We start from the raw sequence: 70577 nt of genomic DNA, 5'->3' as shown, positions 1-70577 counted from the left end.
AAAATATGCCAGCAGTTGGGTTTTTTTTTCCATAGATATTGAATGTAATTCTTTAATTGTGGTGTCTTGGTTGAGGGGTAGAGTTTGTACAGTGTGGTACCTTTGGGATTTTTGGGATCATTTGTTAATTTTGTTGATTGTGTTTGATTTTTCTATCACTCATATTTTTAGGGAAGGCCGAAATAAAGTGGCTGATGAATTGGCTAGAGCTGAGACTTTAGGGGAGGAGTTACTCGTGTTAGAGGTAGTGAATTTACCACGTGATGTGCGAGGTTTGTACAGGCTAGATTTAATGGGTATGGCTTATATTCGGCGTTGGTTTTAACTTCAGGCGTTGTTTTTTTGGTTGTAAGGTTTTGTTTATCAATAAGTGAAGAGGTCTTTTTGTTAGGTCTTTTTGGAGGTTGTTTTTTTGGAGGTCTTTTTTTGGTAGTTGTTGAGTGAGTTAGGTATTTTTGTTATGGTATTCTTCCATCATAAGTGAGTATTTATTAATAAATATGAAGATGGGTCACTCATGGATTTGTAGTCTTGACTTTTTGCTAAAAAAAAAGTCTCTCATAATGAATTATATATATATTATATTATAATCCATGAGCCCTCCAATATATATTAAAAGAATCATAGCCTAAAATGATCATCCACAATGTCATATTATCCCATGAAGAGAATTGCCTTTGTATTTACGGAAGAGCATTGTGGCGAAAAAAGTGGCTTATGTCTAGCTCAAATAGCGGCAGTTTAGCTGCGCTCCATAAAATTCCATTTTTTGTGGTGATTTTGATGCTTATAAAGTCAACATATGCGCAAAAAGTGTACATTCTCGTAGCCTAGATTAGGGTTGTGCAGAAAATCGTAGAACCCAACTCGCCCAATAGATCCGACCCGACCAGTCCGAAAAACACGATTTGAAATTGTTTGCAGGTCGAACCCCCTAAATGTCAAAACGATCCAACTATTTATTTTCTTTCACACGATTATTTTTCGTTTTATTCTTCTTCTTCTTTGCACAACCCCAAAACCAACCCCCACCAATCAGGAGCAAAGCCCCGACACTGTAAGCAATCAAGACAACCAAAGAAAGAATTCAATTTCTTTTCCTTTTCCTGATTTTCCCAACAACCAAACATATGTTGGAAAATTAAAATATCTCGCTATCAAAACTTAATTCTCAAACTAAACTCTCATTTCATAGCTCACCTTCGTGTCGGCAGTGAAATAACCTCCGAAATCTTGATTACTCTCCCGCCCTGTCACCATAACAAAAAAGATTGCATGTGGGTTTTTTTATTTGATTTTCTGTCACTCTTTTTTCAATGAATGAATGCCTATAGTTCGCTAATACGAGCTGTAGAAGTCAAAGAAGTTGTATTATTCACCACCTCATCCAACCTAACCTCCACCATAGCTTGCATGAAGAATTTATGGAGCTATATAAGTGCAAATCTCAAGGCTATTTTCAATATTGTGTTGCCAATATCCTCCAGTATAAGGTCGATCCACACGCCCCTTCGACCATGTATGCGGTTGAATTTAAAAGTAAATTTTCTCTTTCTAAAAATAAATTTTACGAAATTGACAGGTTCTTTCAGATTTTGAAAAGAAACGGATCGACCGACTATTGTCGAATAGGGTCAAATTGTAATATTCTGAAAAGCGGATCGGGTCGGACCCAAACACAGCCTGGATTGCAGGCCTAGCCTAAATGGCTTGTCATCACTAGGTGTTCGTACGATTTATTAATAATTAATTGCTATGCAGAAATGCATACGTACGGCATTGATTGATCCTTGATTACTATATATATATAATTTCGCGCGCTTGATGGCGGTGATCGCGCTAATTAGTACTTATATATATATATATATATATATATATTACTCTATCATCAAAATCCATTTGGATTTTAGGGCAGCATATATATATATGCTACTAATTAATTGTGTATATAGCAGCACTTAGAATAAATAATTGTAAATAGTAGTTTTACTGGATGATCACGGCAATTGTATATATATAGTGGGGGCCGATTATATATGTCGTCACGTTAATGGCATCTTGATATATAGATCATGACAATATTAATTATTATGATGAATGATGACAACGAATAATTAGGATATTTACGTTGAACGGACATCATGAATAATTAATGCAACCATCTCATGTGCAATCGAGGTGAGTTATTGAATAAAGTCAACGCAGGGCATGCATGCACACAGTGATGATCGCCTAGATCAAGTACTTTTTTTTATAATCTTATTTAATTAACGTCCAATATTAATTAATTAGAGATATTAAATTAGTTTACTATGTGGATTTAAGGTTTGAGTTTCTAATATATATATATATATATATATATCATCTCATGCATTAATTCTGCATCTAACACAAAGCTGGCCGCAGATCAGAGATCACTGATCATCAAAAGCATGCAGAATTTGTTTTCCTCAATCGATATTAATGGTCAAACAGATCAGAATAATAATGCAGGATCCTAGGATTCTCTTGCATGTATGCATACATGGTAAGGGTAGTAGCTAAGCACTCATCCCCCTCCTCCTCCTCCTCCTCCTCCAACCTCAATCCTCTTCCCTCGATCTCTTTCTCTTCTTTTTCCAAGTGACTGATCAATATTAGATGCATGCGGGCGCGCGGTTTTACTTTGACCGTCCATTCCTCCATATCACACATTTAATAGTTTATTCGAGTTTTTTAATTCAAGTACTGTTGGTTTAAGTAACTTTAAGATCATGTTATATCAACACCCCGTGGCCATGATGTATAGATTCCCCCAAGTTATTTTTCTCCCCGACAAATCGCTCTCTGTGTAAGGCATGCATGCACTTATATATAATGCACTTCTCTTTCATTTTTGGTTTGACATTCGAAATAGTGATGTCAATGATATATATATTCATCATCATGGCTACATGCATGTTATGTTCTCTTTAGTGGACCAGAATCATCAATATATAAAGTCATGTTCTCTTTTGTGCTACTTTTCTTTTGGATATCCGAATCTCACAGCATGAAGGACGGTCCCCGCCCTTCCCAGTCAAAAGAAATTCCTGCTGACATTCTTCATGTTTCTCAAGTCAAATACTATATGGGCAAAGGAGATAATTAGCTTCGATAACCAAGGTTGAATAGCCTTATCTACAGCTCCAGCCTCCATCCACCTCTGCCGAAAGTTGTAAGCTAGGAAGATTGATCTTTTCCACAACCCGTTGACATGCACATGCATGGTTTCATTTTTGTTTTCTCATAGCAGATGATCAGGCTGCATGCCATGTTGCTACTTTTAATTTTATCCAAAGAAGGCTTAAAGTTCTTATATGAACTCTGATACCTGCAAAGGGAAAGCAAGAAACACAACAGTCGGATCGAGTAGAAATCCGGATAAAGATCGAACTGGCATATATATAAGGTGTTCATCTCAATGGTAAATTAAGCACCACACGCGCGTTCGGAGTACTACGCTTTGTATGTGCTTGTAATTCAATGTGATAACAACTTTCATTATCCCATGGGAATACTTGGAAGGGTCGATGTACTGAAAGATCATTCTCTACAAAAGGACTCAAATGTCATAGCTGGCCTATTATAACCAATGTACGTAAGCAATAGGCTTTCTAATTACAAAATTCGTACATGAATGAAAAAACCCTGATGCCATGTTGGTCACATGTAGATGGTGATTTAAGTACTCCTGAAGATCAGATAGATAAACAAAGAGCTACAGAATGCAAAGAACAGCACAACAGTATATACAAAGCCTGCAACTGCAATTATTGGGCGATCGAGACAAATAAATCACATATCCACATGATATTAATGCAAGTCGTTCGAGATCTAGTACTACTATTCAGTAATTACCTATCTAGTAACTCTACATGCCTATTACCAATTGCATGCATTCTTTTTTTTTCTTTGATACCTGTTACAAGACAAATTAAACACATGAAAGGATATTCAATAAAAACACTCAGATATCAGCCTTTCTAAGCAGACGATATATATTCAATAAAAATACTCAGATATCAGCCTTTCTAAGCAGGTTTCCCCCTGATCTCCTTTATGGAAGTAATCTTTTATTAGTATCAATAGAATGTACCTAGAATGTTCGATTAGAGTACTCTACCTTGTTACTTTTCTCTCTTCGAAATTCTTTTGATCGTAAGTACTAGATTCTTGTCGTTAAGTAGAGAAGAACCTTACTAGCGATCACTTTTGGCACGCAGCTGAATTGTTGATCTGTGCCTTTCATGCATATATAAAAGAAACATTCTCCAGTACGACTGGCCAGCACCGTTAATTTTGTTCCATGATGTGCAGAGGTTGTAAGCGTTCACTTGGCAAAGTCAAAAATAAATTAAGCGAATGCGTTATGATCAGCCTTAAACCGATAGTACTGGCGAGGATCGATCCACCTGGAATGTATAGTGTGACTACTGCATAATTCATCTTATAAGTAGAAAGTAGAAACCATAAAATGAAAAGTTGTAGGCATCTTAGCTCATGCACAGAGAGAGAGAGAGAGAGAGAGAGATCTAGCAGAATGATCAGATAGCAAGAGAAATATTCTGGTTGAATGGTGGGCCCCTAGCAACTGGATTACTACGAATGTGTGTCCAATAATAGGACGATGAAACATCAACTTCTGGAAAGAAAGAAAACTCCAAAATTCAAGCAACATTATTAATGGCCTTAAGGAATGATTCTTACTCTCAACTTGGAGGCAACTTTCTTCCCCAGGCCAGTAATATAAATACCTTCCCTTCCTTACCGTGTTTTCCACAAGCCCACATTCTTCGATCTTCTCTTGATCAGTAGAAACCACTAATTTTTTGCAACTCTATCATGGACTGCAGAAATGAGTCATCGGAAACTCTCAGGTTCTTCCTCACCCACATCTTTCACACACTGATCACGCACACTGAATTATTTATATTGAACTTAGATTAGACCTAAGATATATATATAGAGATTACAAAGTAACCTTTCATTTATATCAAATATTGAAATGCATGATTGTATTTTATGCTAATTAATTTGATGACTATTGTAAACAGGAACAAGTGTGCAGCATGCTTCAGACAATTCAACAAAATTGAGCACCTCGTGGAGCACATGAGGATCTCATATCATTCGGTTCATGAACCTATTTGTGGAATCTGTAAGAAACACTGCAGGTCCTTTGAATCTCTCAGAGAACATCTTATAGGTAATTAAACTGCAAAGTTCCAGGAACATCTTATATAGCTTAGCATAAGTTCCAGGAACTTACTTCCATGAAGGATAAATTGAGAGACATAATTTGCTTCTTTCAGGGCCATTGCCAAAACAAGAATGTAAAAACATTTTCAACATCCGAGGATGCAGATTCTGTTTAGTTATCCTTGATAGCTCTAATGCTCGATGGAATCACCAAGAGAGATGCCAATTCTCGAGCCTTAGTGCTGTATTAATCCTCAACTAGAGCTTGGAATTTCAGTTTTTTTTTTTTTTCTATATATATGAATGAACTTACAATTCCTAATATAGTCTGTAATCATAGATAAAGTTTTTCTCCATTTTTTCTTCTTTCAACTGTTAGATCACGTATGAACATATCTTTTTCCAGGGGCTACTCGCACGCATGGCTAACTTGGGCATTCGTGACAATTTGACTATCGATAATGGCGGTACAAGATCTGGGCCACAAGTAGTTGCACTGGCTTGTAAAATGGTTGGCGGTGGCAGTGATGGCTCCCTAGATCTGTGTGCAAGGGTCTGCTTGATTGATGAATCTGAAAACATAATTTTCCATACTTATGTTAAGCCACCAATTCCAGTCACGAACTATAGGTAGGATACGTACTCTACATGATTATAAAGCTTTCAGTGATTTTCTAACTATTTTTATGTAGTACTGGAATCTTGAGGATCGAGGTTGGATATTTATATATATATATATATATATATATATATATATATTTTGGTGGATATATATATTAGTAATGCACCAGATTAACTTTCTTGGAACTTATAGGTATGAAACAACAGGCATTAGACCAGAATATTTAAGGGATGCAATGCCACTTAGACAAGTACAGAGGAAGATTCAAGACTTCCTCTGCAATGGGGAACCAATGTGGAAGATTCGACCCAAAGGTGGAAACGCCAGGATTCTTGTGGGTCATGGTTTGGATCATGACCTTGACCGTTTGCAGATTGAATATCCAGCAGTTATGATCAGGTAATTAATTTGAGAAAACCATAGTACTTATAACACCAACCCATCATGTTGAGAAATATCATTTGGATTTAAAATTAATGAATGGTCGAATAAATACAGGGATACTTCAAAATATCCTCCTTTGATGAAAACAAGCAAGCTCAGCAACTCACTCAAGTATTTAACACAAGCATATCTTGGGTAAGTTCAGTACTTATCCTCCCTCTTTTCTTTTTATCTGATCAGTACTACTTATAATTGTCATGTGCATTTAAAGAGCATAGTGATGATCATGATCATGAGGCTGCTTCCATTTACAGATATGACATTCAAACTGGCATACAAGATCCTTATGAGGATTGTGTAGCAACAATGAGGCTTTACACTAGAATGAGATCCCAAGCTCATAAAATAGAGTATCCGCTGGTTTCTGACCCACAAAATCGAAATACCTTTCCATCGTGGAGGCAAACTGAGCTTGAAAGGATGACCCCAGAACAAATGCTGGAAATCTCGAGGTCGGATTACTATTGTTGGTGCTTGGATTCCCGGGATACTACTTCAGCTTATTGATCAACGCATGCAGAGTACTCCAGCCTTATAAATAAATTAGAACTGATCATCGATGGAGAGGATCACAAGTACTTTACACATGACCAAGTACTTATAATTGCTCAATGCATTATTACTAGAAATAAGAATAAAATGGGAAGATCAATATATAATATATATATATATGTATTTCCACAATATGCTAGTCATGAGATTAATACTACTTGTACTATATATATATATAATATAAATTTATGTTGTATGCATGCATGCATGCAGTAGTTTATTTAAATATATCATCGATGAATCCAGCTTTATTACTAGCTCTGAGCCTTTTGACATTTTAGGCAGGCATATTTGTTTAGTAGTGCATTTTACAAGTGCCCTTGTTTTCTTCCATCCATTAATGACATAAATATTAAACAATCCTTTTTCTTTTTCTGTCGTGTGGTGCCAAGTCTTCAATTCCATGAAACTATCAAGAGCATGTCTCTGCGACATCCTTTTTCGGTCGTTTATATTTTGTGTTATCTTTAGATAAAAGACGCATTTTCGCTATGTGGTTTTCTAGCTGGACTTCTTTTTTATTTTTTCCCTCTCAAAAAACATGCGGCTTAGGTAAATACGTTATCCTCTGGGAATGACATTTCTTTTCTTGTCGTTCGGGCCTTGAAATAGCCCATCTAGCGGCTTCTTTTCAACTAACTTGGTTGGGCGGGCCCACTAACCTATCAACGGGCTCAATTCTCCGTAATGTGAGACGAGATGCGGTGCACTCCGGTTTGTCCGGATTTCAAGGCTTAAAGGAAGAAACACGTATATAAATTTATCGTGCTGTATATATAGGTAATAGGTGCCTAAATAAATTTTGAGCTTTACTTTTCATCATTATACATACTATACACTATATTTATTTATTTATTTTAGTTTTATTCCTCTTAAACTAATTAATTTTTCTACTCATCATCCATACATCACACATTTAATAAGAGAAAAAAAAGTAAAAATTAAAAAAATCATATGTCATGTATGGTGTGGAATGATGAGTAAAATTTTACATAAATTTTTTAGACATCATTAAATATTCTGGAAGGCCTCGTTTGGGAACACAAACAACCTCATCTCATAATTTCTCATAATTTCATTCTTAAACATTACTCAAATATAAACACTTTTCAATTTTAAATATTCAAGTTTTTTATCTAACCATTACCTAATCATTACAAGATTGGCAAACTTCCAAATAAAACATAAAAAAAAATTCAATTTTTCTAAATTCTAAAAGAAAAATAATATTAAGAAATAATATTTTAACTTTATAATATTTTTATTTAACTTTTTTTCTTATCATTTCTCAAAACTCAATAAAACATCTAAACTCAAACAGAAATGCTAAAGGTCCCAAAAGTGTATCCCGAAACCCTTTTTTTTTATTTTTTTTTACTTTGTGATTAAAGTAGTATTTTTTTAATGATGTTATGAATTTTTTATTTTTTATAAATGTTTATGATGATTGAAAAAATACATGAAAAAAAAAGAAAAAAAAAGCTGATATGTACTTTTCGAGACACATTCGGGACAAATTTTTGGTGGGTGTAGTGTTGCTCAAACTCAAAAATCATTTTACAACTATTCACAAATTATTTACTATTATTCACAAATTTATCATCTATTCTTATTCTCCAAAGAGACATTAGACTATTGTCTAGAGAGAGACTACAAGAATCAATAGCCTAAAAACAAGTCGATGCAACATGACATATGTATCTTTATTATGAGAAATTATATTTATAATCGTGAGTGTGTAAGTACTGCACAATCATTTTGAAAAAAATGAATAAATATGAAAACCATATGAGAAGAAAACTAATTTTTTAATAGTAAACCCTATCATTTTTACAAGATCATGCTTTTGCGGTGAAAGTGGATTCTCTCATGTTAAAATTTGGAACTAGCGAGTAGCGAATGTGTTAATTGCAAAAAAATCAAAGGGATAAAACAAATTCTCAACTCACTCTGTCTAGACATGCATATATTTCAGAAAAATGATAGTTGCACTCGTAAGTGCGTAAGCGCAACGCAATTAATTTTAAAAAAATGAATAAATACAAGATCTACTTAAAAACATAATGATTTTTTAATTGTAAACTTCACTCTTTTTTAAAATTACTGCACGACACATGCGCACTCTACGACTATATGTAGCATTATTCTATATTTCTACATCCAAACAAGGGTGGATAGGCAGTCGCACTACATCATTGGGAGTAATTACATTTTACTCCCTTCAAATTTAAAACATAAGTTATAATTTATTCTCTTATTAAGTTCTATATTCCAATCTTGCCGCCATGTAAAGCTTATTTGCTGTGATTTCTATGAACCTTCTAACTTCCCAAATTCCATGATTTACACCCAAAATCAGAATTAGATCAGAAAACAGAGATTCTAACCAAAATCAGAATTAGATCAGAAAACAAAGATTCCAAGCAGAAATATGTCTATATTTAATGCTATGATAATCATTCATCCATGGTTCAAGAGAAACACACGAACCTATTTTCACACAGCACTGTAATTGTAAAGCATTTCGCGCATTAATTTCTATTTTCAACAATTTATCATTGCTAGAACTTGCCGCAGGGGACAGATTCTCTAAAACTTAAAAGACTTTCCCATCATCTTCTGTTATGGCCGGCAATGGTATTAATTTAACTATGGGGTTTTAAAGAGGGTATAACCAGAAAAGAGAGAGCTTAAGGCAAAGGCCACAAATGCAACAAAAGACAATCCCACAGATGCACTTGCCATTTCAGGAAACTTGTCTTTACCCCAGTTGGATTGCCAGTCATAAACTCTGGTGGCTGCCGATGATGAGGCCGATATCAGAAGGTAAGTCAACACCTGCCATCACAAACAAGAAGCCCAACATTTTGCTATGCAGATCAGTACAGTGTTCTTGGAATGAAGACACAAACACACTCTATTATAACACCTATATATATATATGTATAAATCCTTATAACAGATCTTCAAGTCAGACCCCAACCCAAAAAAAAAAAAAAAAAAAAAAAAGATAGAGATCTTCAATGGATAAAGAGGCCTGCTAATTTTTTCCCTTTGATATATCATACATATATGAGTTAAACTAGAAAATGACATGCTGCATAGACTTTATGAGTTCTAGAAGCTAGAGAGCCAACAATTATGTCACATTCACAATTGGAGTGGTATCTTAATTATCTCTATATAAAAGCAATACTGGGTTTTTGGTGTAAATCCTGACATTTCTTTTCTTTAGATAGAGGTTACTTTCTTCCAAGAGAGAATTATAAAACAGAGAAACTATAATATGAGAAAGCAGATGTAACATTACCATGGAAAAAGGCAGAGAAAAGGTGGCCAAAAGATGGAAGAGAAAAGTCAAATCAATGGGGTCCAAGTTGAGTGAATTGGGCAAATTCTCCGCGGGACCATAGTGGCTTAAAAACTAGGTAGTTGTGGGATGTGAAAAGCAGGAGTCCACATCCTCCATTGGCCAAATGCACCGGCTTTTTTAAAGCTGTGGTCCCAATAGCCTAATTGCCATTAATTCATACTTAAGTCTATCTCGTGTCTATCTTTCATTTGATCCCAGTTTTTTAGTCAGTAAGATTATCCCAAAGACTAACCCCAAAATAAAGGAAAAAGATTTTCTCTGTTGTTATTTGAATTTGGAGTCTTTTGAGTGAGAAAGATAAAGATAGTCCTTATAATATTTACTGTTGCGCATTAAATAAGTAAAACATATTATACAGATAAATTCATGTGTGATTTGTCTATCAATCGACCTTCAATTTTTGCAATAACTTGAAAGAGAATTTGTCCAAAACAGGATGTGCACAAAAACATCAGTCAAAGGTTAGATACAATAATGGAGTCCAAACAAAGACTTGCCTGATCCATAGAGAAATCGAAGTAATACCGGAGATGGTGCCAGACTATGTGTTTCCCGTTGATGAAATAGTTGACCAGATCATATGCTTGCAGCCCTGAATATGCAAACCCTACCACATTCACAGCCATACAGTACCTGCAATCACATTTTAAATGAAAACATATTTGACTCAAATTACAAACCTCATAAAAAATGACACTTACCTGAACTCTTTGTACCGTTGGAAGGAATCGAGAGCCCAACCCTGATTCTTGTCAGCCACCATAACCGAAAAAGAGATCAAGCAAAACACGAACGCAAAAATCCTTAACCACAACAACGTCTTCTTCACCATGTTGTCCCTTCTTGCCCTCCTCAGAATCGACAGATTTGGTCTCAATCTTCGGCTACCACCGCCGCCATCAGTACTAACACCACGGCTATTACTGCCAGCCTCAACTTCTCTAGCTCTGCTGAAGCCATCTTGGGCTCCTGGGTCCACCTTGTCTAGCACCACCGTGTTGGTCCAGAACGACCGGTTCGCCACAACTGCCGGTGGGGTATCCGGGGCGGGTGCGGTCGAGCGTTTGAGTTCATGACTGTGGGAGGAATGATCGGAGGAAAGCGAAGACGGTGAAGACGAATCCAATGGTGCTGATGAGGGTTTGTGGTATCGGTGGGATTGAGGAGGTGGAGAGCGGGTGGTGGGTGGTGATGGGTCTGAGATGGCGTGCTTTTCTTGTGCTTCCTGTTCTTCTTCTGATTTTTGTTCTGCTTTTTTCACATACTGGGCATGCTTTTCTTCTTCTTCTGCTGCTGCTGCTTCTTTGTCTGCGCGTTTATCTTTGTCCATTTCTTGGTTTGAGTTTACTGAGGCAGGGCTGCAAAACGATGACTCGGTAGTTTTTTCACTTCTGACACGAATCCAGTCTTCCCAAAATCAAAAGCTGAACTTCTAAGTGAAATTGACTTCTCAAATTAAAAAACTTCTGAAAGCACGTCGTTTTCCATTTTTTCGAAGAATATTAAACCTTTTAATTACTTGCTAGGAAGGGTAATATATGTAAGACAAATGCTGCAAAGTGCAATCAACTGAAGCGCGCGACGTGTTCGATGGAAAAGTTTTACTTCTCATCGTTCGGATCTTCGATTAGGAAAGTAAACACATAAAAAAAGAGACTGATGCTTCATGTTGTGGTTTTCACGCAAATGCATCGGTGGTGGGAGGGATGAGCTAGGATGTCATGCCAGACGGAGGCCCAAAATCTAATCGAAATGAAAAAAAAGTTACTTTCAAAGAGTCGCTGTCTTAACCGACTACAGCAATTATTTAAGAAAGCGGGTTTCCAGCTCATTCGCCCATAAATGTGGGCCAAATCTGGTTTAATTTTGGTCCTTAAAATGATCCAAAACGAAGATCATGTCCATCCGATATAATTCGGAGCAAATTAACTTGTGCTGTTAATTATAATCTGCAGGACATCTTCGTGTGCTTCGCAGTAAAGGCAACTTGCAAGAGAGGGTGGATGCGTTCTTAACGTCATGCAAAGACATTATGTATCATCATTTATTTGATATTACGTCAATGATAATTAAAAGGATGATAAATTGTATTTTTCTGCCATAATAGTCCCTTGTAAACCAAATTCTTGTCACCAATACTGAGTCCTTTATTATATATCATTGTTATGATTAGAAAGAGCCACAAGCCTTGAAGCCTGCTGAAATTGGGTACTAGTAGGATTCCAAGTTCAGATTTGGTTATAGCACAAACTGGCTGAGGCTGAGGCGAAATGGGTGAAGACACTGAGAACGGTATCGGGTCTGGAGGTCCTACCAAAAGTCCCTACAGATTCACAAGAACCAGTTCTATTTCACTTTTGGAGAAACTCTAATGTGTCATCTCCTAATTGGGTGGTGTAAAAGGTGTGAATACACCAAATCATGACTTCTATTCTGATAAGAGGAAATAAATTTAATCATTTATATTTGTACCCACTTCCGTTACATAACTCTTGAAGGTCTATGCTACTTGGGATAATTTTATCCCTCCACCGTAGGATTATCTCCATGTTCGGTTGTTAGTCGACAAGGAAACTGATCGAAATGGCCCTCCACTCCACCAGCAGGTGTCAAATCGAAGTGAGTAGTGTCGATCGACTCGAGGTGGCAATTGGTTGGTACCTAAATATGAGCAGCATTTGAACAATTTCCCTTTAAAGGATAAAAAAGGAACCATATATTATAAAGGATGACTTCTGCTTTTTACTCCAAATGGAAAAACACTAAAATGGATAAGAAAAAGTCTAAAGATAGGCAAAACGCTGTTCGCCTCGTGCATGACATCCACCGTGTTTAATGCTTGGATAATATTAGGAGGTGAAGAAGTATGGGCAGTTCCGACTCATTGAGACAGAGCCCGACAGCCAAAAAGTTGGTATTGACGAGTGGGTTTTCTTGTATAAAGCTAGCCAGTGGCTTCTATTATTTCTTCCCAAAAACACAGTCATCTAGAGTGTGATCAGATCGAGATGGGTATGACTAGTGCTGCCATGTCTGCGCTTAAGACTTTTGCTTCCTCTGGGAGTACACCACTTTCTTCCACTTTCAGTAGGCACCTTCATGTAAGATTAATTCCCTTTCGGTTTCAAATTTTTATATATTTATCATCATAGTTACCATGGCTTTTGAGCTGTTTATCGGTCTTCCATATGGTACAAGTTGCATGTTCTCAACTAATTGCTGGTCTTAGACAGTACGTACGTTAAGTTCCCATGTTTTGTGAGGTACTGGTGATGTGCCTCTGTTAACGTACATGAACAGGCTTCTGCTGGAAGCAAGAAAATCGTTGGGGTGTTTTACAAGGCCAATGAGTATGCTGCCATGAATCCCAGTTTTGTGGGTTGTGTGGAGGGAGCTCTGGGCATTCGTGAGTGGCTCGAATCACAAGGTCACCAGTACATCGTCGCCGATGACAAAGAAGGACCAAACTGTGGTAATTAAGTTTAAATATTGACTGATATTATAACGAGAACTAGAATTGGCGTTTGTTTTGAACATTGCTATTATTCTTCATATTTTTACTTTCTTTGAATTTGTGCGTGTACCTTTATATATATACCCCAGAACTTGAGAAACACATTCCGGATCTCCACGTCCTCATTTCTACCCCCTTCCACCCGGCCTACGTTACGGCAGAAAGGATAAAAAAGGCCAAGAATTTGCAGCTTCTTCTCACTGCTGGGATCGGCTCTGATCATATTGATTTGAATGCTGCTGCTGCTGCTGGATTAACAGTTGCAGAGATCACTGGAAGCAACACCGTCTCTGTTGCAGAAGATGAGATGTTGAGGATTCTCGTTCTTGTCCGGAACTTCTTACCTGGACACCATCAGGCTATTAGTGGGGAATGGAATGTTGCGGCTATTGCTCACAGGGCTTATGATCTGGAGGGAAAAACAGTTGGAACTGTTGGTGCTGGACGAATTGGGAGGCTTTTACTTCAACGTCTGAAGCCTTTTAACTGTAATCTCCTTTATCATGATCGTCTCAAGATGGACCCTGAACTGGAGAAGCAGATCGGGGCAAAGTTTGAGGAGGATCTGGATGCAATGCTTCCCAAATGTGACATAATTGTCATCAATATGCCCCTCACTGACAAGACAAGGTATATTGAATCTCTTGAAGGGTGGCTCCTTTAAATTTGTAGCTTATTTAATCCTTCTGCTGTTGAATAATATCATGTTTTAAATCTCACATACTAGCTCTATCATTATATTGGATTATACACCAAAATTCAAACTTACAGGAATTTTGATCTTGTGACTCAGAGGGTTGTTTGACAAAGATAGGATTGCCAAGTGTAAGAAGGGAGTTTTGATTGTTAACAACGCTCGAGGAGCAATCATGGACACACAAGCAGTTGCTGATGCTTGCAATAGTGGACAAATTGGAGGTAAAATCTATTATATATAGATGAAGAAAACTATCTAGCACAAGCAATTCTTTCCCTTTTCTTTTTCTTCTTTATAATGGTTTCTGATGCCATGAATCCATATTCACCAAGGACATCTAACATGTCCAAAATTGGTAAAAGAAGGGATTTTTTGTCAATCTCCTATGATTGAGAAATGGGTTTGTTCTGTTTTATGATTCTCCAGGTTATGGTGGCGATGTTTGGCACCCGCAACCATCTCCAAAGGACCATCCATGGCGTTACATGCCAAACAATGCTATGACCCCTCATATTTCTGGTACCACCATCGATGCACAGGTACTACTACTACTGTCTTGTTGTCTTTTGAGTTTCCATTTCTTTGTTCAATTTCCTCCATATATAGATCTCGAACTTCTTGAGTTGGAGGAATTTATTGCAGCTACGATATGCTGCTGGAGTTAAGGATATGCTTGAGAGGTACTTCAAGGGTGAAGAATTTCCTGCACAAAACTACATTGTGAAGGAGGGTAAATTGGCAAGCCAGTACCAGTGAAACCGTACGTGCAGCTTGCTAGTTTGCTGTCTGCGAGGCATATATGTGTCTGCAATAACATAAATCCCTTTTGGATTTTACAACCTTTCTTCTTGACTTCATATACCATTGGTGTAAAGATATGAAGAGAATGTAACTTCCAGTGGGTTTTGAAAGAATAATTATATGCAAGCTGCAAGGTTTAGTTTTATTTCGTACCATAAAATTTTCAATTTTCGGGCGAAGTGAATCAGATGATTCATACAGGACAATTACTTAAAAGGATGAAAATTCATTTCAAACTTGGTTAAATTCATCCAATAAAAATGTTTATTTGTAGATAGTTATTTTTTGTTAAAATGACTTTAATCTCATTATAAATAATTCGTTATAAATACTCATTTTTCTTATAACGTGATAAAATGAATTGGGAGAAGTCGACAGTGAGATATTCTCAAAGTATTCTGTAAATAATAGTGAAAAATTAATGAAAAAGTAATGATAGAATATTAAATAGTAGTGAATTGTAATAAAAAATAATAATAAATAGTAGTAAGATATTATGAAACTAAGCCGGTTAATGTGAAAATTAAAGTGTGTTTTTTTATTTTTGAGTTGAAGTGTAAATTAATCTCGTTGATGATCTATATGGGCCTCTCATTTATGTAGATACATCTTATGCACAGGAAAAGTAATGATTTTTTTAGTATTTGCCTACTGTATGAATGGCCTGCATTTTTCGCATTATTGGGCTTGGGCCCGAACCCTACTGGCCCAAGTAAAACGAACCAGGTTCCATTAAGGACTACAGAGAAATAGGCCCAATCTACCGATTAAGCCCTGTTGTGGGAAGAAAAGTGTCTTCAGTGTGACTGCAACTACGCCTCCGAAATGACTAACCAGAGATCCCTATGCTAGGAACTTTTCTCAACAAAAATAACATAAAAAGTTGCGACGAAGAAAATATTTTATAGAAATAAACTTATACACTGATTTTTTTTTTTATGTGATACGTTAAATCTATTTTATAATAAAAATAATTTTACAATTCAATCTACCATATTAAGTTATGTCAGTGTGTAAATTTACTTTTACAATCTCTTTGTAACTAAAACATTTCTATATACAATATATATGTTCAAAATTTGAAACACCTCATTCCCCAATAAAATTATTTTTAAAATTTTTGAGGAACTAGTGTGCTAGTAAACTTGACTTAATAATTTTTCTTCTTAATAAAGTGCCAGCGGCATGATACAAAAGATTTCATAAATAAATGTCACTTTTTTTAAGTACTTAAAATTCAAAAGAGAATCTATGGAAGTACTTATTTAAAATCAATAAAGTATCATGTGCTTATCAAAATAATTTATTAAACTACAAATCATAAAGCTATCATAACATAAACTATCTAGGCCTCTGCCTCGTCTCCTTGGGCCAAGTCCTATCCTGCAACTTCATTCTCATAAAACTTTTCACCTAGGGAGGTTAAAATATAAAAACATACAAAAATGAGTTGAATACTCAATAAGCAACACATCATACTGTAAACATAATAAATATAAGATTTTTTGAAAAACTTACATACTCATAAATACATATATAAATATCATGATCATAAACATGAACTTGTTTTTCACTTGTTATGGGCCGATGCCCACTATTGACCCCTTTGAGTTAGGGTTAATGAATATAAGTAGATTTCGATTCCGCCCGTGGCTGCAGGTTGTTGAATCCATACATAAGGAAGACATACTAGATGCACTACCAGCATGTACAACCTAGCAATGCAATATGCCCATAACAAATAGTACCTTCTACATATCAAAACATAGGTCGTTACATATCTTATCATTCATACTTCATCATAATCATAATTACATACTTGTCATATCATAGATTTCAAGTGAAATCGCATATTTTATAAATGTCGTGATACATATTTCTTCACATAGAATCATAATTTTCATAAATCATCTGATGCCTAACTCTTCACATAAAATAATAGCTTTTCACAAAATATTTTGATGCATAACTCTCACATAAAATCATGACTTTTTATAAATATTTTGATGCATAAATTTTTACATAAAATCATAGATTTTTATAATTTTATCATGACTTAGGTATATAAAAAGGAGTTTCCAATGGAGGGCATACATGAAAATATTTTTATAAAAGACATATTGTTTACATATATATGTGTAAGGATATGATCATGCTATTTACCTCATTACTTTAATCCAATATTTTCGGCATGAAATTGATCATGTGAACTAGGAGAGAGAAAATGTGAGAGATATTATGATAGGAATGAGGCAGTCGGCTATTGGCATGGTGATAAACATGGGACACACACGGTGTTGGATTGAGTTTCTTGGGTTCAGCCACTGCACTTACAGAGGTTTATGATTTTTTCCAAATAACACACGGAATAAAGATATTTATAAAGAGATTTGGGAGAGGGTGCCAACAAGTTCGAGTTGGACGCAGTTGCAATCATTCAAGAAGAGAGTTTGAATCTAAAAACATGATCTAGTAGTTCATTCAATGTAAGATTAGCAGTGACTGAGATTGCATAGTAGATTTCAATTAGTGATAATTTTAAATAGAAACAAATCTCTAATGGCCAATTTTTAAATTTTAAAAGCAGTTTAACTCATTCAATAAATAATAAATGAGATTTAACCTAGTTATTGAACCTAATTAAAACTTATAATCAAACTCAATAATTTATCGCTCTTAGGTTTATCCAATATGACCCATTAAATATGATTTAACCCCAATAAAAATTATCAATATTTCAACTTTAAAATTATTGGGCCGAGTCATTACACGATTAGAATAAAGAGACTGATCTATCTAAAAAGAAAATCACATGCACAATTTTAATAACTTCCCGACACAATAGATCTAAAAGCAAGCGTAGAGAAGATTGAATATGGATTAATCTTGTTGGAGAACCGATACATGATACGACCAAAAAGAGAGTGATGTGTTTTGATTGTAGCTTGGTTTATATTTGTTTAATCTGCATTCATGTTGTTTTGGATATGTTTTGTACGTACCACAGTGTCTCTTCAGCCAACTAGGGGGTGAACTACTAATCTACACCAATGCAAATTCAAAAGAAGGCACGGGTGTGATCAGGGGACCTTCTTATGCCTATGTCAATTTTCTTCATTGGAATTTTTATAAAAGATTATTGCTTGAGTTAGTATGTACCTAGTGATCTGCTTTTATACTAGGTATGAGGGACCATCTCACACCTGTCGCCAGGGTGCAATCCCATCATCCTCATGCTCCGGTCATCTAGAGCATTTTAATGCGACATAGTGTACCGAAGAAGATTGGCTAATGCGGCATTGGTCTCTGACAAGCATGTCGGCGACCTCTAAGATTGTGTTGGCAGAGCCTACCTTTTCCACTCTCTTGGTACAGTTGATGGTTACTTCTCTCGCACGTCATCAAGCTGTAATTCATGAGTACCTGGGACGCGCCTGAGACATTCACTGTCTTGTTGCATATCGGAGGAAGGTTACTTATGCGGTGGGAGCCTCTGATAGTTTCACTGGCGACCTCTCGACCTACATGGGTGGCACCCGCCTTTGTCAACTCTTTGTCGAAGCTTCATCATTTTCCTCAATTTTCATTTTTATCATTTCGAGGGTCTCTTGGCCGGACCGGCTTGATCATTGGGCTATGAGATGTGCTTCTTGTTTCTCATGGAGTTCTGGGCCAAGTAGGTCCTTACGGTCGAGAGACGGACTCCTTGTTTCCTGTTGGGCTTAACCCGCTGGGCTGAGGGTGGTTTTTATCCCCCCACATGTGGCCGCTTTGTGAGCGGAAGGTGAAAAGGTGAAATTCTGTAAACTGTTAAACGGTATAGATCATGATTCATATTGGATGTCTGGCACTTGACAATTAACATGTTTTTTATGCGGTGAGAGAGAGAGATCTCTCTAGAGAGAGTTGGGAAGGAGGTTGGCTTGAGGAGGTTGCTCAAATCACGAGAATTAATGGCAGCCCTTTAATTTTAACATATCTCTCTCTCTATCGTATGCTACTCTAGAAAGAAAACCAAAGAGGAAGGGAAGTCTTAGCCCCGTGACGTTCGAGTCTTTTTGTGTGGGTGACCCCTTCTTTTAATGCTTGAATTAAGTCAAAAAGTGTAGGCTTCACGGGGCATGTTTTCATGTACATGGAGCTGCAGTAATTAATTATGAAGCTTGGCCTTGGAATAGATATGATAGTAATCCAGAATAGTTATTTTCCCTCTAATTTAGGTTTTCTTAGGTCCCCTAGCTAGCTGGTACTCTAGATTCCTGCTCTTTTCAGCTGCTCGATGATAAGCATATTCATGCAAAAATATCTGAGCATTGAAGGTAAAATCTTAGGGCTGGTGGAGTACTCAAGATTCAGGAGATCAGGCTATAATTTTGAGGTACTCAATGGAAACAGTAACACTTAAAGGGTTATGTAGGTGAAAATTAGGAAATTCTTATATCTTAAGAATAACCTTGTGTCGGTTGGGATGGAAAGGAATGGGTGTCCCCCAGTGTCGGCCGGGTAGAAAGTCGATTTAAATGTAGCACTAGCACCTCATGATGACTGTCAATTGCCTTTAATTTATTAATGATTTGCTAGTATTATCTGTGCTGTTTAATCTTTTTTTTTTTTAAGTTTCCAGATCAGATTGTACTTCTACTGCTTCTAAACCACACACCCTTGTGTATATATAGAAAGTACTAGCCCCTGAAAAATGCAAGGAGTGATTAAATTCATTCCTGGTGCTTGCTTTGTTCAAGTTTCACCATTGTGGATGGAATGCTCATGATAATTCTTTTCTTTTCTTTTTTGGATTAGAATTCATACCAGAACCTGACCCCACATACACATGAGCATCTTACCGATCTTAGTTTTTTCAAATGGGAAAAGGAAAAAAAAAAAAAAAAAGTAAGCCAAAAGCATACAAGATCAGAATTTATCTTTTTTTTGTTTTGACTGTTAATTTTCTTCCACAAAAATGGCATCAAAGCCATATATTAGTCTCACACGGTACCAAGTACTTCAGAGTACTGCCCCATTTCGCTTTAGTGCTCAGAGAAGCTGCAACTTTCTTTTTGAATTTAGTAGTGGTGCTTCACTACCAATGATTTGGAGAATAAGAAAGTGCAAAAGTCCTCATTTAATTTCTTTACTTTTAAGTACATGAACCACAAAGCTGTTATTTAAAGAGTCTTTCAGAATTATACGCCATTTAACACTATTATAAGCTGTGATTTTCTTAACCACATGAAAGTGGCCAAGTATTTTATTCCCATCTTTTTTGTTCCTCCAAGTACTCCAGCCTTCCCCATATCAACTACACGTACGTTCCCTTTATTATATATACTGACTCGTTTGATGCCTGTCTGACATGATCATGTCTGCATTATGGAATGCAATCATTTAACAGAACTCCCCCAGTCTGGAAAAAATGAAGAATCCTCGAGTCTTGATCACTCACTCGAAGCGAAGTACTCTTTCTTCTCAGCCATTCATGAGATGCGATGAAATGGTCAGGCAGTCCAGTTTTTTTATCAAGTAGATCTTATTAAAGATGAAGCCAGCCCTGGTTCCAAGTTAGTGATTTATCCAATCATGTTGCAGCGCACTTGCCATGTAGCCATTGCATGCTGTTTTTCTTTTAATGGGATCAGTGAACAGGTTGAAGAGACAATTGAAATAAGTAATGTTAGCACACAACAAAAGCAATATATGATAGCGATTAGCCGTGGCAGGGATAGGCCGTTCGTGCAAATGCCAACAATATAGTGGTCTACTGGAAGAAGGAAGTTCAATGTTTGACTTTATACGAATGGAGACTCTTGGAGAGTATTTATAGCAAGTCATTCTGTTATTTGAGTAGAAAGTTTCAACGTTAGTTTTAAGTCAAACGAAATACTGCAATGTTGATTATTATTGCCCTGATGGGTATTTATTAAATATAATTTCTCTCTAATTGTTTCAGATAGAATAGACTGTAAATGAATATTTAATGCTGTATCTGTTTTATATATATATATATATTGGACCATTTAATTCGGTCAAAAATAAATAAAAGAATCTTAATTGATATTTATTGGCCAGCTCTTAAAGTCCCTACTCTTCCCAAATCTCACATTTTATGTCCCTTGCAGTACTTCAATCCTGATCTCAGCTACGAAGGGAGACAGACAAGACATGCCATGCCATACGGTACTTATATATCATTAACAACCAGTACCTATGTTCTTTCAGAATCTTCAGGTATTTCTCTACAATGTGTAGGACAGTAGGAGGGGTAACCCACATGTTTTAAGTTGCCAAATCTCGTGAATTGGTCATTTTAAGGAGTTTCCAAATCTAAATTTCTTAACAGGGAAGACTACAAACAGTCCAGTACACGAACCAACTGTTCTAGAGTGAGGACACAGCTTCTTCTATATTTAATAATCAACTATGTTGCAGAATACTAAGATTAAGCTGTTGGACTTTTTTTAAGCCCACTTTACGACATTGGAATTATAAATTCAAGAAACGAGCATCTACCCACCTTGCAACTGCCATTTCACCTGTCCCAAGTACCAACTGTTCTAGAGTGAAGATATAGCTCCTCTGGAAAAGGGCAAAAAAATTTGGCTATTTGGGGTTGTGACAGTCTTATGTAGAAAGGTATATCGACCGTGAATACCATAAAATTACAAGGGGCCAACAGGGCAGAGAAAGGGTGTGGATTAGAAACACACGTCGTGTTCAGGCAAAAGCCATGTGCCCACATGCATGATGGGGGGAGGAGAGAGAGAGAGAGAGGGAGAGAGAGACCATAGTAACTCTCTTACTGACACTACTACTACTTATAGACAGACATCATACTAATCCCCAGCAGTCAGCACCACAAGAAGCAGCGGCAGCAGAAGTTGTGAAAAAACATACGCACAGAGGGACCATCAATCAGAGCACGTTAGTCTGTGCCTTCAACCGTTCGACACAACCGGTAGAGTTGCATTAGAGAAAGAGATGAAAGAGAAGAGTGAAGGTGGTGGTGGGTATGTGAGGGCGGATCAGATAGATCTGAAGAGCTTGGATGAGCAGCTTCAGAGGCATCTGAGCAGGGCATGGACCATGGAGAAGAACAAGAAGAAAGAGGAAGAACAAGAAGCAAGGTCTACCAGGCAAGAGTGGGAGATTGACCCTTCGAAGCTCATTATCAAGAGTGTCATAGCTCGTGGAACTTTCGGCACCGTTCATCGTGGCACTTACGACGGCCAAGACGTTGCAGGTATTAGAAAATTTTCCATTTCTAGTCTGAAAGTTTCGATTTTTTTTTTTTTTGTCTTGTGCGGGAAACCCCATATGTGAAAAAAATAACCCATTTATCAAGTCTTTTTCTTTCTTGAGAATACGGGTTCATTTCATACATTTGAGGCATAAATATATGTGCTATTTGGTTGTTTTTGTGGCACACCATTTATAAGCTTTCTGTGTGTGGCCAAATTTGATGCCGATTTGCACTAGTTATAGTACCAGAGAATACGATTTTGGGCCTTTCTGACTGAACGGCTTGGTTTTTGCAGTGCTTTCGAACCCGCCGTTTAATTAGCTTCTCGAAACTACTTGTCTTGCTTTTTGAAATTTAGAGGATATCGCATGATTCAGTTCTTATATATTGTATAGGTCCTTCTACAAGGAATAACCAAAGAACAGCTTAAAATGTTTTTGTTGGTCATTAGGGAAGTCGTTTTTCCTTTTAATTTGAAAGTGGCTGAGGCTGTCTGTTATATGGTGGGGTTTAGTTTGAAGTTAGACCCTTATCGGGCATAGATGGGAGGGAATCCGCTGGATTTGCCGTTGCAAGTTCCTCAATTTCAGTTATAACGTTTTTTAGTCTCCATTGTTGCTTTATTTATGAGAAAAAAAAGCAGGAAATTGTATTAAAATCACATTTTGGGCCTCAGGAAACAACAATTTTCTCTTAATTGAGCCAAATTCAGGTACCGTGATGTTTAGTTAAAGTGACTTCGTTCTGTAAAGCAAGCCGCATGGAAATAAGATGGCGTTTCTTTCATATCCCTGAGTTTTCCCAGCAATGAACTTGAGGGATGGAGTCGTGGTTCTTTCGGTAAATGACTATATGTGTTTCTCTTTTCTTTTAAACTTGATAATCATGAGTGATTTGTGAGGATCCATACTTGGAAAATCCGTGATTCACGGGGCTGAGTTAAGTTGGCAGTTAGGTGCATTAAATTCAAAGGTTTTTTTTTTCCTCTTTTTTAATAAAAAATATTAACTTCCATATGTGCAAATTTATTACTGATCCGCTATCATTTCAAAACCTTTGTGGAGGTAAAGAGCTGGGAATTAAAAGTAATCACCTTGATTAAGGTGACTCGTGTTTACTGCAAAGATGCGATGCTGCCCAATGGGTTGCTCGTCTTTACAACTCACATTTGGGTTTCTGGACAGATCAGAACCTCCAATCTTTACTTTTAGGCGCCATAACTAATTTTAGATATGTTACACACTATTTTTTCATCATCATCATCACATAAGGTTTGATAAAACGTACTATATTTATTTATGTTTGATGTTGTTTTAGGTATAAAATTAAGAGGTCCTATAACAAAAAAGGTATAAAATTAAGAGTTCTTCTGACACTCACTATATTGTGAGTCAAATTCAAAGTAGATCATTCATTTCATCATTTGCAGTCAAACTTCTTGATTGGGGGGAGGAGGGCCACAGGTCAGAGGCTGAATTAGCGTCTCTGAGAGCTGCTTTTACGCAAGAGGTTGCTGTTTGGCACAAGCTTGACCATCCTAATGTAACAAAGGTAATATTTCTTAAAATGGACCACTCAAATGAAGTTCTAGAAAATGGACCTTGCCTGAACCTAAGACTATCTTACTCTGAGAGGATTCATGAGATCTTTAATCCCGGTTTGTTGCAATTGAAATAAGTTAGTCTTTTTTCTTTTAATTAAATCAAACTTGTAGAATGGAGATTTGGTTATTTATTTTATGCGAGTGTCTGCATGCATGGCTGAGGTTGGCACAGGGACACTAGGAGAGAACACTGGGCAATAACCCAGGCATTGCAGTTGGGCTTTTGTGTCCTGAAAGTGGTTCCATATTTATAATCTTGATTGAGCTATTCCTCTAGAGCCTTATAAGGTACACCAGTGCTTCAAAGTTACAAAGAGTTCATCCTGTCTTGGTGCTAAAATAGAGGGTTGTTGCTCTTTTTTTTTTCTGTTTTTTTTTTAAAAAGAGCAAATAAAATGGGGGGATTTTTATTTTTATTTTTTGCCTTTTTCCCCATCTGCCTAATTCCTTGTTAAATGGGTTTAGACATTTATGTGAATATTTTCTTTACTGATTTATACAAATTCCTAATCTCCTTTTGCAGTTTTTAGGGGCAACAGTATGTGCATCGGAACTACACATACAAACAGATAATGGCCACATTGGCATGCCAAATAATGTTTGTTGTGTTGTTGTGGAATATTGTCCTGGGGGTGCACTAAAGTCATATCTCATAAAGAACCGGAGAAGGAAGCTAGCTTTTAAAGTAGTTGTCCAACTTGCACTGGATCTTGCAAGAGGGTCAAACTCCATACCCCATCTTAATTTTGCTTCATTCTTAAAATATGTTAAATGTCTTTAAAGGTTTTGCATTTCAATTATAAATTTCCTTCATTACATATCAAAATCTCTAATACCAGGTTCATTATTCTCAACCATTTGTTATAGGTTGTGCTATCTTCATTCACAGAAGATTGTCCACAGAGATGTTAAAACGGAGAATATGCTTCTGGATAAGACACGTACCTTGAAAATAGCTGACTTTGGAGTTGCTCGAATTGAGGCTTCAAATCCTAATGACATGACTGGCGAGACTGGAACCCTTGGTTACATGGCACCAGAGGTATAAACTTGATTTCTATTAAATTGAACTCTGGCAAACCAAATCTCTCTCTCTCTCTCTCTCTCTCTCTCTCTCTCTCTCTCTCTCTCTCTCTCTCTATATATATATATATATATGTATATGTATATGTATCGTATACATGCTTGCTATGCTAACTCATTGTCGTGGCATCCTTGAAGCTTAAGGTCCTGTTAGTTGAGCCCTAAATGGATTTACATGCTGCTTACCTTACTAGGTTTCTATCACCGGCATGCCCTTGATTCTAACTGTTTAATTGAAGTGTGGGCCGTCTTCTATTATTCAGAAGTTGCCAGCTACGAAATTCTTGGCTTCTCATAGTTGACCGTAGTTTTGTGAATCTTGGCGTTCTTTACTGTATCTGAAGGGAACAAAAGACAAATGGCTTCTGCTTCTGCTTGAATGTTTGGGTTGGTCCAGAAATGATGGTTAGGTTTGGCTTAGGTTGATGTTTCCCTTTTTAGTGCTTAGTTTGCTTTACTTTAGGAATGTTTCAGATACTTCCAGATGTTTAACAAGTAAGCATCTAACTTATCACCAATGACTTTGGATGGGGCAGGTTCTCAATGGCAACCCATATAATAGGAAATGTGATGTGTACAGTTTTGGTATCTGCTTGTGGGAGATATACTGCTGCGACATGCCATACCCCGACCTCAGCTTCTCAGAAGTAACTTCTGCAGTTGTTCGCCAGGTAGATAAAAATATGTTAGATGTTTCCGCTTGCATGGAACTGACACTGACAGATGCGTGGTGTGTATATGTGTACACGTATGTCTATTCATAAATATGCACAAGAAACAACAGAATATCAGTTGTAATATGAAAAGGAAATTAAACTCCTCTATGCTTCTCTATGAAACTGCAGAATCTGAGGCCAGAGATACCCCGCTGCTGCCCAAGTTCTCTTGCAAATGTAATGAAGCGATGCTGGGATGCGAACCCTGACAGGCGGCCAGAGATGGATGAGGTAGTGGCCATGTTGGAGGCCATTGACACATCAAAGGGTGGAGGTATGATCCCTCTTGATCACCCTCAGGGTTGTTTCTGTTTCCGCAGGTACCGAGGGCCTTGAAAAACTCAAAACTACTCCAACCAAAGTGATTGTGGTGATATGCCACTCGTTCTGGAAATTCAATTTGTATCTTATTCGATTTTAAAGATTAATACTAAAGGAAAACGAAACTATGGAGGCTATAGGTTGAGAGTGGCTCTCCAATATGTGTTACTTAATTGGACTGTAGACTTTGTAAAGCTGTTCTTTGGTAAAAATCCCTGTTATTTGATATCAATTGATATGATGATGGGAGTGATCTGTTATTAGAAGTAGGCATGATGAGAATTTATGGTGGATTTGGTCAATGTGGAGGAGCTGTTATAGTTTATCATATTTGTTTCCCATTTCCTATATTGTCAAGGAAACAGTATAGGACATCTCCTTGGTCTGAGACCATCAAACACTATTTTTGCCGAAACAACGGCTAGATCTATATCGAATGTGCAAATGATAACGAAAGTGAGAGTTCTTGGTAGTGTGAAAATTGATGGTTTTGATTGGTTGACAGGAGAGGTATGTCGTTTCATTTCGCCTACAAATAGTTTCATTTTCCTTAAAACCAAGAAGAGAAGATTGTGGAATTATATTTATTGCTCCTTTGAAAAGGTGAACATGTGTCATGGCCCATGGGGCTTGAAGCAAAGGATAGGAGAGGACTCAAATGTTGCGAGTCTAAGACAGGGTGGGCTTTTCCTTGCAAAAGGCCCAAACAAAAGAAATCAAAATGGAATCGTTCTTCCTAAACTCGCTACCAACATCTCCACCAAGTTTATTTTAGCTACTTTTTTTTTTTTGTTAGTACTCGCTTCTATAATTCTATATTATTCTATTTCTTTAAACAGTATTTCTCACTCTTTTCTTGTTCTGTTTTCCTTCCAATAATAATATTTTTAAATATTCATTTTTAGTTATTTCTCATCCATTATTTTTCAACAGTTACAGTGAACTTGTGGAGGATAAAACCAGAGGAAAGAAGAAGGGGGAAGGGTTATTAATCCCAAGATGAAACAAACAGCGTTGTTTAATCTAAAATGACGCGGTTTTAGTTTCACTTACTTTGAAATGACATCATTTTATACGTATAATATAAAAAATATATATATGTAATCTGCCGGTTCAACTGTTTGGATTTGGTTCAGACCGAAACTGAACTGGCTGGTGTCAGTTTCCTTATTTTTTTGCCGCCGGCTAATCGGTTTCGGACTCTGGCGGCTAGTCCGCATCGGCGACATCAAGTCTTGTCAGTTTATGTATAGCCCTAATATCAAGGATAAATACATTTTTGGCATAATAAATTATAATACATATATCCTTTTTGTAAATATACTTTTACATATTTGATCATATATATTCATAGAAAAAGTCTAAAATTTATATAGACTGTAGTTAAATTCAATACTATACTGGTATGCGTTAATTATTATAAAATAATATATTTATACTATAATATAAATAGACTAATAGTTTAGTATATGTAAACATCATATTATTACTAACAGATAATTTGTAAAACTGGAAAAATCGGACCGAAATTGAAAAAACCTGAATTTTTTGTTTCAGTAGTGAATCGGTTCAATATCGGTTCTTAAATTTTCAAAATCAGTACATACCGTTTCGGTTCTAAAAAATATATAAAATCGGATCGAACCAGACCGATTACACCCTTAACTTTAAGTAGTCTTACTCATTAACTTTGCCAAGATGGTCATTTTGGGCGTAAAACCCGTAGTCTAAATCCCCTCCAAAACAACATTTTTGTGGTGGTGACTAAAGGCATGAGTAGCCTTTTAACTGTGGGTAAAACATGGACACGAAAGAGAGTAGGTCTCATATGGGGAATGAGATGAGAATCTATAAATAATTTATAAAGAAATAGTTTGTAAATATTAGTGAAATAATTTGAGTTAAGATGTTTTATTAGGTTTTGAAAAATTAAAGACAAAAATTGAATAAAAAGATCATAAATTTAAAATATTATTAGAATATAAATTTTACATGGAAGCCTTACACCACACAGTACTTCCACCTAATCAACATGTGATTTTTCATTTTTTCCATTCTTCAATGCTTAAAGATGTGTGTTTAAATTGAAATGCAAAAAGGATAAATCATATGTTGGTTAGGTTGGATGTGTATAGTGTAAGGCTTCTTTGTAGCATTTCTCAAATTTTTAATATTATTTTTATTTTAAAGTTTGAAAAAATTAAATTATTTTTCGAGTTATGTTTGGAAATTTGAGAAAATTATAATGAGGTAATGATTATATAAAAAAGTTGAAAACTTAAAATTAAAAAGTATTTGTATTTGAATGTTATTTGAAAAAATAAATTGAAAAATTTTGAAATGAGAAAAGATGGAACATGTTTCAGACGAGGCCTAATAGTCTTTTGAAAATTAGTCAAATAATATTAAAAAAAAAAATTAAATAGAGTTTCCAGACTAGTGGCTCAAAGATTAACAGCTGAAGTAATTGCACGGCTCTTTAAAATTGATAATGGCCAATCATAACCCAAGTTTTTGGGACCAATTATATTGATCTATTTACAAGATCTAGCAACCTAGAATCAAAGTACTTGAAAGCCTAGAAACTTGGCATAAAAAATAAAAGACAAACTGATTAAATCTCCACAGCTAGCCAAAAATAGAAATGCATGTTTCAACCGAAACCTAAGAGGGCCGGGGTTACAAATAACTAAGATCATAAGTACTGATCTCGCGCAGCCCCATCAGAACTAGCTGAATCGATCATGCGTTTGAAAGCTGGACGTTGGATGGCTTCTGAGGCACGTCGTTGTCGTTGTCGTCGTCTTTTGGAGTTGTCCTGTAATAAACTGCATATAGTATGAGTTGAGCGGCACCAGAGACTGCGCCAATACCATTGCTGACCTGTAAGATTAATATATATAGAAGGAATAATATGATCATAAGTTAAACTCCATGGATGTACGTACAAACAAGAACAAATATTAGTATTAATTGCAGATGTTTATAAGCATATGCTTGTAAATAATTTTTTTTCTTTTTAATTTTGGGGAGGGTAAATAAAAAAGAAATAAACAATATAATTACGTACCTCAAACACCCTGAAAGGCGTTCAATTTTCATTCCCAAAATTCTAACCCTAGCTATAAATTAAAGGTCATATATGTAGTGAAAGTTGAATTAGTTACCAGGATGTAGATATCAAACTTGATGAGGGCATAAGCTGTCCACACGCAACCGTTAAGGAAGTTGGCCAATGAGAGATAAAATGGCATGTATTTCACACTCTTGGTTGTGATGACTTGTTTCTGTTTATTAAGATCAAAAGGGGCGAAAAATATATCAAAGATCCCCAAATGCATAATAAAATCAAAGATCCGGCCTTGGATGAATGAAAACAATCGTTTTAATGGAATTACTGCATGGGATTCAAGAGAGAAAGAGATCATCAGACATACCATGACTGTAAGCGGAGAAACGTACATCATAATGTTGAAGATATCACAGATGATGCCCACCATCATGGATCTGTTCTTGTGAGTGTGTAATGCCAGCATAGTAATAACAACAATGAGGACCGTGAAAACGACTTCACCGGCAAGCCCTATCAGTACTTTTTTCTGTAAATAGAAACGACAAATCAACAAAAACACAATCACAAATTCTTAATTTCTTCCTTTGAATCAGTTTTAAATGAGTACACATGATGCACTTCCCAAATTGAAGTCCCTCTAGTATATTCTTTAATAACGACAAATTTTGATTAAAATAAGCAGTCAGGCATATGTTTAAAAGGTTAAATAGCCTATTTCTGATGTACTGGAACCCTCTAATCAATTTATATGATAAAGTAGGTGATCAGAATGTTAGTCAGCCAAAAGGATCACTAGGTCTAATTGATCCAAACCCCAATATTGTGGCCGGAAATATTAGAAATTCAAGCAAGCATTAATTCGATAAGGGTACGCACCCGTCCATTCTTCTGTTCCGCCGCATAGGCATAGAATATCGCTAAATAGATTAGCTCCAACGCTAACCCAACGCTATTGATTGTCACAACCAGAAGGCTGTCAGGGTGAACAAATGGCATGCCATAGAAGATCCAGAACAAGCAGTTCAGTACTGTTGCGATATAGGGGACCGGCGAGAAATCCTCCACTGCCTTTTTCGTAATGATTCTGTAAAATGTAGGCCTAACACAAAATTTCCGGACGTTTAATGCATGAATTACAAGAGTATGACTTTGAAGAGATTTTAGCAATAAATATAAATTAATCATCCGGAAACGGAACTAATGATCAACAACTGATCGAGACTAAGCTTTATACGAAGCTATATGCATCCATATATAATTGCATGTATACATAAAGCAGAGGATCATCAAAAAGATCAGAGGTACTTACACAGGTGAGAGGAAGAGCCCGAAGGAGATCACATTCCCTGCGCGCGCGGAGGTGATTAATAGTATCAATGACACCGAAATAATCAGCACACAATTACACAAAACTCTCTTAATATTAAATCGATGTATCTATGAACCAAAGCACTGCAACTCGATCAAAACTCCGAAATACTGTAACAATCTTACTTACATACATGAGAAATCCAGGAAATTTGTGCGTAAATTTCGCAATAAATTAGGAAATAACAGGAAATACACATATACAAACACACAAAGACAGCGACTGCACTGAGAAAACGAAGATCAAAATCAAAACACATTGTTTTGCGCTCTTTATAAAAAGGTTAACGCAAGGCCGTCACAATATTATAATGGACTACCATTTTCATTCGAAACCAAATTAAAAAAAGAAAAAACGAAAAACTACAGATGAATTAGAAAAAAATCAGAGATCATCATATAGGTAGCTAGGGCTCGAAAAATGTATATAGAAGAAGGGTCATGGAGCAGTAGTCACCGACGATCCCGACGACGTTTCTAGCGAATTTAGCGCTCACCATCTTCGAAGCGTACTCCTGAGAGTCTTGAGTTGAATTCAGAGATAAGAGGGGTTTTGGAGAGAGATCAGGAGAAGGCGGGGCAAATATATAAGAGCTTAGTGTTGGAGTAGGAGTAGGATCCAGTAGTTTGGAGCGGATTTGATCAAAATCAGATATATAATTATTTCATTAGTTAACAATATTAATTTTAGATTATTTGAATTTTTAAACGATAGATCTCGATCTCTATCTCTATCTCTAATCAATTAACTAACTTTCTTTATATATTTTTATATTTTTGTTAATTAATTAATTTGGTTTTCCGATTTTTTAACGCAATTAAATATATATATAATATAATTAATTAATTAACTATTCACACAAATATATATATATATATATAGCCCTTTGGTTTTCCAAATTTTCCAAATTACTTTTCTTTTTTTAAACCTACATATTTAAGTTTTTTCTAAAAAAAAATAAAAAATGGGAGAGTTATAATATTTAACGGAATCGAGTATGTGAATAGGCGGCGGCCATCTCCGGTATTAGTGCTCGCACGTCTCTGTGTCAAAACAGCGTGCATGGGAATGAAATCTATGGGAGAGATTGCACGGGGAGAGAGAAGAGAACCGTGCGTCCTGGACCGTTTGGGTTGGGGTAGTTACGTCATACGTGAAAGATTCTGATCATTTTGGTCTTGCATTTCCACTTAATCACGAAATATACCCCTCTTTTTTAAGTCACGTTTTTTTTTTTCTTTTTTTTAATAAATGATGGCTTATAAATAAATATATATATCTTCTATGTAAACAACGAGCCCATGTTTCAAAAAAAAAAGGAGCCCAAAAGTTCTCAAATATTCTGGGACCCAGATCCTACAAACTGACCAATGTGCCCTTTACTTTATAATATATTAAACTGGTGGGCATATATATTATATAATATAAATAAGTAATTTTATATATAGTTTTAAAATATTCAAGGTCCTTGTATTTTTAATTAAATCTGAGACACATTCTTTTTTCACTTGAATTTAAGATTAAATAATCATTTTTCTCTATATAAATATTATTTCTTTTTTAATCACTTGATTTTTGAATGAATTTAAATATATAGGCTGAAAAACTTTTCCTTTTCTTGTTAGGCTTAATATAATTTGGTCTCCTCCACTAAGTATTGTTTGTTCAATCACTTTTTTTTTTATTCCTGAGTAAAGCAGATCACAATTTTACTTTTGTAAGTTAATGATTTGGTTCCAATACCTTAATTAACAACTGACTTCTTTTATGTTGCATCCAAATCAATGATTTTATTCTAATGCATTATATATAAAATAATAATAATTATAGTCGTGAGTGTGCAAGCGTAACTTAATTATTTTTAATAAATTTAATAAATACGAGATTCATATACAAAAATAATAATTTTTTAATAATAAAATTATTTTTTTTTTAAATTGATTACGTACTATGTGATTATATATAATATTATTCTTTTATATATATATATATATATATATATAAAAGATGTGTACTCAATCATGTGGGTGCCATGCAATGCATTTTAATCCACCCTAGTTATAGTTGCTGCATATATCGATAGAGAGAGAGAGAGAGGGGTGGGTTATGAATTGACAGAGACATGATTGCCATGCTGCATGCACCTAGCTAATCAAATGTTATCACGAGACATCATGTAAAGCAATATTCATGACGACCTGGCTGGGCTAGCTATTCGATCGATCGTCACATCGATCTGTCAAAAAGAAGCATTAATATGAAAGAAAGAAAGCATCATGTCATGCATGCGTAAGAAGTACGTACCTTAATTAATATTATATTATATGCTCAATCGATCCGGCCAGTACTACTTTATATGAAATCATATATATATACTATATATCTGCGCGCAATACATGACATGATGACGTAAAAAATACAGTACGCTCACACAAACATATCGGTCTCAAAAGCAGCATTATTATTTGATCCTTCTTGATCAGGTCATGATCGATGCCTCTACCTTTCCAGTGATGGCCGGCTTTTCATTTCTGGATCGATCCCTGATCTCCTAAGTCCTACCCATTACTTGTACGTACGTAGTAGTTCACCATCTCATCCCCCACCTTTTCCTAAAGCTAACCCTAATAATTAATAAAGACAAAAGAAACGTCGTAAAAATCTTCGGATTCTTTCGTAGTCAAAAGACCACCCATTAGTTATTAGTCTATTGATTGCCTCCTTTAGTTGCGAAGATAGATCGATTTAAACTACAAAAGCGAGACATCGATCGAGAGGGAGACTTTAATGCGTGCACGCACAGCACAATGATGATCAGCTTAAAAACTTCCTTTTGCATGCAAATTTCCGGGCCAGTGCGTACCACGTGACCTACATCTATATATGAAAATTTTATGTTGTTCTTGAGCACTATTTATGTATTAGTACGTTGATGTTAAACCCTTTTTACTCTATACTAACTTATAAGGTCATTCTATGCATGATTTTTCTAAAAAAGCATAACGTCTTTTAATTTCTGCATATTGATTCCTAGCTATATATATATATATATATATATATATATATATATATCCTCATAATGAATATCATCTTGCATTAATTTATAATAATATGACTAAATTAATTTGTTATGAGTCGGGTTACTGATCTGCAGTCCAAGTAGTCCGTTCAATTTGACCGCTAGGTCAAATGTGTGTTTTTATTTTTTTATTATTTTATTTTTTATATTTTTTTAACACATTTAAATATTTTTAAAAAATAAAGAAAAATACATTAATATACTAAAAATTATTTTTTTAATTATTAAATAAAAAATATTTTTAAAAAAGTTAAATATATAACTCATCAAAATGAGAGGTCGAAGTAAAGTGAAAAACTAGTATTTTCCATGATCAGTTCAAACATTCTTAATTTATGCTCAGAAAAAGTGGATATTCTTTTGAATATAATTATGGCTATATATATATATATTGTAGATATGACAAATCAGTCATCGGGATTGGAGTTGTCACCATGCACATGTACAGTACTAGAAGAGAATGGCCAGTATCAGAGTTGAAAGAAAGAAAATATATAAACCTAGCAAAATAATTATGACATGAATATTATTTCCATACGCGCATTAATCCAAAAATAGTCGTGATCATGATTCAATAATATTCTGCCGGTCTAATGCGTCAGATAATGTTTGTTTTAGTGTCTCTTAATTTTCTAAATGATACAATAATTGTACTTTATGATGCTGTACACACCTATGGCCTGGTCGACGTACGTTTGAACTCCAATATTTAAACATGTAATTAAGTGTGGGTTGCATGTGATTGGTTTGGAAGTAAAAAATTGAGAAATTGAGATTTCATACGATCTCGCTTGTCATGACACTCGAGCGCAACTCAATATATGAGTTTGTTTTAGGTGTATTCGGTAATGGGCTCGAGCAAAACTCAATTTGTAAGTTTACTCGAGTCTCACATGACAATGAGTTCGAGCGTGACATAAATCTTAGTATTTGCTTAAGGTGTGCTCAACATGTCGCTTAAGCGAAAAATGTAATTTTTACCAAATTAGAATTTCCAACGCCATTTGTTATAAACATGTTATATTTAACTTGTTTTGTACAACTTTCAGCATAGTTTAAAGAGAACAATAGTCAAATGAATGCATATTATATGAGAGAATAAAAAGTTTTTGAGAGTGTGAGTTAAGATTAAGTTATTATAATATTTTTTGGTTAATAAGATTTCTACAGCTCTATAAATGTAGGTAGTTTGTCAAACCACCTAGATTGTATCGTGCGCTTGATCGTACTTGCTTTTACTTTAGTTTGTCATTATTAGTGTTGTGTGTTTTGTATAACATTAAGCATTAATTACTCGGAGAAATTTAATATAAATTCGTTTGCTTTAAACGCCCATCCCTCCCATTAATATCACATAAAAGAAAGTTATGTGAGGTGGAGAATCTGCATATATATATATATACACACACACACACACATATATATATATATATATAATCTTCAATTAAATCCTTAATCATCTAACACGATGTACAGTACTCATAAAAAGCCGTATATTCTCTTATAATATCTCTAGAATATTGTTAATTGGTAGTGAGCTAAATGTGTAGATGCAAGGGTTGTTTCCTAGCAGCTTGTTTCCATTAATTTGAGTTGGACATCATGATAATGCAGCTTTTTATATGAGAATAAAAGACTGATCGATCGATAGAGCTATTAAAAATTAGATAATGATCGATAAAGCTGCTATATATTGTCTTGCCAAGATTCTTAGACTTCGAAAACTTTCGGGGAGATCAAGTGAAACCCATTTTCCTTGTTTAGGATGGGAAAGTCCCTATTTTGTTTAATTTTATTTCTGTTCCTTTCCCACGTTATTCTTATAAGTGGTTGGATTATGAATAGATTGATAATCATAGTACTGCCATGTTCGATATTCTAGGTCATTGGTGGACAACTGGGCCAACATCTATGCACATGGAACTTGCGTATATAATATATATTAATTTCATTTTTCTTCTAATTAACCAAAGATTTAGATCAGTTTACGCTGAAATATGGGTACTAAATCTTTAATTCCCGGCCACTAGGATCTAAACATGTGCAAGCCTCATATATATATATACCACAAAGATGTTGGCTTACAGATCATGCGACATGAATTCCTATCTTCATATCCTCCAAGCCAAAGTGGTTTAGCAGTGGTACTGATCAGTAGTACTAGATAAAAGGATTGCCATTTAAAGCGAATTTCCTGACATCCATTAATTGATCATCAAATACCATGCAGCATATATATGATATATATGTAGTTCCAATAGTAGGTTTATTATTCTATATCTGTATAAAACTTCCACTAGGTGCAGTATATATAATAAATTTTATTCATGTGCCCATACATTATTTTGTCGGCTATATAAATAGTAATTTTCGGAATATAAAATTAAATTACAAGTAAAAAAGATCAATAAATAAATAAAAACATGCAGATGATCTAGTTTTCTTAATTTGGAATTAGCTATCATAATATATATATATATAATGGTGGATTAATTTATAAGTATGCATATATGCAGCATATTGATCCTGATCATGATCGGTTGGTGCGTGCAGCTAGCGTGTCCCATCAGCTATAATTAAGCCTCGTTTGTTTTTACAGATGAGTTGAGATTAAAATTAAAAATTGAATAAAATATTGTTAGAATATATTTTTTTAGTATTATTTTTATTTTGAGATTTGAAAATGTTGAATTGTTTATTTTATTTTGTGCGAAAATTTGAAAAAATTATAATAATTAAATCATGAGATAAGTTGAGATGAGTTATGAAAATAAACAAAGCCTAAATTTATCTCTGAGTAGTGCTTATGTAACCTTCATATATGCTAGCTACTAGCTAGCTAGATATATAGCAAGCTAGCTTTAAAAGTATTAGTAGTTCGATCCTTTTCAAAAGACAGTGCAATTAGTTAATCGATATATATACGGGCTCTATTCTTAGTTTATAATTAAAGACATGTACATACGCGTATGTACCCATGCACTCTGGTATACGTACGTAAATTAAACGATTGATCATGAGCATGATGCGTACTCAGTGAACAAGGCCATATATATGTTAGGATTTTAACATAAACCAGATTGATCACTTCGCATCCCACGCATGCAGCATGCAGAAACATCGTACTTAATTCTAAAGTAGGTTACACCAGGTAATTATTAGCTATACATATTATATATATATATATATATATATCACATTAATTAACTAATTGAGTGGTTAATTATTACAAATGCATGCAGCAAGCTAGCTAGCTAGCTGACTAGCTTATCAAATTAATTTGATAATGTCCCATGAATCATGATGTGAATTTCATGCATGCCACTCATTTTCGAAGATGCTGTCTTTGTTTGGTCCGCTTGTTAATTTGTTTGTTCTTTGGTTTTCTAATTCCTGATGATCTTTTCCCTTTCGCCAATCAACTAATGTTAAAACATTAATTAAGGTCATGATCATCAATATTATATATAATTAACTTTAATGGGTTGATTGATGTTTGGTTAGGGAGAAATTCGGATGGACAAGGCAGAGACCCATCAACATATTGATAGAGGTCGTGCCCACGCAGGTATGCACTAATTTGAACTTTCCATAATGTATAGTTTTCAGTGGTTAGTTTGGTAGTGACAATATGGGAGAATGAAGAAGCTAGCAATGGAAGGGTTGACCGGGTGAGGGAAGGATAGAAGGAAGGAGAGGGTCATGGATCAGGACTCGTGGTCGTCGGTCTCTGATACCATAACAGAGTTGCTCATTTACTGAAATCCTTCCTTACATTTCATTATGATCAATTCAAGTGTATTTATACACTGCTTTACAGAGGAATATGGAATAAAAAGAGAATCAAAATAGTTACAAGAATTGGAGGGAATAACATAAACATTCCCTACAGTTGTTCTAATACAGTACTATCCTGCACTCGTGATCCAATGGTGTCATCTATGCTAATAAGCTTTGATCTAATTATACGAGTACGTACATACGTAGGCTAGCTAGATTAATGTCTAGTACTACTACTACTCATGTTATATATATGTTGTTTAATATTATTAATGACTTTTGAAGGGAATTAATTAAGAAGATGGAGCATATTTTCTAATTAATATATATTCTTTCCTTCATGATCTCCAAATTATATGAATGTCCTCGATCGTATTAATTTATAAAACCACCGATCGATAGAGCCATGCATGAATAGATCCGGTGATCATGAACATGATCAGGAATTCTTCAACGTGACGCGTTCACATGATGACATGGTTGTGGGTGCATGCATGGGTTTTGCATACATGGTCTTGTTTGCTCTACCTTCTTAAATTAAAATGAGGGAAAAAAACAACAAAAACGGATAAAAACAATGAAAATTTTGAAAATATATAAATATATATATATATATATATATATATATACTACTAAGGGCAACATGTGCTACACGTTTGCCCTGTTGACCAATTTTGTTATAATTCAAATTTTTAACTATAAACGAACATAATTCTGTCTATATTTTTAAAATTTTTTTTCTTGTTTACAACACATATTATATACACGATCTGCATAATGTTTATAACTATAATACAACAACTTATAAGACCCAAGTCACAACTATGTACATATATTTTTAAAGTATATATTACAAGAGCAATAAATTTTAAATGGAATATTTGAAACATTCAACTTACTGTTTCACAAAAACCATTTCCCAAAACACATGAACCATAAAAATACTGGTTCACAAAAGCTATAATTCATTGTGTTTTCTTTTACTTCTATTCCCATGCTCCATTTTTTCCTCCTTTCTCTCTCTTTTTTTTTTTTTTGGCCATCAAAAAGGCTCGGGCTTCACTCGCTTTTCTAAGATCTGATCCTTATCCCCGATTGTTGAGCCATTTGAATTCCTCAATAAACTGGAGTATCTCGGTGATCGCTTGATCAATAGTTTCAAGGTGCTCTAAGATGGAGAGCTCGGGCGAGCTCATGACCATCTTAGGTACGACTCTCCAGAGGAGGTGCTGTCCTCTTCTTCTTGGCCATTAGGGTCCTCATGTAAACCTGAACAACTTCTACTATTCTGAGTGGGGAATAATAATGAAAACTACTATAGTGAGATTTTAAGAAATTTCAACAAATAAACAGTCAACATATAGCAGATTATCATAGGCATATACAAGTAAACCGCAAATAATAGCAATCTATAGATAGATGAATGCATGGATGTGAACTTGACATGAAAACTTTGAGATGAATGCGACTGACTTTTATAATCGTTGAGCATCCTAACTTGGGTTTCAAAGCAACCGAATGGGTTTTGCTTCTGGTCTTCACCATTCCTATTCACACCAGAGTTCAGTAGGTTGACTAAGGTTGCTTTTAGATGTTGAACTGAATTGAGTTGAGTTGAGTTGAGTTGAGATGATAAAATATTGTTAGAATATTATTTTTTAATATTATTGTTATTTTAAAATTTAAAATTATTTATTATATTTTATAGTGAAATTTGAAAAAATTGTAATGATGAGTTGAGATGGGTTTAGTAACCAAAAGAAGCCTAAATGAATACCTATGTTGCCACATCATACACCTCGAAATACACTCGACATCTAAAATTAACAAAGAGATTATTATTTGTTAGCATTCACATTTAGTACATTCTAATTTTGGCCAAAAATGTATGTGGTTACATAGCTATTCATTCAACCAACTTGCTGAACTCTTGTATGAATAGAGACGACGAAGACCAGGAGCAAAACTCATTCAGCTGCTTTAATATCCAAGTTGGGATGTTCGACGATTATAAAAGTCAGTCGCATACATATCAAAGTTTTCATGTCAAGTTCACATCCATACATTCATTTCTCCTCTATTTATTTCCTCGTTTAAGTTGACGCCCCTATTCTTCTCTCAAAACTCTCTCTCTCCTAACATCTATCTTCGAGAGTCTTCATCCTCGTCCTCTCTCTTTATCGTTTTCTCTCCAATGTGCCGTAGCTTCACCATTACACTACAGACAGCTACTTGGTCCATCTCTCAGCCGGATCAACACCAAGAAGACCTCACCATTTTGCCTCTCCTCATTTCTTCCTCTCTCTCTCTCTCTCTCTCTCTCTCTCTCTATGACAGAAGTTCTTTCTTTTGCCTCCATGTTTTTTTTTACTTTTTTGTTGGTCTATAGGTTTTTTTTTTTAAATGGTTTTATTTCTGTGGTTTTTCTGTTTTGTTTCTGTTTTCTACATACAGATTGGAGTCGATGTAAATTTTTTTTGAAGTTTGTCTATCTATGAATTTTTTTTTTTATAGATCTAAACAGATCTTCATATATTTGAAGAGATCATGTTCATATCTGAGTGGTTTCATTTTTTTTTAATTCCCTACAGATCTACAGATCGGAGTCTATGTTCACTTTTTTCTCATATATTTTTTTTTTCTCTTAATTTTTTTCTTCCTATAGATCCAAATCGATGTATATTTTTTTTTAAGTCGATTTATTTTTGATTTTTTTCCTTTATAGATCTGAACAGATCTTTATATATTTGAAGATATTGTGTTCAGAATAGAGTGGTGTCATTTCTTTTTACTTTTTCTTTGATCTGTAATTTTTTTTCGCTTTCATTTTTTCTGTTCTTTCACTCTTTTTTCATTTTTTTTTCTTCCATCGTGCATCTGTAAGTAAATGAACAGACGTTGTTCATTTTCTACAGATCTGAGTTGATATAAAAATTTACGAAAAGAGTATGGTTCTTGTGTATAGAGCAAAGAACTAAAATATTTTTATGTATGTGCTTAAATTTTTTTCTTCCTACAGATCTGAGTCGATGTAAGTTTTTTTTGAAGTCGGTTTATTTCTGGAATTTTTTTTTTCTTTATAGATCTAAACAAATGTTCATATATTTGAAGAAATCGTTCTAAGTGGTGTTATTTTCTTTTTACCTTTTTGTTGATCTGTAAATTTTTTTCACATTCGTTTTCTCTGTTCTTTCACTCTCTTTTTTTCTGCCATCGTTTGTCTGTAGGTAAATGAACAAAGAGTGGAATTTTTTTCTGATTGTGCCTAATTTTTATTTTTTTTACCTCACTCTAATCTTCTTTGTTTTTTCTTTCTTTTGTTTGTTGTCTTTTTTTTGTTGTCACTTTTTCCCTATAAATCTCAATAGATCTTCATATGTTTGAAGATATCTTGTTCATATTTCATTGTTATTTTCTTTGCCTCTCAATTGATCTTTATTTTTTGTTTCTCTTTGACCTTTGTTTTGTTTATTTTTTCCTCTATTGTAAATCTGTAGATAAGTGAATGGATGTTATTTGTTTCTGTTGCTTTCTTTTTTTTCCCTATAGATCTCAATACATCTTCAAATATGAAGAGATTGTGTGCATATATCAATTTCGTTATTTTCTTGTATCATTTTTGTTTGGCTGTGATCTAAAATTTTGTAGAACCTATGCGTTTGTAAAAGTTTTGATTTTTTTGTTTTGTTTTGTAGATCTCTCTATCTGTTATTTATTTATTACATTTGTTATTATCTCAAATCTAGGACTTTATTGTCTAAATGTTAATATTATTTATTATCAAATGTGCAGATTTATTTCTACTTTTTTATTATTATCTTAAATCTGAAATCTGAAATCTGAGATGTTATTATCTGAGATATTAATAAGTCGAAGTGCAAAATATTTGAAAACTCTGTTTAGATGCATTATTATTTGTAGTTTTAATTTTTTTTTTAAACGCAATTTCTACTTTCTTTCTCACGTTTATGTCTATTATGTTATGAATTTACGTTATAATTTTTTAGATTGAAAGTATTAGGCCTGAAATTATTCAAGCTAAAACTTTTTGACAATTTTATTAACGTACAATTTTTTTTTAGTTTGTAATTTAAATTTTTTTTAACATATATGTATATGTACTATTTCATGAAAGAATAGAAAATTTCTTATTTAAATGAGTACAAAAGCAAATAGAAGCATACCGACTTGATTTCAAAATTCACAAACGAAGAAGCAGATTTCACAAACAATTTAGAACTCAGAAGCGAAGAAATAGAACAACAAAAGCACCAAATTTTATCAAATAGCAAACAGTAAAAAATAAAAAAAGATGACAATCACTTTTATACTAAGCCGTAAGCAGTGAGCGGTGAAAAAAAAATTAAAAATAGAATCCGATAAGAGCTATGCGGATTGCGGAAGTAGTGGAAAACAAAAAGAAATGAGAATATGATAAGATCGAAGGATAAAACGGGAAAATGAATAGATAATGGAGGGTAAAATCGAAAAAAATGTTTGACAATAGCTACATGCCTATTAGCATAGAGGTTGTGAAAGTTGTGCAGAAGAGTGGGCGATTTGACTTTCTTTTTATTTTATTTTTATATTAATCATTGTTTAATAATTTTTTTAATTTTATAATATATTTTACAATAATATTATAAGATGATAATATTTTTATAAAATAATCTTATTTTTATATAAATATTACATGGATCCGGCATATTCCCCGACCACAAAACATGGGACCGATTTAACCCTGATGATCTGGCACTACAAGACACCAACCATTTCTTTAAGGTATGATTAAAAAAATTAAAAATTAAAAATTAAAAATAATAATAATCCTACGTCCCAGATCCATTCATCTAACGCCCACCCTCGCACACAAAAAACTTTAATAATTTATGTATATTTTTATTATTTACATAAAAGTGTCACGTTAATAGAATGGGAAAAAGATTTAAATCACGAGGGTAGTTTCGTGATCGCACTATTGGCAGATCTCTATAAAACGCGCTGAACTCACTTCTCTCAATTTTAGCTGCAAAAATAGCTTAGAACCCACTTTTGGAGTGCGACAGAAACCATTTCTCGCCGCGATTTCAGTCTCCGGCGACCGTCGTTTCCACTTTCCCATCTCTCTCTCTCTCTCTCAGTTTTATAAAGCTATTGATTTCTGGGCCATATCTTCGGTTTTTTTTGTCTCTGTTTTGTTCCGCAGTAATTCCATCTTTTTTCTTCGGAGCTCGAAGTGAAACACAAGTGGCCGGGAAAGTCAGGCTGAGCTGGGACAGAGCGGAGGGCTTGGCATGATGGGATTTTGTATATGCCCGTTACAGACGCCCGCGAGGTTGCTCTGGACCACAAGCTTCTTCCGCCACAAGCTTATGATTTTCTAATCCACCCGGCCTATATACTACCAACCACCACAATTCTACGTATAGTACAGTTAGTACTAGAAAAGCACCGGCCACCACCACCGGCACCGCGCCATACGAAAGCTTTTCTTTTGTCTCCTCTCGCCGGGGAAGACCAAACGTGTCGACGAAGGGTTGGATCATGGAGTCTGGCCACCTTTTCTTCGACTCTTCGGCTTGCCATCGCGGCAACATGTTGTTCCTCGGGAATTGTGATAATATTTTCCGAGGTATTTTCTTTTGTTATATTCTTTTTAAAAAATTATATATATAGAAGACTGACACTCTAAACTTAAAGTATATAAATTTATTTTTTTATCTTCATATTCTATTAAATATAAAATATAAAAATATAAAAATAAAATTATATATTTTTTAAGTAATATACAGATGGTAAAACTGATGTATAATATAACTCATTGTTTTTTATACTTTTTTTTTTCAATATTACCCCCTAATTTTTTGTTGTATATCGCTTCTACACGTGATGTTTTCTTCATTTCTTGTACCTCCGTTTGATTACTGAGAAACGTCGAGGGGAGTTAAAAAGAAATGAATTCCGAGCCTTTAATTGAAGAACTACGTTTTATGTTGTCATCAATTTTCATATTCCCGGTCTCCGTGAAACGGAAATTTCCAGCAAAATTCATGAGATTAATTTCTGTTCATGTTTCTCATGTTTTATGAATGAAGCTGAGTCCAAGACTCCAAAGAATCAACTTTGTTGTTAAACTTGATTAAGATATTATACATATATATGTACACATTTATTTTCTTACAGTGATTTTTTTGGTATACTAATCTGTGTATGGGCACGTTTCTGTATTGGGTGGTGTTGAATTAGGAGGAACAACGATGATGGGCATGGAGGAAACTTCTAAGAGGCGACCATTTTTCAGCTCGCCGGACGAACTCCTCGACGAGGATTATTACGACGAGCTGTTGCCGGAGAAGAAGCGCCGCCTCACTCCTGAACAGGTTTGTGAAATGCTCAACCCACCCACCACCAGTTACAACAATATGCTCACTGATCTTATACGTATCTGCTTTTTTTTTTTTTTTTTTTCTTTTTCATGCACCTTGTATTTCTTTATGATCGGCATGTCATATTCCCAAGTTCATTCTTTTATTTTTAAATCTTATCGGCATCAAACTCCATTGGGGTGATCAGTTGGAATTTTTTTTTCTCTGCTTCCATTGTCAGATCCGAATTGACCACTTTTGAACATATATTTGTGGGCTTGTATATTATTCTGTCTGTCGGTGAAGTAGTAAACCAATACCTCAGAGTAGAAAATATAATAGTAAAGATTAGTAGTAGAAGCTACGTGAATTTAAGAACCATCTCTTTGGAATTGATGCCCCACCATAATCACCTGGCAAGGAGGTCGGAAAATGAAGATAATTAAGATTTGGAGACTTTAGAATTTTCTTTAGGGACAAAGAAAGTAATTAATAGGAATCCTACGAGTTGCTGTGAATAATAAAACTATTCATCTTGGTGGAGAAGAGCATGAAATCTAAGATTCTGATTGTTTGGCTCTGTTTTCCCTACGTTTTGTAGCAATCCAATAAGAAAGTGTGACAATTCTTTGGTCTGAGTGATTTCCAGAGTGTTCTTTTTGAACTTTATGAGGGTAATTAATCTTTCAAGGTGCATCTGCTGGAGAAGAGCTTTGAGGCAGAGAACAAACTGGAGCCTGATCGAAAAACCCAGCTGGCCAAAAAGCTGGGGCTGCAGCCAAGACAGGTGGCTGTGTGGTTCCAGAACCGCCGGGCTCGGTGGAAGACAAAGCAGCTGGAGAGGGACAATGATTTCCTCAAATCCTCCTATGACTCACTCCTCTCTAATTATGACTCTCTTGTCAAAGAGAATGAGAAGCTGAAATCTGAGGTATGTTTGCCTTAAAGTTAACGCTTTCGAGCTTTATTTTCTCTGTCGTTCTTGTGTTTATACCAGAAGAACTGTAACATCCTCTGAAAAATCACGTTTGATTTGGTGATGATAATTGATTATTGTACTTGGACTTCTCTATTATTCATTTTGATATCTTTCTTATAACCATCTGGAGAGTTTTTTTGTACTTAGATCCGCTAGTTGATGAAAAACTAGGGGAGCAGAAAAGGGACAATTGTATTTATTAGATAATTTCAGTGCCTTACTAATCAACACTCCATCTTATGATATTGAGACACCTGTACCAGAAGATGATTGGACTCTGCCCGAAGAGGGTCCTACCAATTGAGATTCTTCCCTATAAACAAACATGTGTTTTTCCAATATAGCATCTGTTCTAAACCCCACCTTGATGTAAAAAGACAATTTAAAAGTCATTGGAGGAATATACCTTGGTAACTTTCTCAATCTGCCTAAAGACTCTTTCTGTGTGCAAAAATGGCCAAATCAATTTATCCCAGAATGAAAACAGCGACAAGTTGTTAAAGAAGGTATCTTAGTCACTTCAATAGGTTCACTGCTCACTTATTCATGTACTTCAGTCATGTAATTAATACGTAATGATAAATTGGACTGTAGTTGGTTTCCTTAGCTGAAAAACTTCAAGCAGAAGACGTGGTGGGAGCAGCCATTTCAGCTCAAAAGTTTGACCCATTTCCAGGGGATATAACCCATGTTTCGACCCTCCAAGTCATTGTGAAGGCTGAGGACCGCCTGAGTTCTCGGAGTGGGGAGAGTGCGGTAGTGGATGAGGACGGTCCACAGGTCATGGACAGCGGAGATTCTTACTTTCCAAGTGACAACTACCCCTACTGTGTTGCTCCAGTGGATATGGTCCAATCAGATCAGGAGGATAACAAGAGTGGTGATGGCCGTAATTACTTCCCAGATCATGATCAAGATCAACACCATGGGGAGGAAGAACCTTTGAGTTGGTGGATGTGGTCTTAAAATGTGCTTAAAGCTAATGGCTGGGTGTCGTTTACTGGCTTTTTAACATGTCATATATTCCAATACTAGTTTGCTCGAGCGGAAAACTATCTCGGAAACTATTTACTGTGGTTGAAAAAAACATAAGTTTAGTTTAGTGGCTAAGATCCTAGAACTGAGATCCCCGAGTCGAGTTAATGAATAAATCAAGTCAGTGTCGTCCTGTACGTACTTCTATGCCAATAAGGAGTAAAATTCTGGTTGAACTCTCTCTCTCACCTGATTTCTTCTCGAGACATTTCCATGCATGCATATGTTGGAGTGATCAATAAAAAAATACAAGAACGGCGTCTATATTTTCTGCCATCAATGCAAGTGATCATCAAATATAAGGTAGCTGACTGCGTTGAGGATCTGCATTTGAATTGTATTGCTTTCAAGGAAAGAAATGAAATTGCTTCGCACGCACATCATTTTGGGTTCTATTATTCTACAGGGCTGTTTGATAGTTTAGATCGATTTTCCCCATAGAGTTTCCACAAAACCAGTTGGAATTCTAAAACATATGCGCACTTGGTGCCTTCTTTAACTTCTTAAGTTGGGTATCTTTAATAAAGCTCACCCTTTGTGCTTTTTTTTTTTTTTTTGTCGAAGACTATTGAACAAGTCATCACCATCACTTTTCTCCACGACCACGATACCAAGGAGATATGAGACTCGTGCGAATATGCTAATATAGTTATATCCACCCACTGATCTCTCCCGTGGGTCATTTTCTGTGATTTTTTCATTTAGAAAAAGAAAGGATTTTTTTATTTTTTTTTTGAAAAAAATCAAGCCAACAACAGCAAATTCAGCGAGTATGAACGCTTCACAATCTCACAATATAACCATCAAGAAATAACCACGGGAGGTAACTCGTAAATTCCTTTTTTTAAATGGCTATGCTGTGTCCGAGGGTCTTTGCTTTGCACTGATAAAGGTGGTATGGAAGTTGGGTTTCTTCCATAGTTCCCTGTTACTTTTAGTGTGCAAGAACTGTGGAGGAGATCAGCAATGTTACTCACAGTGACAGACATACTCCGAGTGGTGCTGAGTCTCCTTGTCAACCAACATCAGCCCCAATATCGACGGTCACAACATGTCATCCTAACAATTAACATATATATATATATATATATATATGTGGATTGTTTAAGATTTGATTTCATTGATGTGATGTCAAAGTGGCCCAATATGCATTTGAAATAGAGACATCCAAAATCCCAACACTATTTCCACCATCTTACGATATCCTTGGAAAGGCAGAAAAAATACTCTCTAAGGCATGCAGATTCTAATTTTCTTCTTGGAGTCCAGCCTCAGATACAGATGCTTCCGCAACAAAAGATGGAAGTGTGAGGACAGGAGATCAGACAACTGACATTGGATAATCGCATTCAGAAAATGGAAGCTTGTGGATATTTCTCTAAAAGACTTTTCACTTTTGATGGGAACAAAGGCCTTGGTACGAATTATGTGCTCAATGTGGACACTTCCATCTGACGCCTCAACAGGACACTTCCATGTGAAGGGATGCAACCCCCTGTCACTAAGACACAAACCCACCTCCAACTTGCTATTTTACTTTTCCAGAATAAATTCTTCCCCCCACCACCACAACCACCACCACCACCATCCCCAATCACCTTTTTTTTTTTTTTCTCTTTTTAAATCTTTGTTTGTCTTGTCCTAACATCTCACTCGATAGATGTATCTTCCTTTTTAAAAGAACAAAAAAATAATAATAAAAAAAAAAAAAACTTGACATTTTTGTCTCAACAATGTTCATTTGACAAGCCTTCCATAAACAATGAGTCGGACTTCGGCGAGCCATGACCTATACACTTGTGTTCAATTTAAGAACTAATCCAAGCCTAGTTGGATCTCTAGAACATTGAAACACGAATCAATGACCCCTGCCTTCCGAATCAGTATAAGCACTTCTGGGGACTATTTTCCAGGAGTCTCATCCATGCAAACAGGTTGACACATATCACAGAAGCTCTCTTTAATGGAGGTCTTATAACTTACACATAGTCAATGGCCCATTTTGACTTTATGGTTAATCCGGAACACGTCAGCTGCTTGGTCAACCAAATTTTTCGATGAAATGTCCAGTTAGTGGCGATCTTTTAATTTTTATAGGCAGTTTCTCCATCAAAACCTCATTTAATTCCAAAACAACAAAAGCACGGTGGGGCACAGAATGATGAATAAAGAATGGAATATGACTACACCTGCTCAACTTCGACTCTTTCTAATTTCGTTTTGTTTTTCCCTTTTTGCTTGTTTTACATGAATTCCCTGTATTATATGTATATGGACCTCGCTCTCTGTGAGAAAATTATCCTTCCAAATATTCTCTCTTTCCGAGCAATAAACCTGAAAGCTGCAGCGGAATCAATCCAAAATTGGATGAATTCTGATACATTATCACTCTATCCTCCAGTCCTCCGAGCAGATGCTCATGCAAACTCTGCTTCCCAACCGAGCATCCGAGTTAGCAAGTCAGCTTTACCTCTTATGTACACGCATAAGATTTGCATCAGCCGCCTTCCAAATAGGTTCCCACAACTTATCTGACCCGATATGACCCACAATGTGCTTCTCTGATCATCAACTACAAGGCACATGCCCGCTGGTGCTTCACCCAGGATCAAATTTGTCTGGACCGAATTACTTGGGAAATAAATAACCGTGCGTCCCAAGCTTAACCATCTGGCTCCTTTCTCTTCTTGTTAGACTTCCTGGTGACCTTGGATTTCTCCGCTAAAGCCAAGCTTGGAAGTGGGTTCAGATCTGGTATGCTGCTAGGTTCCAATTTGTCACTCTGATCTAAACTGGATGGGATCTTCTCATATATGACAGCAGCATCAAGGGAGTATATACGTAAGGCAAGGGATGAGAGAGTAGAAGTCTTTGCAGCAGCTGAGAGTGAAGACCAATACCACCACTCATTCCTTAAGTATCCTGTCTTAATCATGTCCTCCAATATGATTGTTGCTTGAACCATCTGAAAACAACCAATGAGATTTTACTTTTTAACTTTAAAAAATATGGGGTAAAGTGGCAGTAGACCACATTGTAGATTATATAGCATAACTACCATGTTCATTTTTAAATTTGTAAATTCCATTTCATTGATGATCCCCAAGGAAAACCAAGAGATGAGACTGGTAAACAGTATCGATGCACTACCAATCATGAAGCACTACAAAATGTGATTTGACATTGATACTTCAATGCACAAACTTCCCCAAGTAGAACCAAGAGACGTGACTGACCTCATATATTGTACCAGCAGATTTAATGAATGCACGCCAGGCCCATCTCCTCTCCACATGTGACTTTGATGGTCTCAGAGCTTCTTCAGGGAGTGCAGCATCCATATCAAGTAAGTTGATCTTGAGTCGCCTTAAAATCTCCAAAACCTTACCTACTAATGGCCTCAATGAAGCCACGGGGACCACACAGCAGCAATTGACACCTATATCTGAAGAATGGCCATCTAAAAAGGATCTTTTTTCCAAATATCCGAGAGCTGGCTTATTATTTTTTAGCACTTGACTGTCTTCAGTTGCAGCAGATCTTCTGGGAGAATTGTCACGTCCACTGTTATGGCCTGCATTTGTTCTACTAGTATTTCCCAGTGTAACTGGCCATTCAGTAGGGTTGGGCCCATCAACTGGACCACCCACGTCTTTCTGAGGACTTAACATTAGCAACACAGAATCACCCAGGTAGGGAGATTTGGATTCGACAAAAGATGGGATTCCGCTTGAACCAATAAGTCCTATCTCCCGCACCAAGTCCTTGTTCGAATCCTGTGTCAAAAACTTGGAACAGATCTCATCAAAGTTATACGGGCATACCAGTCCATTCTGATATTTAATCAACCTCGAGCTGAGCTGAGAACCTCCACCTTTTGAAGTTTCTAAAACATCCATTTCCCGTATGAACTCTTCTCGAACAACCTCGCATCTTGGATTTCCTTTGCCCTTCTTTATATCAACCGTTTCCTTGCTCTTCTCAGAGACTGGTGCACCTGAACTGCACCTGCCATCATTGTGCTCCGCAAGTTTCACATCAGTGGAAAAGGTTCTGTGGCAAGAGTAGCAATGGTGCCTAGTAGGCCAAATGGGTTCTAAGCAATCACACCTGTACATCTTCTCATCATTGGCTACTCTTGCTTTCTTACCACGCTTCTTCAAAATTTCAGTTGTTTCCAACTCAAGGAATGGACCGTACCTCGTCTCAAGCAATTTGGCTGCCTTGGTAACAAGACCATTTGAAGATCCAGCTATATCACTATTTCTGCTCGATGACAAAACCATTTCAGGCTCATCCTGCCCTTGCTTTTCGTTTTTCCAAGAGGCCTGGAATCTCAGCTTATGCCACAGGAAAATGGACTCTTTCAGTTCTCTTCCCTTGGGGTCATTATCCTTCAACCAACCAATCAGTTCATCAATTTCTGCATCACTTTCATAACAAGCCCATGATGAACAAAGGGCCATAGCATCGTTCAGCTCATATGGGAATGGACAGCAAGCTTTTGATCCCTCTAAATTCAAACAAGTATCTAAGCCAAACAAAGCAGAACTCTGCATGACAAAATTCTTGTCCATGAGGCCTCCATGATACATAATTTTTCTTTCGTGCGGCACAATACTACCACAAACAATAACCCTTGGATGTCCACTCAGTGTGGCTGAAGCCCAATATAGCCGACCCGAAGAATCACTTCCCAAAAATTCCCTCCTAACAGATAGCCTCAAAAGCTGTGACTCTATACCAGTAATTGAGTCCTGCAGAAGTGAAACATCATTCTTAACAGAGTTCAACTCAATGTAGTAGGCTTGTGACTCATTCGCAGCAACAGGGGCATGTTGAGCTTGGTGAACGCTCACCATGTTAGGAGTAAAATGTCCTTGCTGATCTGACGGAGGCAAAGTATTGTCTCTTCTCTCATATTCTTGTGGGCTATCATGAAAATGGATTTCTCCAACAAAGCCATCAAGTTCCTGGGATAAAGAATGTGACGCAGGCAACCCATTTGGTCTAATGGATTTGTCAGTCTCTTGAGAAACCACGCGGGAGAAAAGATTTCCAGGTGCTTTTCTGTCATCTACAGGACCATGAACATCTTTTGAATGACCTCGAGCATCTAATGGATTCATGATTTGGATGTTATTGTCAGAACTAGATACAGATGGACGTTTATCAAAACCATTTGCAAGTGTGTTAGCACCACCTTCCTTCATACTAACTTCTCCAACAACATTATTTGTGCTGTCAGCCCTTGCAGCTCGTGCAGCCAAGTTTTCTTCCTTGGCCTTAAGATTCTTCAATTCTACAGAGAGTGCACGAAATTTCTGCTGCAATTCAGATGATGACTCAGCACACTGCTCAAGGTGTTGACGAATAAGAGCTGAGTTAAGCAACTCATCACACAAAAATTTGAGCAGGAATACTCTCTGCAATCAAGACAAAGGAGAGCTATTGTTAAAGGACCATGAGAACCAGTTGAGAATGAAAGCAACACAGGTTCTAAATCATATCTTGAAAATATATAAAGGCTCATAAATTATAAGTTGTTTTTATCTTGACACCATCAATGTGGTTTTCCATTTCGGCAATATCATTTATTTCTAACATTTTTCTGGAAAAGCAAATATCGGTGGCATATATCGTGCATGTAAGATGATTTCCTGCACAATGTGTAGAGGTTTTTCACAATCTCGTGGCAGGAACAAAAGTTAGCATATGTAAGACTGGGACGCATGGGAGTTTTTTGATTGGTTATACTCCACCAGGCTAATATGAGGGGGGTGAAGACAAGCCATGTTGGCACCATTAAAGAATGGCATGTTTGAATTAAGGTCATTCTATGATGCTTGATTTCCCATATTTCTTTTCCACCGAGTATTTGGCATGGCAAGGCACCCATGGGAGTTTTTTTTTTTTTTTCAAGGACTGTAGTGCTGGAAACATTTCTCACTTTGGACAACTTGAGAAGGCTGTATGTTATTGTAGTTAATTGGTGTAGAAGCATGGAGAAAACGTTGATCATCTTCATTGTGAGACAGCTAGCACCTTATGAAAGGTGATATTTTGTCTCTTCAGGATAGATTGAGTCATATCTTGAATTATGGTGGATCTCTTTGCATGCTGGAAAGAAAGTTTTATAGTCCGCAAAATGAATGTTCGAGGAAACTGATTCCCTCTTGCTTTATCTGAAGAGAGAGAGAGAGATAATTGAGATTTTGAAGATAAAGAGAATACAATGGTGGGTTTTAGCCTTTCTTTTTCAATACTCTTTACCATTGGATGGTTGTCCTGACTTGTTTTTCATCCTCTAGCTTTCATGATTTTCAGGATCTCTACTTTTTCTGCATAGGTGTCTCTCTTGTACACTCCTTGTGCACTTGGGTCGTGCTCTTATTGCTTATAACTATATTTGATGTATTACAAAAACAATAATAATAAATCAATCGATAATCATTTCAATTGGCTACTAAAGCTCCCTAGAGCTACAATTTTTGCTTGGCCATTCTTAGACAACTCAACTACAGTATTTTGTTCAATGATTGCCACGCTCTTACTTTTGTCACTGTTCAGCGTGCATGCAATTATGTCGTCATTGATAGACGCAAGCTATTAAAAGGAAGCTATTTTGAAGTCAAATACAAATATACTGTGAGACAGCACCATCCCTGAATCAAAGATATGATGGTATTTAGTTTTATAAGAACTTCAAAGTGCAGCATTAATTAACCTATTCACGTGTAGGAAATCTCAAATATACTAGAGATGCACTCTCTCCATTACATAGAAGCATACAACAAGATATAAGTATACTGGGAAGATGCAGAGAAGATAAGTAAAAGAAATATTGCGCATATCCAACCCAAATAGAAGCAGAGGAAAGGAAGTATAAAGCAGAGCGTGAGAGAGAGGAAAATGGACAGAGCATCATAACATCATTGCCATGATGTTATTTCCAATTTGAATTAGCTTGGATAAAAATATGAGTAAATAACAAACAACAATCTGCCAGCTAATGGCCAAAATGACATAAACTCGTAGAAACTTCCATAGAACTAATCAATATCAACCATAGCAACAAGCCAACATTTCACTCATAAAAGAAAGTAACAAGCCAATATTAAAGTAGGGTTCCATGGACAAACCTCATCTACACTGAAATCCCAATACTCTCTCTCTTCCATTGCAGAGGATATATGTGTAAGGGCTTCCAGGTAAACACGACTAACTTCTCCCTGATGCCTTTTACTCTGTTGGTCGATGACCTGAATGCGTTCAGATGGATTTTGAATGATGTGTTTACCAGCACAAGAAGGGCAGTACCAGTTTCCTTCAGGAATCCTTGCAAGTGGAGGATTCAAGCAATAAGTATGATACTCAGCATCACAAGTGTCACATAATAAGACGCTGTCATCATCTCTATCAATGCCACAAACTTTGCAAACTCCCTCATCCCAGGGGGCTTTGGGAATCACAGTAGCAGAAGCAAGAAACTCATCTATTTCCTTTCTTGTTTCAGCATTAAAGCTTTCCAATTTAGTGTACTCTGCAAACTTCTGGATAACAGTGGCAACCTGCAACAACAGAACTACAAAATCTCAACACAGGTTCTAAATTAATATGAAGAAGATTGGCGTGGTAAACCACATGAACAGAGAGATAAAAGTTTGAAATCAATACCAGATCAATTGTATAACTAAATTTCCTTCTATAGAATCATACACAAACTCCTCTGTTTTTTAATATTCTATATGATTGAAAAGGCACCATTCATGTATAACTAATCAATAAAGTTGTGAAGCACATAGTGACTTAAATGTACCAAAACAACCTCCATAAAAAAAGAGAGATGGAGAGAGGTTACAAACCTCCTTTTCATATAATACTTCAAAATTCTGAGATAATGTCTCAGCCAAATCAACAAAATCAGGTTGATCTCCATAAGCAGTTCGGACGTTGTTCCATAACTGCAAGGTGAAAGTTTCATTATCAAACTAAAGGTCAATAAACCAAACCATGTCTCTAAGTGAAAGCTAGAACCTGAATAACCACAATGATGAGAAATCAGATATAACTTCTCACATGTAAACACGTGAGACCTCATCTACCACACATAGATTTAATGGCCAATCTGAACTGATATCAGATTATTGATTGTATTCCATTTTGTTAACCCACACAAATATACCCTAAAACTAAGCAGATAAGAAGGTTAATCAATATCCACCCATCTAAAGGAATTTAATGGAAAGAATCTTTACAAAGTAGAAGGGGGAAAATATGGAGAAGTGGTTTGGCTCCAAATCATTTTTTATTATTAAAAAAAAAAAACAGACCTCCCGAACATCCTCAAGAAAAGCATCCTGAGATCCACCATAGGCTTCAGTTGCCAACCTCAAATCAATGGTCCTAAAGTCCAAAGGACGAGATACCATGGCTGGAGATCCAATAAAACCATCGTCATCATTATCACTTGAATTTATTGGTTTTCTCCCCAGCAGATTGCAGAAAACTTTTGCATTATCAGCAGCAGCAGCACGACGTAATACAATACGACAACGTTTCATAATAATGTCAGATATAGAAACAACAGTCTTCCGTTTTATTCCCTTTACCGACTTTTGTTGCACTTTATCACCACACACATCAGCTAGCACTGAAAGAACAGCTTTCTGTGCACAATAACAAGACGGCATTCAATATAGAATCATTCTTAATGAGACGTAATAAATTAAATTAAATTAAAAAAAAAGTGCCAAAATCAACTAGTTACATGGTAAAGAACAGAGGGAGACAAACGATTCAAAGAGGGCATTTCAAAAAATAGCTAAAAAATGCAACCTTTGCAATGCACATAGTTGAACTTTATTCTCATGGGTTTTTCAAAAACAGTCTTGGATCAGATCAAAATAATTACCTTGAAAGTTCAAGAAAGGAAACATGCAAAATAAAAAAGCAAAGCCAAATACTTAAGTACAAAACAAATTCTGCTAACGTGTTCACTAGCATTTTCAAGTTTCCTTGATCACCAAAGGACAATATGACCCATTGAACCCAGCCTCCAACCCCAAGCCAATCTATTTATACATATTAGTATCACTTCAACCAGTAGACCAACCAACAAAAACAATTAGCATTGAGTAGAGAAAATGGATTCTTCAGCCTGGGTCAGCTTTGTAGGTTAGCTCAGTTTTTGACAGTGCTATTTACAAGGAACATTCAATTGAAGAGAGAGAGAAGACATTAATATCTTTGCTTTAACATTTTGAGATCAGAATGAGAAAAAAGTACAAACGAAACCTATATTTCCCGTAAATAACAACAACAACAACTACTACTACAAGCAAGTACCTAATAGGTGGTAATAACATACTAAGACCCTGAAGAAATGTTCGAGAACCCATACTGTTAATTTACTTCAAACTAAAGTCTTTGCATTAACCCAAATCAATATCTATAATTACAACCTCTTACAATCTATCAAATCATCACGAAGAGGGAGAAAATGGCAGCTAAAATAACAGGATGAAGCAGATCCAGAATTTGCACGTTTTCTTCAAATTCTTAAGATTTAAGGACGGCACATTCCCTATACTATTCCATCCCCTCATATAAGGTAATGCATCTTAAAATGTTACCATTCAAGGTCTGATTTAAAAGATGGACAATGCTACTATGCCACCTAATTTATACCACTCACTTTGCCCCTTGCCGTGGCACCACATTATTAAAAAATTAAAAACACAAACATAAAAGGGTAGAGATCATCGAGGATTTTAGTCTTCCTCTTTTTGTGCTTTCGGGCATCATTTTGTTCTAAATATATATTTTTAATTTTTTTTTTTAATAAGCCACGTGGCACCACAATGTGGTGCCACGTCGAGGGGGCAAAGTGAGTGGTATAAATTGGGGGCATTTTCCTTAAAAGATTTAGGACTTATTTATAATCATTTAAAGGAACAGATAATTTTTTTTTTGATAAGTAATAAGAGATTTTATTAATGCAAGTAGATAGGCATAGCCCGAGTATACAGGAAGTATATAAGAGGAAACACCTAAATACAAGCTATGAACTAGGAACTAGTAAAGTCTGAAAGAGAAACATTTAATATATCCCCATTCAATACATGAATTTTTGCCCAAAGACAGTTTGAAAGAAAAAATCTGTAAGTTCTCCCAACGAGCATTTACCTATAAAAAAAAAATTTCTCCCAAAAAGCATTCTTTGTCATCAAAACAATGCTCATTCCTTTCTAGCCATAGACACTACATTAAGCATAGAGGAAAAAAGGAACAGATAACTAAAGTTCTGCAGACATGAACCGTCTTTTTAACTTCAATGGACAGACAGATCCTGCCTATTTTACCAGCCAATAGAAAAAGAAGACAAACCTCGAGAGTCAAGAGCGATTGGATGCAAATTAAAGATACACTTTGCTTATGGTCCTAACAACTAGATAGGTTTCACAAGTACAGAAAACAAGTTACTATAAATAGCACCTTCGTAGGCCCAGAGGCATTGCCCTTATACACTTCCTTACTGATTGAATGTTGCAATATGTTTTTTGCCCACTCTGGCGGAGCTTTCTCCAAAGCATCATAAACACATTTTCTAATTCGTGTTCCCACATTTGTGGGTAATTTTCTAACCGGTTCCAGCACCTTCGCCCACTCTGGGATGTTACCATCGTTCACATTATTCTTTTCAGCACCACCAGTTGCATCTGCGTCAGACCCTTCATCTTCTATGATAAGAATGTCTTTTCCTCTGTTCAAAGAAGCAAAAATTTTCTTTGTAGCCTCTGCAAGCAACTGGAGGTTAAAGAAGAAATGCATTAGAGCATGCATCCTGATTTTCTTTTTCTTTTTCAACAGCAGCATAGTTATAGCAACAACCAGAGACACTGGAAAATGTGCAATTAGTATAAATCAGAAATCTGAACCAAGATACTCTAGCATAAGAATGTTGAACATACATATAAGGGAATGCCCTAAATTAAAATATCTATTCCACTAACATTACAGAGGAAGAAGCACACACAGCAGGGAAGTCACAGTAATATATCAGGTTTAGTCAATGAACTTAACATGCATTAAAGAGACCATGTTTCTCTAGTGAAGTTACTTGAAAAAAAATAACAAGACCAAGAACCATACGAAAATATATTGGAGAATAGAAAGAACTCACCAAAAGATTTTTAATTTTAAAGTGAAGCTCGTCTCACAAATCAAGAATCATCCAAATGAACTTTAAGGATTTGAGAAAATGAAAGAACCGCCACATAAAATCTACAAGATAAATGTGTAAAACATTATTCATTTAGCAAGTTTTTTTTATGCTAAAAAGTTTCTATGGCCTGTGTACTTGGGCTACGCCTATTTATCTCATCAATAAAATTCTTGTTTACCATAAAAAAAACTGCTTATAAGACAACCACAATCATGGGAAACATGAATGCAGTAACACTGCACAAATGAGAAAGTTCCCAACGGATCATACAGCAGAGAGTCCATAAAAAAGTCAACATGCTCTCAGATATCTCAATCATTTCCTCGGTTGTCATGGCAGCAATTTTGGAAGATCCATATGGCAACAAGAATAGATCAGAACCCCATAAAAGAAGAAAGAAAATTACTGGAAATCATGCTAATCCTAACAAGTGTATACAGTTCATAGCCAGGGCAGATTTGATTTCTCCAGAATGAAAAAAAATTGAAGGCAACTGTCCTCAAAATTTACTTAAAAACGTGTAGCAATCAACATTCGTGTAACTATGACACATCGAGGCCATGCAAATTACAATCCCAAGAAAGTACCTTTTCAATGAGGTTAAGGTAATTTAGTATTGCTTAGAAAGACTCGGAGAATAATAGAGACCATAGAATACTAAGAGACTTACAAGAGCATCAGCTTCCATCCCAGCCACTCCAGTAAGTGAGCCACAAAGCACCCCACCATCACCTTGCAAGCAGCGAAAGACTTTACCACTTTCGCGAGCCATAATCTCAGCAGAATCGAGATTACCATCCATGGATAAGACAGCCAAAATGTATCTTCGAGCTAATTCTGGCCAAGTTAGTTCATTAATAGGGAGCATATTGATCTCAGTTCTTTTTGCCAGAATACCACTATCCACATCTTTCTTCCTTCCCCGTCTTGATTTCGGCTCTCCAGAATCAAAATTCAGATCTAGTAGTGCTGCAGACTTGGATTGCAGCTCACCTACCAGCACTCTTAGCAGTGACTTGTGAGTCTTCGTCAAAGTTACACCAGAGCATCTACTGTAAGTAAAAGATGCATATTTAGCTTGAGTTGCTTCCATCTTTTCTCCAGTTTCCATTCGTATAAACTCATGTGAGCTTTCCCCTTCTAGGGCTGGACCAGATTCACAACTTGGGGATAAGATTAATCCACCTGTACGATCAATTCTATCTGAATGTACACCTTGACTCCCCTGGTTCTCCTTTCCAAATTTTTCTAGAAGATTTTCACCACCTGACCATGGGTTGATGAGTTCTTCTTCAAGTTCTTCTGGCGATAAAGGCTCTTTTAGACTCAATATTTCATGAAAACGCCATAGTAACTCCCATGCCTGGATAATAACAGACAATCAGTAAGGCCTTGTGTAGTAGCTGGTAAATCATGTGTCTGAAAGCACAATTATAATATTTAAATCGATTGTTATACTTGCAAGTTGCATGGACATACCTGATAAACGTCACCAACAAGTTCAGAAGGAATCCTCAAGCACAATGGCTTACCAGGTGGAGGAGGATCATACATGACAGGGTTTTCAACCAGCCTGGCCTTTTTGGATTTCCTAAATAAACCATCTAATTCTTCATCTTCAATATGATGCACTCTACCTTTCAATTTAACCATGAGGAGACCATTTCCAACAGTTAATGATGTAGAAGAATTACCTCTATTAGTCAGAAATTCATAATGCAAACAGGCGTGTACCCCTGGAAGCTGTTCTATGATTTCCTGCACAAATTCTGCATTTAATCCAAATCTATCATGCTCCAACCATTTCTCCAGTACCTCAAGTGGAGTGTCCAGCTCCTTGTCACTCTGAAAGACTGATGGGATAGTGAAAGAGCTCGGTTGGCCACAAAATTTAGCTAGTGAAGTCAAATTCATTTTGTTTGTGTTAGTAGTTGCATCACAATTAGGTATTCCTATTTCATTTTCAGCATGCTTGCAGAATAACTTTAAGGTGCCTTTCTGTCTACAGATTTCAGAACAAGTAGTAATGAATTTTCTAGACACAATCCTCCATGCAGAAGACAACGATCGATCTTCTGCTGAAATCTCACCAATTTCATCTCTCAAACTCAATTCACCAGATAAAATAGATCCAGATTTGTCATCGATTAAACTAGCTTCAACCTGTAATCTGTTTGGTGTCTGAACATCACAGGCTCCATCTGAACATCTCCAAAGACAGGACAAAACATCATTCTCCAAAGGCGGGCACGATTCTGAGAGAATCATCTGAATGCTGCCATCATAATCACAATCCATATCATGAGAAGTACTGTCATCACCTTTTTCATTAGCTTGACCAACAAAATTGTTTGAACTACAAAGGACAGTTACCCCATATGGAATGGGCAATGACGAGCATGAACATCTTTTGATCCTAAAGATAGGTCCAGATTCACCACCATCTGCCACTTCACACATAAAAAGAGAACCAGTAATCTTATCATGCCAACAGGATCTATAACCTACAGGCCAGATCTGGCTAACATTATGATAAGATGGCCTAGCATCAACTTCTCCCAGAGCAAGAACAAAGAAATCTTCGAACTGCACAGGAAGCCAATTCTGAAAGTGTAAAACATGCACGAGAATGAGGCAATATAAGATAGCTGAAACTTGTCACATCCTTAAAGCAATAAGTTAAATTGAAAAGAATGGCTTACTTATCGTCGTTTAATCAGGGAAAAGAAAAACTAATTCAATAGCATGTAAACTTACATTACACTGCTGAAATCCAGGGTCGGTATTCACTGCTGTCCCAACTTCTGTAATGTTTACATTATTACCAACTGTACTTGCACAGACTTCCATGGTCAGGCCATTGGACGAGATCTCTTTGCAATTATTGCTGATCAAAATTTTCTTATTTTCAGCAGAACCATTTGCAGTTGAAAATCTTGATGGCTTTCTTTTCCTAGACAGATGAGACTTTCCTGATATTGACTGAGACCCCTCACTTCTTGCTTCAAGCTCCATAGAATTGATGTTAGACATCAATCCAAGATAACAAGCAACTTCATAAACGGAATCAAATATCTTCCCATCTGGGGCACAGTAAACTGGATAGAGTTCACAATTGACCACTGATTGTCTAAATTCCACATGCCAACCTTCCTCCAATGCACCATGGCTTTCAGATACAAAATCTCCAAGAGCCTGCAAAAATATCTCACTTGGATTCCGAGATGGTAGCCTAACAGCTGTATTATTACTACTCGTACGCATTCCTAATCGGGAATCCAAATCCACCACTTCAAGTCTTCTAGTCAAAACCTTCGGATGATGTAGAATATCATCAAAACCCAGTTTGACAGTGTGTCTCAAAATCCCAGAAGCTTTTTGAACGCCAAAGCCATTTCCCGCGTACAAAATGTTAGAGGTCACTGGAGCACCAAATGGATTGCCACCAAAAGGATTATCACCTGGAGCTTGTTTTCTAAAACCAAAATCAATGTAACTAGTAATTATGGCAAATACATTTCAAGTATTCACTCAAATTGTTAACAAATAAGCAAGCATGAAACATGTGTTGGAAACCATTAATTACAAAATAAGATAAATTTGCATCTGAAAAAACAGCATGATGGTTAAGGTCTACCCTACCTCACCCCCAACCAAACATTTTTTATAAACATTTTTTTATAAGAGGTAGATTTCATTGATATGAATGAAAAAGGCATAGCCCATGTACGCAGGAAGTATACAAAAGGACACCTAATTACATTCTAGGAACGAGAAATTAAGGACAGAAAATTATGAGCATTGTTCCCATTAAGTACAACAGCAGAAAACCAAGGCATTAGAGTGTGTATAAAAAAATTCTGAAGCTCCACCATTGTGCGGTCCCTATCTTCAAAGCAACACTCATTCCGTTCCGCCCAAATGCACCACATAACACACAGCGAAATCATCTTCCACACTGTTGCCACTTGATGACAGCCTTGAATCTCCGCCCAACCAGCCAGCAAATCAACCACCCTTAGAGACATTACCCAAGCGACGTCAACTCTTCTAAAGATCTCATCTCACAACACCCTTGTCGCCTCACAATGCAATAATAAGTTATCCACCGATTCTCCTTACTTTTTACACAAGTAGCACCAATCCATCACAATGAGTCCCATCTTCCTCAAGTTGTCCGTGGTCAAGATCTTCCCAAGAGCAGCAGTCCAAACGAAGAAAGCTACTTTAGAAAGCACACGAGATCTAGTCACTTAGAAACCATATAGTTTATTTTAGAAACCATATAGTTTATCCTTAGAATCCTATGTAATATATATGTGTGTGTGTGTGTGACTATAGGGTTTCTAAACCTTAAAAATAAACTATATGGTTTATAAGGATGAAAGGGAAGGGTAGGGTTTGGAGCTATAAAAAGAGACAAACTTATGGTTTGGGTCACTTCCGAGCTGAGAACACTCTAAGAATAATGTTAGCATATTCTTGAGTTATTTTGGGAGCTAAGCCTAGAATTTGATAAAAAAAGAAATGCAAGAAAATTAAATTGTAAGGAGAAAGGGAGATAAATTTCCACATCACACAAGGATTCAACATCTAACCTTAAACAGGGGAGCATTACAAAATCCTCATGAGCATTTTTTGCTGACAATTCTCACATAAATGAATTATTCATTGAATAGAAACCATGACAATTCTCATAAATGATTTAATCATTGAATAGAAACCATTTTTTCGATAAGTAATCAAGAAGTTTTATTCATAATAATAGGCAAAGCCCAAGTACACAGGGAGTATACATGAGAAATACCTAGCTATAATTTACAACTGAGAGAAGAAAGTCATGGACATTAAGTCCATTACAAACAATAGCTCCCACCCAAGAAAACAATGTTTTAAAGAAAAAAACTTTTAGCTCTTCTATTGTTCTCTCTTGGTTTTCGAAGCTTCTATCATTTAGCTCCCGCCAAATACGCCGACACATACATATGGGGACCATTTTCCATATTCCTGCAACTTGTGAATTTCCTCAAAGGCCTCTCCAACATGCTAAAAAGTCCACCAATTTGCCGAGCATGACCCATTATAAACCAAGTCTTGTAAAAAAATCAGCCCATAAAAAAATAGACCGGCTTTTAGTTGGAGGCAACAGGGTTGTAAGAAACAAGATAGGTCCGAATCATTTAAACCCAGTTAAAGGAAAATGGAAGATCGGATTTGGCTCTGCCCCTATTTCTAGATCTAGAGAGTATGGAGGATCAAAAGGAAATCTAGGTTGTTTGAAGCAGGGTCTATATCGGGTATCGGCGTAGAGACATCAGTAATGTAATGTCATTCGCCTCATGTAACACAGGATAGACCAATAGTCGGTACTATACCCTTGGTCCCCGAAGCTCCCTCGTCAGAGTTGAAGGAAAATAGTGTGCCAAGGTCTAAGGGAAATGTAGGAACCCCAGAGGTGAAGGGACTTGCTGTCATCCCAGAATCTCCAATAGGGACCATGATACCATTGGAGTGAACCAATAGAGTTGCTGGAGAACCAAAGTATTTGGCGTTGGTGCCTCGTGTAGATGAATGTCTAGAGTCGGGAGTACAATTGGATACTGTGTCGGGGGATAACGTTGCTCCCCTGGTGTCTCTTCCACCAATAGCGGACTGGATTTTGCCTAAAGTTAACGAGATTCAGCAGTTTGTGAGAATTTCACATGGAGGATGTGAAAACCAATTCAATGAACTCATCACTGTGATTGGGGCAAGCCACGCCTTTGAAACCAAAAGTTTCAAGAAAAGCAGGGAGTTACAACGTCTTTTTTGGGCAATCAACTACGACGTTAAGAGTGGTAGCTCAACTAGAGGGAAGTCTAAAGGGAGGACATTGTGAAGACGGGGAATCAAGGGTTTGGGGTTGGGTGTTCGGGTACAGTTTTAGTTCTACGAGAAACAAAGGTTGGGGACCGGTCTGGTGTGTTTTGGGTTGTTCTTTTCACGGGCTTTTTGGGTCATTAGGGACTTTTTGGGTCATTTTGGACAAGGTGTTTTCTTGTATACATTCAGTGTACTTGCTTTCTCATTTGATATATAATATTTTTTACTTATCAAAAAAAAAAAAAAAAATCAACCCACATGGTCCTGGCCACCTCGCAATGTAGAAACAAATGATCAACTAATTCATCATCTTTCTTACACATGTAACACCAGTCCAATACCATTAATCGATGTCTTCTTAGATTATCTGTGGTGAGAATTTTGTCCAAAGCTACTGTCCAAACAAAAAAAACTGCTTTTGAAGGAGTTTACCAGATGCTCTTCCAAGGGAATGAGAGCCTGCTTGGGTTCGATAAAACTTTGTGAAATGATCTGACCATGAACTTACCTTTCTTGGAAGGACTCCAAAACATCCTATCCATACGTACGGAATACAGAGTTGCATAGCAGTCTGAAATAACCTCCAACTCTCAATCTTGGGCTGCCCTAGTGAAGTCCACATTCCATTGAGAGGAGCCACTAGAAAAAGTCAAAAGGACCGCTATCGTTGCATCCTTTACTCGTGCAAATTCAAATATGACGGGGAAGGTATCTTTGATACAACGTTCACCACACCATTTATCATGCCAAAATATGACGTGAGAGCCATCACCCACAACAATATGTGTGTGTCTCCTGAAAGTCTCCTAACCCCTCCTAATGTTTTTCCACAAACCTACCCCATGTGAGCTGCGTACCTCATTCAAGCACCAACCACCCCATGCTTCCCCAACCTGTGCATCAATGACATACTTCCACAAGGCCCCCCTTTCTTGTTGGTACCGCCACAATCATTTACCCAATAAGGCTTGGTTGAACTTTGTCAAGTTACGAATTCTCAATCCACCCCCAGAAAATGGAATGCACACCATGGTCCAATTGACCAAATGGAACTTGAACTCGTCCCCCAAAACACTCCACAAGAAATCGCGTTGTAGCTTCTCAAGGTTGGCAATCTTTGCTAGGAGTGAGAACAGAGACAAAAAATAGGTGGGGAGGTTAGAGAGAGTACTTTTAATCAATGTGAGCCTACCATCTTTCGATAAATACAACACCTTCCAAGATGCCAACCTACGCTCCACCTTTTCAATCACAGGATTCCAAATCTGCTTTGATTTGAAGGAAGCACCCAATGGTATCCAAGATACTGAAGAGGTAAAGAAGAAACCTTACATCCCAAGAGAGAGGCTAGAGCCGCCGCTTCGGGAACATTCCCCACTGGCACCATTTCAGACTTTGAAAGATTAACTCTCAAACCCAAAACGACTTCAAAACAAAGATTGGATATGCCCAAGATTTGCTCCACAGAATAGGAGAGTGTCGTCAGCAAACAACAAATGAGAAATATTAAGAGAATCAAAGTTACCATTTCCCACCGAGAAACCGTCGAGAAAACCATCTTCCAGAAGACCTACAATCATCTTACTGGGGGCTTCCATGACGAATAGGAAGAGTAAGGGAGAGAGCGGATCTCCTTGTCTCAATCCACGAGATGAGTCAAAAAAGACCGCCGTTGAGCCATTCACCAAGATAGAGAAGCGGGCGGTTGAGATACAAAACTTTATCCATTTCATCCATCTCTCTCCAAAACCGCATCTTGCAAGTAAATAAATTTCCTTTTTCTTTTTTTTTTGATAAGCAAGAAGAAATATATTAAATCATGAGAATAGGCAAGGCCCGAGTACACATGGGGTATACAAAAGAGCCTAGATACAAGCTAAGAGCTGTGGAAAACAGCGTAAAGATCATTGAAAGAAGTGCCATTTAGTACAATAGAAGAAGCCAAAAGTAATAAAGTATGATAAAAAAAAGTCCCTAAACCCTTCCGATGAACGCTCCTCCTCAAAATAGCGACTATTCCTTTCATTCCAAGTGCACCACATTAGACAAAGAGGCACTATCTTCCAAATAACCGCGATCTGCCCCTTACCCCGGATTCCTCTCCAACATGCCAATAGTTATATCACCCTTCTAGGCATTACCCATGGCGTACCTAGCCTTGTGAAGATGTCATCCCATAAAACCTTAACTACTTCGCAATGAAGGAGTAGATGATCCGCTGACTCACTGTCGTGTTTGCACATGAAGCACCAATCTATTAGGTAGAGGTCGCGCCTTCTCAGCTTATCAATAGTCAGAATACTCCCGTGGGATGCTAGCCAAACAAAAAAAGCCACTTTTAAGGGAACCTTAGTCCTCCATATGCACTTCCAGAGGAATGCATTGGAGGGATGTGTCGATAATACCTTGTAAAAGGAACGCACTGAGAAGCTCTTGTTCCCTGAGGATGACCAAAGCATACGATCCACTCCATCAGTATGGAGATTCAGCGCATGTAGCGCACTGTAAAAGTCGGCAATATCTCCCAACTCCCAAATCTGCGCCGCTCTAGTGAATCTCACTAACCAATGAGTGAAGTTGGACGAGGTGTCCAGATTGTCAGCAACTGTAGCTTCCTTATCGAACGCAATGCAAAGGTGTGAAATTTCTTCCACCGTTAGGCAAAGGTGTGAAATTTCCCATTAACATGATCATAGACTTTTTCCATATCTAGTTTACAAATTAACCCATGTTCTGGAGATTAGAGACGTCCGTCCAGCACTTCATTTGCAATTAGAACAAGGTCTAGGATTTTTCTAGCTTTGACAAATGCATTTTGTGGCTTCGAGATTAACTTCTCCATCACCGTACTCAATCAGTTAGCTAGCACTTTGGAAAGAATCTTATAGACCCCAGTCACAAGGCTAATAGGACGATAGTCACGAACATCCACTGACCCCACCTTTTTATGAGTGCTAAGATAGTGGCATTTAGACTTTTTTCGAAGCTAGCATAATAATGGAACTCTTGAAATAGCCGCATAAGGTCACCCTTGATCACTTCTCAACAAGTTTGGAAGAAGCCCATGGTAAAACCATCAAGGCCTGGGACCTTATCACTAGTCATGCCACGAACGACTTTGCATACTTCTTCTTCTTCAAAAGGCCTCTCCAGCCACCCTGCACACTATTGATCTAAAGCTGAGAAAGTCAACCCATCTACTGATGGTCTCCATGGTTGTTGTTCGGATAGGAGATGTTCATAGTACTGTACCATGTGATCCTTAATACTTGGCTAATCCGAAAAAACTGCACCATCAACCATTAATGTATCTATAGCGTTGTTCCTCAGATGAAAGTTTTTTTTTTTATATAAGTAATCAATAATATATTAATAAAGATAGGCAAAACCTAAGTACACAAGATGGTATACAAGAAATAAGACTTATCTAAGTCGAAGTAAGGGAAACTAAAAAGTCATGAAAATTCAGGCTATTAAAATCTAAAGTAATGGCCCATAGAAATAAAGTGCTGAAAAATAGAGTTCGAAGTTCCTCTGGAGACTGTTCCTCCGATGCGAATCAGCCACCCTATGAAAGAACTTTGTGCATCTATCTCCCTCCTTGAGTCATAAAGCCCTAGATTTCTGTCTCCAAGAGATCTCTTCCATCAATAATACTCATTCAAGATCTGTAACTACATGACTCTTACAAGCTTTTTCAGATTCAGTGAGAATTTTTGCCTCCTCCTTACCCTCCAAACCCTGTAACTCCTCCATAAGGGAACGTCACTGAAATAGTATATTGCCAAACACTTGTTCATTCCATAACTTCAAGTCATGTTTCAGCGCTTTTAGTTTTCTTGCCAGAATGAAGCTTCGAGATCCTTGGAACTCATAAGAGGACCATCATTGACAGGCCCTGTCTACAAAACCGTCAGATTTAAGCTACATATTTTCAAATTTAAAATACCTTCAGCCTCCACAGTCCGAAAGGATAGGGAATTGGTCAGAATACATTCTAGGTAGTCGTCTTTGAGTTACATTAGGAAAATGTAACTCTCATTCTGGAGTTAACAAAAATCAATCAATTCTCGACCAAGAAGGGAGTTCTTTTAAGTGTTGGACCAAGTATACGAGCCTCCCGTTAGTGGGATATTCATAAGTGCCTGTTCTGAAATGAAGTCAAAGAATTCCCTCATAGTGGGAGTGATGCGGGTGTACTTGACGTTCACTCGGGAAACGAGATACATTTAAGTTTCCCCCTATACAACTTGGTAGCTCCCACCAACTAAGGAGTCCCGCCAATTCTTCCCACATTAATCTTCCTTCTGAGTCAATATTAGGGTCGTAGACTCCTGCAAATGCCCATCGGAACCCATCTTCTATATTTACAAAGGAGCACACCACAGTGAATTCACCCACACATCCCTCTACTCTTTCCACTACCCCTTTATCAAACATGATAAGAACACCACCCGATGCACCATTAGCAGGTAGATACGACCACCCAACATGATGCCCTCTCCACAAACTACGAATTATTTGTCTTGTAATTAGTTCTAGCTTGGTCTCTTGCAAACAAATGATATCACATTGCCATTGTTGAAGTAAGTTTATGACTTGGAGCCATTTGGCCTGCTCGTTCAGCCCCCTTTCCATCATTGCCCTTCCCTTACCATGCCCCCGGCAAGAGCTTCGCTCCCCTCCCTCATCATTCATAGCCCACGTAAGCCTCTTGAGTTTTCTTTCTCTTTTTTTGTCCAAGACAAGTGAAGGGACAGCTTTAGCTTGTGCATGTCCAGCTTCAATAGCTATGAGTAACGCCAAAAAATCATCTTCAAAACCCTCACATGTAATCCCAACAAAATGTTTGATCTCCATGGCTTTTGAATTACTCAATCTGACACCCTCGGATGAAAAGAGTTCGATGGAGTAGGTTCTATCCCCTCAACAGGGCACCTGCCCCTCACAAAATGTTGGGTTTCACTACTGAGGAATCTTTGTTCAGAACCATAAAAGTGTAAAACTGGAGAGTCCAATATGGACACAAGAAAATAACAAGGAACTACCATAGCAAGCTGATATTTTTTTATCAGTAATTGATAAATTTCATTACCATAGCAAGCTGATGTAGGACACAAAAAACGTGGCAGCAGATTTTGAGTACTTTCTAGAAGACTTTGAGGATTTCTGAAGATTTGGAATGTATTGACATTTACCAACTGTGAAGCACGGGGGCATCACGATTTTCCATGTATAGCACTGTTTAATGTCAGATTTTAATTTGACGGCAAGTTTGCTGATTGTTTCCTTATTTTGTCGACAACTTTCCACGTAAGAAGATTTTGTCCTTCTGCTAGTAGCTTCCAATACTATTATAAATTAAAGGCAATTTAATGAAGGATGATGGATTGCTTGGAATAAGAAAAGTTCGTTATTTTCTACAACTCCAATAGTTGGTGACCATTAGAAGACACATTCCTGACATGTAATAGGTTCAGTTTTTGTATACTTCATGTGTGCTTGGCTTTGCCTTGTTACTTGTAAAATAAAAATTAAAAAAAAAAACAAAAAAGACAACTCTTCTTTTGTTATTTTGCTTCAGCTACATTACAAGCCCACAGGCCAAAACTAATCTAGCCCAAGTTAATTCGAAATATGGCATTACCATTAGTTGGATTCCAGGCTTGATGGTGTGTGCTTGCCAGCAGAAGCTGTAATCCACAAATATAGTAAACCTTGTCCAACTCTTTTGGCAATCTCTATAACTCACCCAAAATGCAAGCAGCTTACGGAGATTTGCCATGAACAGGTCAGTTGACTCAGTTCTGACTGATACATGGTAGATGAATAGCATTTAAGCAATGCATGGCAGTTCATGGACACATACAATCATATTGGTGGCATACACTGGACGGCAATAGACATACACAGTAATGCAATAGTTTGATGCTACAGAACACCACATCGCAGATGTCATTGCAGCTCTGCAGCTGCGATATATACACTACGTTGTCTAGGAGGTACACTACGTTGTCTAGGAGGTCTCGCCAGAGTTTAACTCTGGCTCTCCTTATCTCCCTCTCTCTTGGTGACCTAAAATACCCAAGTACCAGCATGCGAACGTGATGCATTACTTCATATGTAACATAATGACTCGTATTCGAAAATTTGCCTTTATTTTTATTTAAACACAATTAAAAAGTTTTCAAACTACATCTTTACCATTCGCACCAAAAGTTACACCACTTCAACTTCATTCAGCTAAAATTATAGCAGATATATACTTAAAATCACGATTAACCTTAAACTTTCAACAAGTAAACTAAAACTAAAAATGCTTAAAATCACGATTAACCTTAAACTTTCAACTAGTAAACTAAAACTAAAAATGCACAAAACACCATACCTCAAATCCAGGACCTCCATGCCTTCTCCGTCGCAGTCTCCTTCGATATCGCTGGGGGGAGAGGCGTTCATATCCAAAATACACTTGGACTTGACGCCCAAGGGCCAGCGTTTGCTCTTGACCCCACTGGACTCGCATTCCGTGCATACCCATTCGTCCAAGTTCGGGGCCGGGCGGCAATGCATTCCGGTACAAGCCAAGTGGAAGCCGCGCTCGCAGCCGTCGCAAACGACCACGTGGCCACTGACCTCGGGCTTTCCGCACGCGGCGCACGCCCCGGGGTCCCGCGCGTCGTCCTCTCCAGGGAGCCCCGCCGGTCCCCCCGGAGGCGGCGGAGGGTTGTCGTGGTAAGCCCGGACCACATCCAGAGAATCGGGTAGGGTTTCGACGAGAGTAGGGGAGGGGATCTCATTGAGATCGATTCCAAGGCCAGAGCGAGCCTCAGAGGGCTTCGAGTTGGAGTAAGTATGGTCTTTGAGTTCGCCGCTTGAATCGGCGAGTTCCATTATCCGAGTCTCCGCCCCGAGTTGCAGGTCGGTGAGTCCCGATTCGGCACTCGTGCCATTGCTCACTTGGAGATTCAGATATCAGTAAATGTACGGATCATACGGCCGATGAGAGAGAGAGCGCAAATGCCAAAAGGGTTTTAGTTTGGAGCTGGAGCGAAAGACAGGAATGGGACCAGAGGAGTACTCGTGTGGGGGTCTGGAAGCAATTCAGATGAAATTGGATATCGTTTGCCGTTCGGGAAGGGTAAAAGACTAGAGTAATGCAACCAAGTGAGACACACTTCCTCGTCAGCTATTATTTCGATGAATAAATATTCACAATCTCTTCGCACCAAAACTCTATTTGGATTGGATGCAATCAAAATTATATATGGTGCGTTTGTAGAGTACTCAATCTCATTTTATATTATTTATTTATTATAATTTTTTAAAATTTTTATACAAAATATAATAAATAATTGAATTTTTTCAAATTTTAAAAAAATAATAATATTAAAAAAATAATATTCTAATAATATTTTATTCAACATTCAATTTTTATCTCAATTCATCTCATATCAAATAGTTCTTTTAGTTACAAACGATTTGGCATACAAAACCATGTACAAATTGCCTAGGTGTAGAGTTTTGTCAAATGACATTTTTATATTAAAAAAATAAGGAGAGGATAAACGAAGAGGATAGAAAGAAAAAACATATTCAGGAAAACAATGCAGGCATCTCCCTTC

The 70577-nt window shown here is 36.6% G+C and overlaps 7 protein-coding genes across 10 annotated transcripts; 4 read left to right on the top strand and 3 right to left on the bottom strand.

Moving 5' to 3' along the window:
- The first annotated feature begins 4758 nt into the window (after positions 1–4758).
- Positions 4759–7007, top strand: LOC108997132 (RNA exonuclease 4-like). The gene is made up of 7 exons (XM_018973277.2): positions 4759–4898; positions 5076–5227; positions 5334–5464; positions 5627–5850; positions 6035–6241; positions 6341–6421; positions 6541–7007. Exons 1-7 carry the CDS (start codon positions 4864–4866, stop codon positions 6791–6793), a joined length of 1083 nt encoding a protein of 360 aa, XP_018828822.1. The 5' UTR covers positions 4759–4863; the 3' UTR covers positions 6794–7007.
- A 2248-nt stretch (positions 7008–9255) lies between these two features.
- Positions 9256–11934, bottom strand: LOC108997163 (CASP-like protein 4A3). 2 transcript variants are annotated; one of them, XM_018973321.2, is made up of 3 exons: positions 10913–11934; positions 10709–10844; positions 9256–9676 (listed from the first exon to the last, which is right to left on the bottom strand). In XM_018973321.2, the coding sequence occupies exons 1-3, from the start codon at positions 11539–11541 to the stop codon at positions 9488–9490; spliced, it is 954 nt and encodes a 317-aa protein (XP_018828866.1). In that variant the 5' UTR covers positions 11542–11934; the 3' UTR covers positions 9256–9487. The 2 variants fall into 2 exon arrangements, with proteins under 2 accessions (XP_018828866.1, XP_018828867.1); XM_018973322.2 differs by having other exon boundaries at positions 9567–9676; positions 10737–10844; positions 10913–11906.
- Positions 11935–13083: 1149 nt separating this feature from the next.
- On the top strand, positions 13084–15371 carry LOC108997022 (formate dehydrogenase, mitochondrial-like). Its single transcript, XM_018973102.2, has 6 exons — positions 13084–13312; positions 13512–13683; positions 13815–14355; positions 14519–14643; positions 14849–14961; positions 15065–15371. Exons 1-6 carry the CDS (start codon positions 13220–13222, stop codon positions 15176–15178), a joined length of 1158 nt encoding a protein of 385 aa, XP_018828647.1. The 5' UTR covers positions 13084–13219; the 3' UTR covers positions 15179–15371.
- A 6605-nt stretch (positions 15372–21976) lies between these two features.
- Positions 21977–26449, top strand: LOC108997136 (serine/threonine-protein kinase STY13-like). 2 transcript variants are annotated; one of them, XM_018973280.2, is made up of 6 exons: positions 21986–22460; positions 23890–24011; positions 24587–24783; positions 24931–25105; positions 25683–25817; positions 25992–26449. In XM_018973280.2, the coding sequence occupies exons 1-6, from the start codon at positions 22199–22201 to the stop codon at positions 26196–26198; spliced, it is 1098 nt and encodes a 365-aa protein (XP_018828825.1). In that variant the 5' UTR covers positions 21986–22198; the 3' UTR covers positions 26199–26449. The 2 variants fall into 2 exon arrangements, with proteins under 2 accessions (XP_018828826.1, XP_018828825.1); XM_018973281.2 differs by lacking the exon at positions 25683–25817 and having other exon boundaries at positions 21977–22460.
- A 2185-nt stretch (positions 26450–28634) lies between these two features.
- Positions 28635–31257, bottom strand: LOC108997137 (bidirectional sugar transporter SWEET4). 2 transcript variants are annotated; one of them, XM_018973283.2, is made up of 6 exons: positions 31082–31257; positions 30566–30602; positions 30133–30355; positions 29621–29782; positions 29351–29470; positions 28635–29066 (listed from the first exon to the last, which is right to left on the bottom strand). In XM_018973283.2, the coding sequence occupies exons 1-6, from the start codon at positions 31122–31124 to the stop codon at positions 28926–28928; spliced, it is 726 nt and encodes a 241-aa protein (XP_018828828.1). In that variant the 5' UTR covers positions 31125–31257; the 3' UTR covers positions 28635–28925. The 2 variants fall into 2 exon arrangements, with proteins under 2 accessions (XP_018828828.1, XP_018828829.1); XM_018973284.2 differs by having other exon boundaries at positions 31122–31168.
- Positions 31258–42524: 11267 nt separating this feature from the next.
- On the top strand, positions 42525–46044 carry LOC108997007 (homeobox-leucine zipper protein HAT5-like). The gene is made up of 4 exons (XM_018973075.2): positions 42525–43116; positions 43731–43864; positions 44541–44780; positions 45423–46044. Exons 1-4 carry the CDS (start codon positions 43029–43031, stop codon positions 45792–45794), a joined length of 834 nt encoding a protein of 277 aa, XP_018828620.1. The 5' UTR covers positions 42525–43028; the 3' UTR covers positions 45795–46044.
- Positions 46045–47554: 1510 nt separating this feature from the next.
- Positions 47555–70106, bottom strand: LOC108997085 (methyl-CpG-binding domain-containing protein 9-like). Its single transcript, XM_018973197.2, has 10 exons — positions 69341–70106; positions 59848–60565; positions 58570–59694; positions 57761–58453; positions 56361–56672; positions 54197–54532; positions 53729–53827; positions 53006–53434; positions 49100–51289; positions 47555–48828 (listed from the first exon to the last, which is right to left on the bottom strand). Exons 1-10 carry the CDS (start codon positions 69844–69846, stop codon positions 48526–48528), a joined length of 6711 nt encoding a protein of 2236 aa, XP_018828742.1. The 5' UTR covers positions 69847–70106; the 3' UTR covers positions 47555–48525.
- Positions 70107–70577: the final 471 nt, after the last annotated feature.

The sequence above is a fragment of the Juglans regia genome, chromosome 10, assembly GCF_001411555.2.
Source record: "Juglans regia cultivar Chandler chromosome 10, Walnut 2.0, whole genome shotgun sequence".
Classification (NCBI taxonomy): domain Eukaryota; kingdom Viridiplantae; phylum Streptophyta; class Magnoliopsida; order Fagales; family Juglandaceae; genus Juglans; species Juglans regia.
This window is presented reverse-complemented; position numbering and strand designations above follow the sequence as displayed.

Excerpts from the sequence above, each read along its gene's own strand:
- LOC108997132 (XM_018973277.2), top strand. The coding sequence starts at position 4,864 with ATGGACTGCAGAAATGAGTCATCGGAAACTCTCAG. Across the intron at positions 5,851-6,034 it reads ATTCCAGTCACGAACTATAG|GTATGAAACAACAGGCATTA; the intron begins GTAGGATACGTA and ends TGGAACTTATAG. Across the intron at positions 6,242-6,340 it reads TATCCAGCAGTTATGATCAG|GGATACTTCAAAATATCCTC; the intron begins GTAATTAATTTG and ends GAATAAATACAG.
- LOC108997163 (XM_018973321.2), bottom strand. The coding sequence starts at position 11,541 with ATGGACAAAGATAAACGCGCAGACAAAGAAGCAGCAGCAGCAGAAGAA. Across the intron at positions 10,845-10,912 it reads CAACGGTACAAAGAGTTCAG|GTACTGTATGGCTGTGAATG; the intron begins GTAAGTGTCATT and ends ATGTGATTGCAG. Across the intron at positions 9,677-10,708 it reads TCGATTTCTCTATGGATCAG|GTGTTGACTTACCTTCTGAT; the intron begins GCAAGTCTTTGT and ends TTGTGATGGCAG.
- LOC108997022 (XM_018973102.2), top strand. The coding sequence starts at position 13,220 with ATGGGTATGACTAGTGCTGCCATGTCTGCGCTTAAGACTTTTGCTTCC. Across the intron at positions 13,684-13,814 it reads CAAAGAAGGACCAAACTGTG|AACTTGAGAAACACATTCCG; the intron begins GTAATTAAGTTT and ends TATATACCCCAG. Across the intron at positions 14,962-15,064 it reads GTACCACCATCGATGCACAG|CTACGATATGCTGCTGGAGT; the intron begins GTACTACTACTA and ends AATTTATTGCAG.
- LOC108997136 (XM_018973280.2), top strand. The coding sequence starts at position 22,199 with ATGAAAGAGAAGAGTGAAGGTGGTGGTGGGTATGTGAGGGCGGATCAG. Across the intron at positions 22,461-23,889 it reads CGACGGCCAAGACGTTGCAG|TCAAACTTCTTGATTGGGGG; the intron begins GTATTAGAAAAT and ends CATCATTTGCAG. Across the intron at positions 24,012-24,586 it reads ACCATCCTAATGTAACAAAG|TTTTTAGGGGCAACAGTATG; the intron begins GTAATATTTCTT and ends CTCCTTTTGCAG.
- LOC108997137 (XM_018973283.2), bottom strand. The coding sequence starts at position 31,124 with ATGGTGAGCGCTAAATTCGCTAGAAACGTCGTCGGGATCGTCG. Across the intron at positions 30,603-31,081 it reads AAACGTCGTCGGGATCGTCG|GGAATGTGATCTCCTTCGGG; the intron begins GTGACTACTGCT and ends CCGCGCGCGCAG. Across the intron at positions 29,783-30,132 it reads CGGAACAGAAGAATGGACGG|AAAAAAGTACTGATAGGGCT; the intron begins GTGCGTACCCTT and ends TTCTATTTACAG.
- LOC108997007 (XM_018973075.2), top strand. The coding sequence starts at position 43,029 with ATGGAGTCTGGCCACCTTTTCTTCGACTCTTCGGCTTGCCATCGCGGC. Across the intron at positions 43,117-43,730 it reads TTGTGATAATATTTTCCGAG|GAGGAACAACGATGATGGGC; the intron begins GTATTTTCTTTT and ends GTGTTGAATTAG. Across the intron at positions 44,781-45,422 it reads ATGAGAAGCTGAAATCTGAG|TTGGTTTCCTTAGCTGAAAA; the intron begins GTATGTTTGCCT and ends ATTGGACTGTAG.
- LOC108997085 (XM_018973197.2), bottom strand. The coding sequence starts at position 69,846 with ATGGAACTCGCCGATTCAAGCGGCGAACTCAAAGACCATACTTACTCC. Across the intron at positions 54,533-56,360 it reads ATGCCTCTGGGCCTACGAAG|AAAGCTGTTCTTTCAGTGCT; the intron begins GTGCTATTTATA and ends TATTGTGCACAG. Across the intron at positions 53,828-54,196 it reads TTCTTGAGGATGTTCGGGAG|TTATGGAACAACGTCCGAAC; the intron begins GTCTGTTTTTTT and ends TTCACCTTGCAG.